General features: G+C 38.4%; 3 protein-coding genes across 5 annotated transcripts in view; all 3 read left to right on the top strand.

Moving 5' to 3' along the window:
• The window catches only part of LOC121382676 (THO complex subunit 3-like), a 43,029-nt gene extending 27,723 nt beyond the window's left edge, over positions 1–15,306 (top strand). Inside the window, exons 1-6 of one of the 2 annotated variants that reach the window (XM_041512210.1) lie at positions 9,005–9,219; positions 10,298–10,454; positions 11,428–11,632; positions 12,545–12,706; positions 14,171–14,271; positions 14,859–15,306. In XM_041512210.1, coding sequence (XP_041368144.1) covers positions 9,043–9,219; positions 10,298–10,454; positions 11,428–11,632; positions 12,545–12,706; positions 14,171–14,271; positions 14,859–15,010 — 954 coding nt within the window. In that variant the 5' untranslated portion in view covers positions 9,005–9,042 and the 3' untranslated portion in view covers positions 15,011–15,306. Of the gene's footprint in view, positions 1–9,004; positions 9,220–10,297; positions 10,455–11,427; positions 11,633–12,544; positions 12,707–14,170; positions 14,272–14,858 lie in introns of those variants that run through there. The other variant, XM_041512211.1, reaches the window with a different exon arrangement.
• An 11,785-nt stretch (positions 15,307–27,091) lies between these two features.
• LOC121384600 lies at positions 27,092–31,810 on the top strand. 2 transcript variants are annotated; one of them, XM_041515061.1, is made up of 3 exons: positions 27,092–27,382; positions 27,734–28,153; positions 29,276–31,810. In XM_041515061.1, exons 2-3 carry the CDS (start codon positions 27,818–27,820, stop codon positions 30,452–30,454), a joined length of 1,515 nt encoding a protein of 504 aa, XP_041370995.1. In that variant the 5' UTR covers positions 27,092–27,382; positions 27,734–27,817; the 3' UTR covers positions 30,455–31,810. The 2 variants fall into 2 exon arrangements, with proteins under 2 accessions (XP_041370995.1, XP_041370994.1); XM_041515060.1 differs by having other exon boundaries at positions 27,092–28,153.
• A 10,275-nt stretch (positions 31,811–42,085) lies between these two features.
• On the top strand, positions 42,086–55,244 carry LOC121384000 (WD repeat-containing protein 54-like). The gene is made up of 9 exons (XM_041514138.1): positions 42,086–42,362; positions 45,704–45,766; positions 46,829–46,880; positions 47,771–47,836; positions 49,302–49,379; positions 50,013–50,145; positions 50,436–50,598; positions 51,260–51,325; positions 52,911–55,244. Exons 1-9 carry the CDS (start codon positions 42,138–42,140, stop codon positions 53,040–53,042), a joined length of 978 nt encoding a protein of 325 aa, XP_041370072.1. The 5' UTR covers positions 42,086–42,137; the 3' UTR covers positions 53,043–55,244.
• The last annotated feature ends 16,845 nt before the right edge of the window (positions 55,245–72,089 follow it).

Here is a 72,089-nt window from a genome sequence, read left to right as displayed (position 1 = left end):
GTTCAGTGCGAAAGTATATTATAACCAAGTACATCATAGTCTGGTCAAATGCTAGATTCGTTCCTGCATCTCCACCATAGGTAAAGTCAGTTAAATTAGGGTCCTGGGCTCCGTTTTATGAAGCGATCTTAGCATAAAAATCACCTTAAAGGAATGCTAAAGCAAGGCTTTTGGACTGGTGTGCATATTCAACGATACATAATGCACATTATTGCTTAATATCAACAAGTATAATCGTATAGTTAATTAATAAAACGGTTAAATGTGACGGCTATTATATATAACGGGCGCAGCCATTTTGTACCATCCCAGTGACCCCTGCGTGTGCTGTAACCTCACCGTGGTGCAGGGGTGTAACATTCTCTTTGAAAATGGCCAATACAGCACAAAATTGAAGTTTTGAGTAAAATTCAGTATCCGTAAAATTCTGTGATATTTGTGTTTTTGCACAGTTCTTTACACTGTTTTTGTTTAAGTCTTGAATTTTTATATTGATGTTGATCATCACTTTATTTATTTGCATTACCATAGTTTGACACCCAATAGCCGATGTATTTCTCGTGCTGGGGTGTCGTTAAACATTCATTCATTCATTCATTCATTCCATCCCAGTGATTATGCTCTCTGGCGAGCTGGTGGTTACGTAATACCTAACGTGTCACGTCAGGAATTAGTCTTCGAACTGAAGAAACAAAACATACCTGATTTTTTGTGGATGCATCGCAATGTTCTGTAATAATATCTATCCCAGTAACACAGCAACGTGTATATGTGGTTTATTTTTCAATACAAAATAAACCACCATTGTCAAAGTGTTGAAATAACTGTATTATATTTTGTATATAAATTAACCCACGTACTGAAATAATAGTCGGGGTGTTTTCTTGCTTAATTGGTATTTTCTTTCCGTGGCCTGTACCTGTGGTTCTTGATTGGCAGATGTATATTTAGACGGTCCCTAGACACTGTGTCTAGACACACTAAAAAAACGTGCCTCTTTTATTAACATCACAGGGTATTGTGTGATAACCTCAAATCGTAATGGACTTTTCCAGCTTTATTACTGTAAGTAATTCTGTAAAACCCTTGATTAAGTAGACTTTCCCATCTAAAATCACAAAACTGACCAATTACGTAGTCCCAGAGAAAAGAAAATAATCACTTGGATATCGTGAGTGGTCGTTTTTGCTCGAACGTACCCTACCAATAGGCCTAATAATATGCATTTTTTCTTTGGATTTTTTAAAAGAAAAAATACTATAACTCCATTTCGTTATATTGATGCAAATTGAAATATATTTAGTTAAATAGTGTATTATACTATCAAGTCATTTATGTTGTTTTACAAGTCAGGTTGATGAAAGCGAAGCGCCTTGTCGTAAATTAGAGCATTTGTTTACACTGTGCATAATAGAGAAGTTGGACCTGAGCTGACGTTACTTCGCCCCAAGCTATACCACCGGACGTCACAAAAACGAAGCAAAATGACTGCCCCCAGTTAGCAGGAATTAATTCTAAAATTACGCGTTTTTCATTTGTTAAAGTGTCAGTATGTGTTGGTGGTTCGGGTATGCATCTTTCCAACACATAAGGCTCTTGTTGGAGTTTAGTCTACCTTTAAGTGCACAGCTACCTGTTACACTTAATTAAGGTGATCTTAGCGTTAACATCGCTTCGTAATACGAGGCCCTGGACATATTATATTCCTACCTTGTGGCGTGTTTTCTTCAATCGGCGCTGCGCCAATTAGGGAAAATTTCTTCTTAGAGAATCTGGGACGCTCGTTTGCTCTTTTTTCCAACCATTTCCATTTCCATAACTTCGCACATTGATCGACGTTCATTTTGGCCACTGGTCAAGTACACAACTAAGGAATAACGATTCAACCAAGCAGTTCCATGTGCTAAGACTCGAATTCGTTCTCCATTAATTATTACCTGCAAAGGAGCATAATACATACACACACACAGGTTGTTTTGTTTCCCAAGCGTGTCTGTCCGTAAATTAAACGAATCTAACGCGTTTGTAACAGCTAAGAAATTATATTTACGTGTACCCACTAGGCAATTGCGTCTAACACAAATTCGTATGTTCTTTGTTGTTGTACATTGATGTTTATTCATTCGGAACCCAATTCTCAGCCGGGTAACAATAGCCCATGATCTGGCGATTGGTGTTCGATGGACTGGATCATTAAACTAATCCGCACTTGTGTTCGTAGTGGCGATCAGTGCTTGCTTGGGACTCGTTATCTTATTAACCTGCCGTGGACAGAACTCTGGTGAAAGCATATGTTGGGTCCACGACATATGTACTTGAACACTCATATCTGATGAGTCGGTGTGTAAAAAATATTGTTCCAGTAACATGTAATTGTTTTAAAGTTTTAATATCAAGGCTACAGTTATTAATTAGCAATCAAATTGTGATGCACCTAAATTAGGAACATTCTGAATCGAAAATATTATTGGTAGTAAATATTAAGGCAGAGATGAATTTTACTTGTATAATACAGGAAATTGCATTTCAGGACATCTAGTTTTAATAATTTTACGTGGGGGTAGGGGGTGGGGCATACCCCGAACCTCCTTAGAAACTTTGCTTTGCGCTCCCAATGTCTACTTGTTTCTGCAGTGCCTGAGGAATTCTAGTACATTTATGCTAAATCTACTCTCCAAATAATATCATGCACTACTTTAAATATATATATATATGTTATTATTATTACAATTATTACTATTATTATTATTATTATATGTCCCCCCCAATCAAGCCTTTTTTAACTATTAGATTTTAGAACGCCATACATACATACATACATATGCACGCACGTGTGCACGCGCATGCACACACACATACATACAAGTAACATACATAATACATACATATAGCATACATACATACATGTGTGCGCGTGCACGCACACACACACATACAAGTAACATACATACATACATACATACAAGTAGCATACATACATACATACATACATACATATAGTTGAGTTAAAGAGCATCCTTTTTCATGGATGCCTCAATGGCTCAAAAGGTATCGTGGCAAGTCTACAAGATTCGTATGTATGTAACAGTCAACCTCGACATACATACAATATATAAATATTCATACATCAATACATACTAGCCAGTGCCAGGTCTGCCCACTGTTTCATGCACGTAAGCGGGATCAACCGCGTAGATTGTAGGCCCAATGCATGTGGTTGAGTCAAAGAGCATCTTTTTTATAGTCAGAGCGCATCGTGGTTAGTCTTGCAATTTGCGAGCGATTCGGTGCCACAGGTTCGAGTCCCAGCAATTTGCGAGGCCAGAAAGGATTTAATTATCCCCTGCGCCAGTGCGTTAATATCTATGTAACAGTTAACCTCGACATACATACAATATATAAATATTCATACACCAATACATACACCAATACATACATACATACATACATACATACATGTTTATACGGCGTTACCATTTTGCATAAATACATAATATACATTATACTCTACATTCTCTGGTTACCATATTATAACATCATGTACAAATATAAAACACAAGCTCAAATGCACTTTTAAAAAACTTGTGTGTGTTCGCTATGAAGGGAGATCGTCAAAAGTATACGTTCGATTTGTCGCCTGTACCGCCATTGCTCGGTAAAGCACACACGACAGCCTGTTGTCAGTTTCAGTTAACACGTGCGCTTATGGATTTGAAATTGTAGTTTTCATCTCAAAAAACGAAATGAGAAATCTTGCGCCGTACGAAGAACGTTCGGTTAAGGATACGGTACTAGAGTCTTTCGTTAAAACCGGTTTGATCTTGACAACGTATTATCGACAATCGTACCTTCCTATTTCAGAATTAATATTTTATAAAGTGTTAGTAGAACTTTCAAAGTTTAGTTTATATACTAGAAAGACATTGATCATGTTTATATTTTTAAAATAACGTAAACAATAAACGTTTTAATTTTTTAATTTTACGTGTGTTAAAATCGACAAATTCAAATAAATATTCTTTCGTTTGGTAAGGGTAAAGTAAAACGACATCAGTGTTAAAGCATACTGATTTAAGAGGAAACGGGTGCATGTGCAGGGGGGCGGGTATTGGGCGTTGAAACCCTTACCTGCCCAAGCTAAAAAAAAAAAAAAAAAAAAATATTCTGGGGGAGCATTGCCCCATATATAAACTTCACTTAACACAGTCTATAACCCCAACCCCGCTGAAATCCTTGCACATGCGCCTTTTGATTATTTTTCATATTTTAGCAAGGGATCGTTTATATGTACCATCCCACAGACTGAATATCACGTCACGTCATGTCATAGGGTTTTACGTGCACATTCAGAACAAGCTGTTGTAGCGCACGCCTGTCGTGGGCACAAGAGCCGGCCTTGGCCGGCTTCTCCGTCCATGACAGGGATGGGATGGGAACTAATTTTACGTGCCCCTATCCATCATGGTTCAGGCACGCCCACCACGGATTTAGCCTCTGACATCGCCAGTGACTAACTCCGGAGCAGGAGGGGGGGGGGGTAAGTTTGAAGTGGGCAGAATTTGGAAAAAAGCCATTTAGTACGGTCTACGCCAGCGCGGACCAAATAGCAGACACTTCATAAAGCTTGAAGTACACCGAGTGGGAGCCGTGCTCTGATTGGCTGAATTTCGATTCCTCGGTGAAGCCTGTTTTTTACCTAAGTCTATGAAGATTAACTGCATACCTAGACATGTCCGGACTCTAAAATTTAACCCAAAGTAGGTAGGACTGCTCAGCCAAAAGGTTTTAAGGTGATTTTGAGCAATTGAACGGGCGCCAAAGTAAAATGCGTTAGACTGCTTATAAAAAAATAAACATAAGAATTTTGAACTGCTTCCAAAACGTTTAAAGTCTAACTAGCCCCAGTCCATGACAGGAAATGAATATCACATACCACGGGCTTTTATATACCAGTTATGGCGCACTGGCTGGAACGAGCCCGCCGGTTGGAATTTATTCTAGACCGACCGCGCATTTAAAAAAAACACCCTTTTAGGTCTAAGTAATGAATAGAAATAGCATATAGTCTTGATAAATGTTACGTAGATCGAACACAACACCCTCTTCCTCTACCCCTAGAGTGTTACGTAATTATTAACACTCCCTTACATGTAACGCGTATGCCAACCGCTGGCCACTGTCAAAATCTCAAGGCAAATCCCCTACCGATCCCTGGAAAGGTGTTGTTCCATACCTCTTTGGATATAAATATGTTTTGGAGATATGAAATTTGTTCAAAATCACGTGAGAAGCTCAGCGCCTGCGCAAATCAAGTAAAGTCCCAGTTCTACTGGCGTCCCGCTAAAAGAAAAAAATCAAAGCTGGCATTGAGTTTGTAGTTGACCTAGATAATGTAGATAAGCGAGTATTGCGAAACTATAGCGATGTGGTGAACCTTTTATGTACCAAACAGAACTGGATCATCTATTGTAAATGCTTAAATAATAAAAATATTCCAGGGACTGTAGTTTTAAATCAATTTTGTGTTAAAGGGACATTCCTGAGTTTGCTGCAATTTGTAAGATGTTATCGACTAACAGAGACTTTTTAACGATTGTAATTAAATATCAGATATATTTTTCTGCATAAAATACTAGTGTCTGTATTTTAAACGTGTTTCTGATCGTTCTAATATTTGTACTAGGTTAAATTTCATTTTATTTCCTAAAATATATTTTTTGAAGACAAAATCCAGTTTGGGCTTCTTACAAATATTAAGACGACCAGAAACACGTTGAATATACAGACACTGATATTCTAAACAAGAAAATATATGTATTCGTAGAAATATTTTGCTAGTCGGAAACATCTTACAATGCAGCAAACTCAGGAATGTCCCTTTATAACCGATGATTGGTTGGTTAACTAACCAATCATCAAACGTGAAAATCCTACCAATTCCCACCACTAGCCGTGGTGCATTCAGTGTCGGATTTATAAGGGATCAAAGGGGCCAATTGCCCCCCCCCCCCCCCCCGCCAGAGGAGCCCCCAGACTTCCTTTATAAAAAAATTGTAATAATTATAAAATTAGTTCATTTTTTAAAAATTATTTGTCATGTAATTTACTTTCTATGTTGAGGGGCCCCCAAACCTGAAGTGACCCGGGCCTCTGCCCTGGGATCCCCAAGGTCTAAATCCGACCCTGGGTGCATTGACTGGAATGAGAAATAGCCCAATGGGCCCACCGATGGGGATCGATCCTGGACCCTAAGCACATCAAGCGAGCGCTTTAACACTGGGCTACGCCCCTTATCTACCAAAAGAGTATCACAGAAAATCAGTGATGTTATTGTTATTGTTTTGTTTTTTAATGTTTAAAAGTGGTGTTTGGAAGTGGCAGTCATCCTTGTGGCGGTACAAGAAGGATATATTATCCCCCTAAGTAATGGCTCTCCTCGGTTGTCGCTGTCCTATACACGAGGCACGAAATAGATATGCATGGAATCAACCACCATTTCGCCAAAGCCTCATTCCAGGTTTCGACAAATCCACTAGCCCTCGGTTGTTCCTGTTTAGTGAATTTTTGGTCTGGACTAGAGACAATTATCACTTGTAATTGTATACATTTTGCATAGGACACTAACCAGTGGCGTAGGAAGGTGCCAAAAAGTGTGTTGGGGGGGGGGGGGGGGACACACACACACACACACACACATATATATATATATACATAGGGCTCCCATTTTTGTAGGGGGGAGGGGAGCAGGCTGTCTTAAACGAAAATCCCCGAATCTGGATAACATTTATTCATATTAGCATTACTACCAAACAGCTATATATAGTGCTGCAAACGAATCACTACGCATTTTTACATGGATTACAACCAATTTTGACAATAAAATAATGGAAATACACGGTAAAAAGGTATCAGCACATTTCGACCCAATATCTATATAATTTTTGTCCGAATTTTAGGTTTTTCTTCAGCACCTTCTTCATACCTTATAATGTTTGCTTATTTTAATAATCACGGTTATTAATTTTAACGGCATTCATTCAACATGTATGACAGCAATGTCTGGAAGATCTGTAATTTGTTATTTTCACTTTGTAAAATCTTTGAACCAAAGTAATAAAAACAGACCGACAGTGCGTGTCAATTTGAATACACATGCCAGTTCAGGACCAAAAGACATGTAGGCCAACTCAACCACCGAGTTCAGCCAGACCGAGTGAAAACAAAACGTTCGTTAGACTGGTTTGTGCGCTTCACGTTAAACCAAATGGACACGACGAACACCAATCAAATAGTTCGCGAACGTTAGGAAGAACGTTCGTTGGCTGAACTGAGGACAGCTCTCGGCGCGAATATACGTCACGCTTCAGAGTCAGCTGATACAATACGCAAAAGTAAATCTTGATGTAAATTTGTAGAAAAACAATAGTTATTCGCATCAATGAATACCAACTGCAGTTTTTGTTTATTTCTTTGTCTTTGTTAAACCGGCCTCGGTGGCGTCGTGGCAGGCCATCGGTCTACAGGCTGGTAGGTACTGGGTTCGGATCCCAGTCGAGGCATGGGATTTTTAATCGAGATACCGACTCCAAACCCTGAGTGAGTGCTCCGCAAGGCTCAATGGGTAGGTGTAAACCACTTGCACCGACTAGTGATCCATAACTGGTTCAACAAAGGCCATGGTTTGTGCTATCCTGCCTGTGGGAAGCGCAAATAAAAGATCCCTTGCTGCCTGTCGTAAAAAGAGTAGCCTATGTGGCGACAGCGGGTTTCCTCTAAAAACAGTGTCAGAATGACCATATGTTTGACGTCCAATAGCCGATGATAAGATAAAAAATCAATGTGCTCTAGCGGCGTCGTTAAATAAAACAAACTTTTTGTCTTTGTTAATTTCGTACCCATGGTCGAGAGCACACATGCAGATCGCGATCGCCGGAAATGAACATACAGTATTTAAATTATACAAATTGTAGTTAAATGTACACTGAATAAAATTAGTTTACAATAATATTTGTTAGATAATTTTAGATATAAATTTGTAAGACTGTGAGGTGACATTTAATAAGTTAGCTGGATTTTAAAAAGACCGTAAATATTAATTTTATTAAAGGATTTGTTGTTGGGTTGTTTTTTGTTTTTTTTTAATAAATGGAGTATCCTGTGGTGAAGTCGGCATTCTTAGCCGAGGTATTTTATAAGCAGAAATCACAACAAGCATTTAACACGACGCTGAAATCAACAACAACAATATGGCACACACTATGAAATCGTTTGGGGTGGGGAATTGATGGGTCACTTAAAAAACAAACAAAAAAAACCTAACTTATTTAAACTAACATAAAGATTGCTATTTAAAGAAATAAAAGCTCTCAAATTTTTATTTGGGAAAAAAAGAAGAAAGAAAAAACAACACCATCCATAAACATCCACCCACCCCCATATCTCTGTATGTTTGTTAATTTAATGTCATAGGCCTTAGAAGTGGGGGTGGGTGTATGGGGTACTGGCTTCAAACTCTGAAGATATTGTTTAACCCCATCCCAACCCAACCCCCGCTGAAAAAAACTCGAAGTAATATATTAACTGCCCATAACCCCATTGAGGTTTTGTTATTCCTATTTATTCCAGTTTGTACACAATTAGCTGAAAAAGATACATTTTCATATTCATATATAAATACTTTATACAGTACTGCGTAAAACAAATTTGGCTAAAGCATTTTCAATATGGCTAATAAAAATTCCATTTGGCTAATATTTTGGCTACAAGTATTTTTGATCCAGGGTGAGCCCTGATACGGTCTTGATCGCGGATTTATAACGGTTTTGTCGTTCAAATGTATTGTCTGTTTGAAGAAGACCCTGTATAATAATACTATGTTACTTTTTCTTTACTGCCCCATGTTTTTTGAGACTACTTACGGTCCTGGGAATAAATGATGCAACACAAATAATTATATTTGTGAGAGGACTACTTCTTTGTCCTTTGTCACAATTGTGGGTGCCTTAAATAATCTTGGTAGAAATCGAAGTAAGAACAAGAAGAATGGCGTCCTACATGGAGCAAATGCGAAAGTATTTCCAAAGTAATAACAGAATACGCGACAATCAAGCCCACACCGCAAAAGTTCATTCTGTAGCATGGAGCTGTGATGGAAGAAAACTGGCTTCTGGATCCTTTGACAAATGTGTCTGCATATTCACACTGGAGCGGGATCGTTTGGTACGCCGCTTCTCTGCTTGGCACTTCGTCTTCGCTTGCCGTTGCTGTATCAACTCAGACACTAAGAATATGAATATTTCTATTTAGTTTGTGATTCTAGAATATGTCTAAGATAATGATTTGAAATTTGAAATTTATTTTTGCTTATATTTATTTTTATTGCCAACCACCGTCAATTAAAACTATTTCAACTAAGCCTAAGGGGAAGTAACTCATAACAGATATTGAAATCAGAAATGGGTTCGGGTAAATAAATACCAAAATACAAATAAAATTTATCATCATTTAACTTTATACACCTATTTTTGAAAGGGCTATTCCAAGAACAATTTAAAATTAATAATAATTTAAAAATTATAAATTAAGCCCTGTCTGGAAAGAAGGGGAGGATTGAAAGTTGGGCAAGAGCCACAGGAAGTTGTTATTAGATTTTATTGATTAACAGTATTTATGGAGGGGTACCGAGCATATCGGTAACTAGGGTGTGGCCGAAATGGGGGGGGGGGGGGGGGGGGTGCGGGGGGGGGGTGGGGGGGGGGGGGGGGGGGGGGGGGGGGGGGGGGGGGGGGGGGGGGGGGGGGGGGGGGGGGGGGGGGGGGGGGGGGGGGGGGGGGGGGGGGGGGGGGGGGGGAGCAAGCGTGAAAATAGGGGAGAGGGGGCAAGCCCCCAGACAAACCTAACTCACCCTACGGCAGAAATGGGGATGTTCATGAATACAGGGCTTTAGATTGCCAAGCCAATAAACATTGTGCCCAAAATAATCCAGCCCAAATTAAGTACAAACATGCTGACCTCAAATATTTCACCTCAAAACGACTCAAATGTTAAGTTTAATTAAATTAAAATAACGTGAAATGCATTTCTGAATATTGACAACTCTACAGCAACTGTTAATGACTACTGAACAAAAACTACCGTCCTGTGTTCAGAAAAGACAAAAGTCCTTGTTGTGCCCAAATTAGTGAGATCTAATGCCCAGGAATACAAGTTTATAACCACAAATGGTTGTGATTTAAGTGTCATACATTCTTGTGATATATTATGCAAAACACTGATGCTTTCTGTTCATTGTTTACAGAACAGAGATCACATGTTCCGTGGTCATGGTGACACTGTAGATCAGCTGTGTTGGCACCCAAAGAGTCCAGATCAGCTCGTAACAGCAAGTGGAGATAAAACTGTCCGAATCTGGGACACAAGATTAAATAAATCAGCAGCAATTATTAATACCAAAGGTTAACATTTATTTACTAACATTTCATGTATTTTGAGCTACCAGTGTCAACAAAAATAGTGGATATATTAAAAACACTCATTTTTGTTTGTTCAGCTTAGATTTGAAGAAAATTAAACTGGTAGGTAGATTAATTTTGGAGATTATGAATATTGATGGTAGTTAGATTTTGCATATATGTGAATTTGGTAAACAAAAACAGTTGCATTTCAGTTTATGGTTTGATTTTTGGGTCTTTGGGTTTTTAGAAGCCCTGATATCTGAAATGATGGGCAGCTTTTGGAATGTTTTTCAGAATATTTTATATCAATTAATGGATGGTTTCGAGCGAGTGATAGAGCTACATGTAGCCATTAGCCCTTCACATTTGAAAATATCAGACAAGTAATAAAGCACTCACCTTTTAAGCACCAGCAAAAACAAATCTTATGTAAAGCTTGCATATTCATGTATATTGAGAAAAAGAAGTTTTGGAATAGTACATATTGAACAATTGCTGAATCTGTATAATACCATTCAAACACTGGAGCCGGCTGGGGTTGAAGCAGCAAGTTATCAAACAGCCAGCGACAGATGCGCCATTATCAAATATTTTAGGTGGACGATTTAAACAAAACTCTTCTGTGATGCAATTAAGGTGTGCTTGGATGCAGAAGCTCAATTGCACATCTCTGATAAGAAAGGACTGCAAAAAGATATAAGTCGCGAAGTATGAAAGACAAAGCCACAAAATGTTGATGAAATACATTGAAAAAGTCCTGGAATTTTTTTTTTTATTATTCCATTCCATTATTTAAAAAACAATTTGCATCAAATAATTTTTAACAAAGTAGACAGAATTTAATCTGAAATTCTTAAAAAGACTTTTCATAAGTATGGTATAGAGTAAAATTTAGCTTTTTAAAGTCATTTGAGCTTTTATTTTCAAATGAATATCACATTTCTGTTTAATCTTAATCTCACATCTTCTACAGGTGAAAACATCAACATCTGCTGGTCCCCAGATGGGTCCACTATAGCTGTAGGGAACAAGGTAGACTTGGTCACGTTTATTGATGCTAGGACTCATCGCTCAAAAGTCGAAGAACAGTTCAAGTCTGAAGTGAATGAAATTTCCTGGAACAACGAAGGAGATTTGTTTTTTCTCACCAGTGGACAGGGCAGCATTCACATACTCAGGTATAGCTAGATTACCTGTCGTTATTCCACGTATCATAATCCTGGCTTCAGTCCAGCTTGAGTGATGTTTAAATTTGTAATATTTGCACAGTCTTCTGAACATAAAATTTGCATCGCTCGCGTAAGTGTAGTTTTGCGTAAACCATTTCTCGTCCGTGCTCTGAATTTATGACATTATTTACATGGCCATGGTGGGTTACCTAAAAACAAAATGGGTTACCTAAATTTATTTTTGCATAACCCATAAATGCATTACGCAGATTTAAAATTCTTAGAGGTCTGTTTACATAATTGTAGTGATTTTTCAGTGAAAGAATTAAGAAATAATTATGTTGAAATTAGTCATATTACATAAAAGTAAATGTAGTGATTTGATTACATTTTGTTTATATGCAGTATCTGGATGTCACTATCATGTAATACATGTATATCCTAAGTTATAAATAAATGTGATATATCCTTGTTTTGAGTTATCCCGAGTTATAAACTAATTATTATATCCTTGTTTTCAGCTATCCTGAGTAAAAAATAAGCAATATATCCTTGTTTTCAGCTATCCTGAGTTAAAAAAAACAACCCACATAATTATTAATTATCTCCTTGTTTTCAGCTATCTTGTATTAAAAATAAACAATATATCCAGGGCTAGCTCTGCCAAATTCGCCAGTTGCAAATTTGAGGAATAATTGGCAAATTTTATTTTAATTTGGCAAAACAATTTCAAGTAATAATTAATGTTTTGTTGGTAAATAACTGGATTTTGCATTTTTAAAAGAATTTGGCGAAATGTTTTGCTCGCCCAGAACTAGCCCTGATATCCTTGTTTTCAGCTATCCTGAGTTAAAAAACCCCAACATATCCTTGTTTTCAGCTATCCTGAGTTAAAAAACCCCAACATATCCTTGTTTTCAGCTATCCTGAGTTAAAAATGCAACATGTGTTGAATGCACACCCTGCAGCATGTATCTGCATCAAGTTTGATCCGACGGGCAAATATTTTGCAACAGGAAGTGCTGACGCCCTTGTTTCTCTGTGGGACTCGACTGAGCTCGTCTGTGTGAGAACCTTTGCCAGGTAGTGTGTCTGTATTAGAAAATATCTTATATGCAAAAATAACAAAATAGAAGTTTAATTTTATACTACTGAATCGCCAACAAAACTAAATTTATGACAGTGAAACCACTGATCTCCATATATATGCAAATTGGAAAAAAGTAGGGCTGTCTCCTAAGTAACTGTTACATGTCTGAAATTAAAAAAATAGAACTAGCTTGGCACAGATATTCTTTTCCTTTTTAGACTGTTTTTTAAAGATGTCACAATCATGTAACAGGGTCAAACGTTTCTTTTAAGATATCACAAACATAATGATTTAATGAGATTAATGGTGAAACGGCAGTACTATACATCAGGAAATTAATGCCAGCAAGATATTAATGTGAAAATATATCTGATTTATTATCTCATTAATTAGTTGACTCATTATATTTTTTAACGTATGTTATCAATTAGAAAAACCCCCCCAATAAACATGTATCTATTAAAATGAAAGTGTTATTTTATGTCATTAGAAAGTAGTCATGTAATGAACAAGATAAAACAACCGTAACAGAACTGTATTCTGGACAAGTGAAATGTACAGTCCAGTAATTGTTGTTGATACTCGGTAGATGTACTATGTTGGCTCCACACCATGTCATTTTTGTGTTGCTCTGCAGAAGAAGTATAGGAAATTACTACCAACTAACACAAATGGCTACCTTCCACGGGTTTGACTGTCAAAACAAATGTCACTTGCTATTGTTTAATTGATGTGAGCTAAAACTAACATAAATTTTGTGAAAGCAACTCAGCACTTTTTGTTTTGTAGTGTGATCTTTAAAAGTTGAAATTTGCCAGACACATTAATAATAATATGCAGTTTTGTATGTACCTGTTTTAATGCAATAATATGACAATGTATTATTTTCATGATTTACAGTATTTTGTTTTTGGTATAGGACTACCAGACAGGGCTACAGGGAACATTTTGTTTTTGGTATAGGACTACCAGACAGGGCTACATGGAACATTTTGTTTTTGGTATAAGACTACCAGACAGGGCTACATGGAACATTTTATTTTTGGTATAGGACTACCAGACAGGGCTACAGGGAACATTTTGTTCAGCATCACATCGCAATTTGCTACACAAATTTCAGAGATTGCTACACAATTTTTAAACATTAAACAGTAGTTGCTAATCAATTTTCAATTGACTAGAAATATCGCTAATCAAGATTTTGAAAATGTTCAAAATGTTCTCTGGACTTTATTCCATGCTTGCTGTCAGCTGAAATATCTGCATTATCCGAGCCTGGGACACATTGCTGTGCTTGCCTGGTAATCATTCTACACTAAAACTCCTAACAGCGGAACATTATTTTGCATTGAATATAAATTACATAATAACTGGCAACAGACATATTCTCTATTTATTACACAGGCAGTTTAACAGTGTGATATTGTTCACTGTTATGTATTTGTTTGTTTTGACAGGTTAGACTGGCCAGTACGAGCGCTAAGTTTTAGTTTTGATGGGAAAATGTTAGCATCAGCTTCTGAAGACACATTCATAGACATATCAGAGGTGGATACAGGTAATAAAGACAGGAGTTAGGTCTGTAATAAGACTATGAGTTGGAGAGGCAATTGTATTAAATCACTTGCATCTTGATTATATATGGACACTAAAAGCCAAAAATGAAAACATGAACTCAAACTCATGTATCAACAAAATACTCCATTGAAAGATTGACAAATTATCAAATAATGATTAAATCAGGGATGTGAATTTTCAGCTCTTTTTTTATTTTTATCATATTTCAACTTTTTGGTGTAGATTGGGTTTGATTTGAAAAACTGAAAAATTACCTTTATTTAGGTGCTGTGGAGATATTTCAGATCATCACAGATTTAAAAAAAAGAGAAGAGTATCACATGGTTATATTATTTCGGTTGTACAGTTTGGACCTATTCTATTTTCTGTGTGGAGTGGATACTAGTATGCAGAAATTTGAAGAAGAAAAAGTATGTTGATATGCCAAATGTTTAATGGGCTATTTGTGGATGATAAAATAGGCTGATGACTATCTGTCTAAGAAGCTTTATGATGATAATAACAGATATCATATAGACATTAAAATTTAAAAATTAATTTCAACTTTTTGTGTCATTGATTTTGCAGGTGAAAAGATCACAGAAATTCTCAACGAATCTTCCTTCACTTGCGCCTGGCACCCAAAGCGCCACCTGTTGGCATACGCCTGTGATGATAAACTAGATCGCGACAGGGACTCGGGGGTTGTCAAAGTGTATGGCTTTCCCTCCGACCCTTGAAACCCAGACCTGGATAGAGGGTGAAATTCTCTTGAGGCCGAGTGATGGCCGAAGACCAGTTTAAAGATGAGGAAGTTGATGACGTGGATTTATTGATAGCGATGAGTAATACTGTACAGTATACAGATGGGAAAAACATCTCACTGATGTAAAAGAATGAAGCCATTGTCTATAGTGAAGACTGTCAGGAGTTGGGAGGACAAGATAGCTTGTTCACATGGGTTACAAACTGAAAGGAGAAAAACACTATTGTTACATTTTCGTATTTGTGAAATTAATAAATATTCACATTTTTATGTCACCTTGGTTCGTTGTTGATGGTTTAATTGTATTTTTTATGTGACATAATTTTCACGTTTGGTGGCCTGATCTCATACAGTGGAATGACCTAGGTTTTGATTCCAAATTCAATGTTGATTATTTACATATACCGTATAACCGGAAATTTGAGGATTTTTATTTTCGTGGGTTTCGAGGACAAGTAGTCAGCATCCTAAATATAAATCCTTTGAAAATATTTGAAAACGTCAACAAATTCTATCTAAAATATTTATTGTTAAAGCCATTACACACTGACAATTTACCGGAACATTTTAACTACTATATAGATGGGCAATTGTAAAGCACTCGGTCTGGATCGATGATCACCGTATGTGGACCCATTGGGCTATTTCTCGTTCCAGCCAGTGCACCACGACTGGTATATACAAGTATATATGCTACTATTGGAAAAATGCAGCGGGTTATGTAAGAATAAAAATTACTAAATGTTTCACATTCAACAGCCGATGATTAATATATCAATGTGCTCTAGTGGTGTCGTTAAACAAAAACAAACTTCAATATTCTAGTAGCCTAGAAAAAAATAGTCCCCGTGACAAATGACCAATCGGTACATTATCGCTTGGAGCCAGGTAACTGACAAAATAAGCCTATATGCAATATTTGTGGCCCATTCTAAGAAGATAAAGTATAGATGTTATAACTTCATTTTTTTCACTCGTTCCATCAAATTAAACGTGTCCCATATCATTCTACTCATTTAGGAGGTGGGGTGGTGACGTTAGCTTCTGAAACAGACAGCCAAATCTGGTACCAATGCTGGCTATGTGAAAACATAATACAGACTTTAATAAGACATGCTGGCTACTAAATTCCATATTACGGTATACCCCATCGTGTTTTTTCTTATTGTATAATTACTACGATTTATGAAAACTATTAATAAAAACTGAAAATTAACTATATTGAAATAACAAAGCATGATACAGAGAGAAAAAAATCATTTAAAACAATAATTATTCATATTTATAAAAGGTTGGGTTTTTCACCCTTATAATATCCAAACAGATTTGAAAGAAGACTATCTTTAATTGCCCCCTTCCCTTTGTCTACGCTAGTGACATAATCGGGAAACAGTACTCGAACGTCGAGTCGGAAGATAACTTTAGTGTTATGGAAAGCCTCGATCTGAATCATCCGCCATTTTTAAAGAGATTCAGAAGCACTAGCCTGTAACTTGTTTCCAAAACTAAACGTTTCACGATTTATAGACATTTTTAAAAAAACAAAACGTAAAAGATAAAGAAATACACTGAACAAAAGAAGTTTGTTTTGTTTAACGACACGACTGGAGCACATTGATTAATTTATCATCGGCTATAGCATGTCAAACATTTGGTAATTCTGACTCGTAGTCATCAGAGGAAACCCTCTACATTGTCCTAATGCAGCAAGGGATCTTTTATATGCACTTTCCCAGACAGGAAAGCACATACCACTGCCTTTGTCCAGTTGTGGTGTACTGGTCGGAACGAGAAAAAAACCTATCAGCTGAATAGATCCACCAAGGTGGTTCGATCCTGCGACGCAAGCACACCAAGCGAGCACTCAACCGACTGAGCTAAATCCACACACACACACACTGAACAGACAGAAGGTTAATGAATTGACATTTTATTCAACAATTTCATGAATTTTATATTTCCAACATAACACTTGATCTGAATAAATTACACAAATCTAGTTCCATTCTTTGACAGTGAATACGTAATATTCATACAAAATATATGCAAACATTTAACATAGTTTTTCACTAGTTTATTCGCTCATCTTACACAATAAGAACAGGGGGCTAATAAAAAAAAAAAGCTCTTAAATCACAATCGTTACAAACATTCTACAAATATTTAGCATTGTAATATCTCCAGTGTAAAACAAAAACATATTTAGTTTATTTACACAATCACAATTTTTTTTATAAACAGCACAATCACGTGTAAAAATTCTATAAACATTCTGTGATAGACGAAGTGTGATAGAATTGTTTTTATATACTTACCTGTGATAGACGGAAAAAAGTAAAGTTTGTTTTATTTAACGACGCCGCTAGAGCACATTGATTTTTTTATCTTATCATCGGCTATTGGACGTCAAACATATGGTCATTCTGACACTGTTTTTAGAGGAAACCCGCTGTCGCCACATAGGCTACTCTTTTTACGACAGGCAGCAAGGGATCTTTTATTTGCGCTTCCCACAGGCAGGATAGCACAAACCATGGCCTTTGTTGAACCAGTTATGGATCACTGGTCGGTGCAAGTGGTTTACACCTACCCATTGAGCCTTGCGGAGCACTCACTCAGGGGTTGGAGTCGGTATCTCGATTAAAAATCCCATGCCTCGACTGGGATCCGAACCCAGTACCTACCAGCCTGTAGACCGATGGCCTACCACGACGCCACCGAGGCCGGTTGTGATAGACGAAGTGTGATAGAATTGTTTTTATATACTTACCTGTGATGCTTATATTTTTACACAGCCCTATACATTGTTTTAACTTTATAATTTTATTTGGTGCGGATGATTAATTCATTTATATATTTAGTATTGCTGGACACCAAATAGCCCATGTATTTTTGTGTTGGGGTCTATAAACATTCATCTATGCAGTCCAACAGCCGATTATTGGTTAATCAATATGCTGTAGTGGTGTCGTAAAACAAAACGGTCAGTAACTACTCTGTGGACTCCGTCTTTATATACAATTTGCTATATATCCTGACATATGGAAATGAGTTCCCAGAAAGAATAGTAAAATTACAGTATGGATTCTACGCTACATACAAATGTGGGGGACCGACTTCGGTAGCGTCGTGGTTAGGCCATCGGTCTACAGGGTGGTAGGTACTGGGTTCGGATCCCAGTCGAGGCACGGGATTTTTAATCCAGATACCGACTCCAAACCCTGAGTGAGTGCTCCGCAAGGCTCAATGGGTAGGTGTAAACCACTTGCACCGACCAGTGATCCATAACTGGTTCAACAAAGGCCATGGTTTGTGCTGTCCTGCTTGTGGGAAGCGCAAATAAAAAATCCCTTGCTGCTAATCGGAAATAGTAGCCCATGAAGTGGCGACAGCGGGTTTCCTCTCAAAAATCTGTGTGGTCCTTAACCATATGTCTGACGCCATATAACCGTAAATAAAATGTGTTGAGTGCGTCGTTAAATAAAACATTTTTTTTTTTTTTTTACAAATGTGGGGCGATCGATTGTGTCTCTATCGTAGGCCTGCTTCCTGTATTGACGTTGTATGATGTCATACATTGTTACATCACGTGTCTAACAATTAATTAATTTGTGATTTAAAATTAGTTCTATTAAATTAAATAAATAAATAAAAATGTTTTGATTTTTTAACCATTCCAAGTTTCATAATCCATTCCTTAACGTTGGTGAGTGGGCGTGTATGTCTCAGTGACCCAGAGAGCTATGCCAGCAGAAGCTTTGGCTTCTGTTAGGGATACCCAAGCTGGACGAGGCTAGGCTGATATGAACTAAGGGTGAGATAACCCTAACAGAAACCTCGAGTGCTGAAGTCAGAGGTATCTAATAGACCACAATACCATGCATCAACAGCTATTATGGCTACATTTCATTGGGGAAGTCGAAAATTATGGTCGGGAGACACTGAATAAATTAATGAATGTTTAACAAAACCCCAGCACGAAAAAAATACATCGGCTATTGGCTGTCAAATTATAATAAATTCTAAAATGAATCAGTATAAAAATTCAAGAGTTGAATTGAAACACAGTGTAAAAAATAAAGTGCAAAAAATACAAATATCATAGATACGGTAAAGTTAAAATTTCGAATACAATTCATTATCACGAAGAAAGTTCACAAGTTCAAGATGTAGTAATGGATCTTTTATATGCACTATCCCACAGACAGGATATCACATATCACAGCCTTTGATATACCAGTCATGGTGCACTGGCTGGAACGAGAAATGGGCGTACCGACGGGGATCGTTCCTAGACCGACAGCGCATCAGGCGAGCACTTTACCACTGGGTTTCGTCGCACCCCATTCGTGAGAAACAAACCATCAATCATAATGTAGGGAGTCTTTATATACAGCACATTGTAGAAATGATACATTGGTACCAAAACGTGTCATCTTGACTTACATAATGTAGGGAGTCTTTATATACAGCACATTGTAGAAATGATACATTGGTACCAAAACGTGTCATCTTGACTTACATAATGTACGGAGTCTTTATATACAGCACATTGTAGAAATGATACATTGGTACCAAAACGTGTCATCTTGACTTACAAAATATGTGTGTGCTAAATGTAGATGGAGACATTGATATAAGCATATGTCCAAAACCCTGTATTTGATTTGCGGCAATAAATATTATTTCAGTCAGTATGACACATTGTGTTCAGAAAAACCCTATTCTGAAGTCATGCAGAAGCAATCTGCTTACACTTATTTAGAAACGTCGATATAGTCCAAATACACGAGTGCCAGAAAGAACCAATGTTACGTAAGTAATCTGGAATTTCGTAGTTAAAGAGTATCACATTTCACACACACACACACACACACACACACACACACACACACACACACACACACACACACCACCACCACCACCACCACCCACCCACACAACACACACACACACAACACACACACCACCACCACCACCACCAACACACACACACCACATACGCCACCACATACACACGCCACACCACATACACACCACACCACACCACACACAAACCACGCACACACACATAAGCTACACACACAAATCACACACCACACAAACACACAACACACACACACACACACACACACACACACACACACACACACACACAAACACAAACACACACACACACATACATACACGAAAACAAAAACAGACGTCAAGACGTGCTTTTAATTAGTCTTGAACCCTCGGAATTGAAACACGTTAAAGCTGCAGTCCCTGGAATATTTTTATTATTTAAGCATTTAGAATGGATGGTCCAGTTCTGTTTGGTACATATAAGGTCCACCACATCACTATAGTTTGGCAGTGATCGCTTATCTATATTATCTAGGTCAACTACAAACGCAATGGTCAGCTTTGATTTTCTTAATTTAGCGGGACGCCAGTAGAACTGGGACTTTACGTAATTTGCGCAGGCGCTGAGCTTTTCAGGTGATTTTGAACAAATTTAACTGTCTTGATTAAGGGGTCGTCTCATATCTCCAAAAGATATTTATATCCATAGAGGTATGGTACAACATCTTTCCAGAGTCGGTGGGGGGTTTGCCTTGAAAATTTAACAGTGACCATCGGCTGGCATACGCGTTACATGTAAGGGGGTGTCAGTAATTATGTAACGCTCTAGGGGGAGAGGAAGAGGTCGGTGTATTCGATTTACGTATCATTTATCAAGACTGTGCTATTTCTTTTCATTACTTAGACCTAAAAAGGTGTGTGTCTCCGTGTGTGTGTGTGTGTGTGTGTTTGTGTGGGTGGGTGGGTGGGTGTTAATTGCGCGGTTGGTCTAGGATCGATCCCCATCGGCGGGCTCGTACCAGCCAGTGCGCCATGACTGGTATGTGATATCCTGTTTGTGGGATGATGCATATAAACGATCTCTTGCTAAAAAAATGTAGCGGGTTTCCAAGGCGCGTGTGTGTGGATTTTAGCGGGGTTGGGGGTTATAAACTGTGTTGAGCGATGTTTATATGGCGTCATGCTTCCCCACAAAATACATTAGCTTGGGCAGGTAAGTGTTTCGACCCCCAATACCCTCCACCTTCACATATACCCGTTTCCTCTCTAAGATTTTGTCAAAATTACCAAATGTTTGACATCCAATAGCCGATGATTAATAAATCAATATGCTGTAACACTGATGTCGTTAAACAAAACAAACTAATTTCATACGAAAGAATGTTTATTTGAATTTGTTGACTATAACGCTCGTAAAATTAAGAAGTGAAAATGTCCAATGTCTGCTTTAGTATATTTTATTAAAAACACATACATGCTCAATGTGTTATACAAATTAAACTTTGAAAGTTCTACGAACACTTTATAGAATATTAATTCTCAAATAGGAAGGTACAATTGTCGATAATACGTTGTCAAGATCAAACCGATTTTATCGAAGGACTAGTACCCTATCCTCAACCGAACGTTCTTCGTACAGCGCAAGATTTCTCATTTTATTTTTTGAGATGACCCCTACAATTTTAAATCCGCAAACACACATGTTAACTGAAACTGACAACAGGCTGCAGCTTGTGCTTTGCCGAGTAATGGTGGCACAGGCGTATACTTTTGACGATCTCCGTTCATAGCGAACACACACAAGTTTTTTAAAAGTGCATTTGAGCTTGTATTTCATATATTTGTACATGATGTTATAATATGGTAACCAGAGACTGTAACTTTAGTACCTATCAAACAAACGAACACTCGATTAGAAGTAAATGACACCCCGTTTAGAAAAGAACGGAATGTGTGTTCGCTATCATCCTAGCACATTGTTTAATCAACATGTTTATGTGTCTTAAGCTTGCTTGCCAAAACATCTGCAGATCATCACCCACCGCACACTTACTTGCTTACTTAATCCTCTTCGTGTCCGGTCACACATAGGACGATACCAAAGAACGCCAATGCTGTCCGTTGCAAGCTTCGTCACCTGGCCCCAACTCCACCCAAGAGCCTTCATCTCTCGCTCCACCGATCTTCTCCAGGTCTCATTGGGTCTCTTGCCACCAGGGGTCCAGCGCATGGCTACTCTTGGGATGGATGTCAGTGGTATTCTGCAGACGTGTCCAATACCCACCGCGCACACCAACGACAATCCCTATATCCCAAGACAGTCTGCGGCGCATCTGTCAAACAAATTTGGTAATTTTGACATATAGTCTTAGAGAGGAAACCCGCTACATTTTTCATTAAAAGCAAGGGATCTTTTATTATGCACCATCCCACAGATAGGATAGCATATGCGACGGCATTTGATATACCAGTCGTGGTGCATTGGCTGTGACGAGAAATAGCCCAATGGGCCCACCGACGGGAATTGATTCCAAACAGACGGCTCACTAAGAGAGCGCTTTACCACTGCGCTACATCCAGCTTAATAGGACAGTTATAATGCATGGTAACATCATATCTGCGTTTCTCTGCGACGATATGTGGCGTGTTACATATTTTATGGGAACCATAACACAGTACCTGCGGGTAGAACACGAGGATCGGTGTAAAAGGAACGCAGGTCTGTGGGAAGCGAGGTCCTTCATAGCTTAGGAATCATAGTCCTACCCGGACTTTCATACCTGATTTATTTTAAAATTGTTTTCTTCCTAAGACTTGTATTCGTACCGGACTTAAATTCCTTTTACAGCAGTGACAGAAATACTAGTCCGGCAAATGAATATAGATGTCCGTTTGTCATACTCTGCAAGCTGCTTGAGTTGCCAGCAAGACACGAGGAAAACAGTGATGTCTTGGCAGCCTTCCCTCGTAGTGTAATGGATTCTCTTACGATTACTGTGTTCAAATCTCTATGTCACATAAAGATTTTTAAGTTTGTGTATCAAGTTAATTAATTTTTTATGTAATAGACTCATGGATCAGTCACGTTAGTGATTTTTTTGTAATGGTCTTACATTTTTGTTAGCATTGAAGTAGGAATTGTATCTTGATTTTTTTTTTCAAAAGTATATAAATAAATGCAACTAGAGATATAAAATAGGGTATAATATGTTTATAAGTTCAACACGAAGAAACTATTTTTTTAAAAACCCATGGAGCCCAAAATTGTTAGAAGAAAAAACAGAAGAAAAAAACTTGTAACTCCCCCAAAACATATCATTTGGCGATAAGCAAAGGCCACTTTCTAAATACACTAACATAATTTTTAATATGTTTTATAAATTTATGTTTTGACTAAGTCACAATCCAAATAATTTGTGAATTTCTTTATCTTTGTCCGATCGTCTGTGGGAAATGTGTTTGTGGGCATCATGTGGAAGATGCCGAACATTTCTTGTGTCATTGCCCTCTGTTCAGGGTGCATCGAAATACTCATCTACAGAAATATCTACATGTTAACTATAACATTTTATTATTTGGCGATCTACACTTAACTAATCAGGAAAATATAGACATTTTTAAATCCGTTCATGACTTTATTGTAAGCACTAAACGTTTTGAAACTTATTAGCACTGTTAATTTCTCTACCTGTATTATATCTATGCATGTACCTTTCCTTTCTGTAGCTCACTTTTATGTTATTCATCTACTATTATGTTTTGTTATTGTTAGTTATTATTGTTAGTTATTAATTGTACTTTGTCTGTCATCTTGTCAGTTTGTTTGTAAAAACAAATGTAGGGAAAGGTCTTAGTATAGGCTTGTAGCCTGTCGACCAATCCCACCAGCAAATGGAATAAAATATTGTTTAAACTAAACTAATTTAAATCCGTTGGACTTTCATTCCTGGTACTCTTGGTCCACAGGACTTTCAGTCCTAGTATTTCTTGTCCGCTGTAATTGTATTCCCGATATTGTGCTTATTACATATGATTCATGAAAATCCCTGAAATGAAACCTTGAAAACTGTACTTTGTTCTAGTACTTAGTACCAGCAACTTGTACTATGATGGCCTGTTACTATAATATAAAAATAACAGGAATAATATACATGGAAAATAGCATCAAGCCACTTGAAATTGATTATCACTGACTGCCATATGGCGAGGCGAGTGAGGGAAAGGGTCTCTGTATTATTATTATACCTGGCAGTTTAGAACTTTAGAACACTATAAGCGTACGATACGAGATGGGATGGGGCCCAGGAGGGCAACTCCCCCTAGTGCTGGAGCGCGGAGGGGGGGGGGGGGGGGGACGATGGACACATTCGAGCAAAATGAGCCGTTCTGAAAACTTCACCATGTATTTCCATCATTCTGCTCACAATATTAGTTGTAATCCATGTAAAAATGCAGAGTGAAATCCTTTGTGTGGAATCCTATATAGCTTCTTGGTAGAATGCAAATATAAATATACGTTGTTATCCAGATTCGGACATTTTAGTTTCATTTGGGTACACATAAATCAGCCTGCCTCTCCCCCGCCCTAAAAAAGGGAGCCTTCATGCATATTATGATCAAAACTATCAGGTGTAACAGTGTCATGAGTAGTATAGTCTGTTTAAAATTACCTTTGTAAATTGTGTGCATATTATCAAATTGACAGTATGATAATTTTTCAGGGGTTACTGTTTTGTTTTAGTCGGTGTAGTGACCTATTGAGTTATTAAAACCACTCTTAGTCATTGATATTTCTATTAATTGATAAACTTTAATTAAAACAATTAAAAATAATTGTATTGATGATATGGTGGGTTCGGACTAACAAATCACAGAGCCCAGAGTCTGACATGTCATATTTTAGATAAAATTTCGTTTTTAAATGAACAAAAGTGTTCACGAAATTATGCGGGGGGGGGGGGGGGGGGGGGGGGGGGGGGGGGGGGGTCAGCCTGTCGACCAATTCCACCAGCAAATGGAATAAATATTGTTTAAACTAAAATAACAAGATCATTTATATAACGCAACTATCACATTTTTGTAGTTGAATTATTATTACTATTATTATCAAATACCAGTACATTATTATGTCAGACAGATAATGTTGTTCGTATATGATATGGGAAAGTTATAATTAGTTGTGAGTACGGAAAATGTTTTTGAGTTTTCAAACATTACTTTTAAATGTTTAAGCATTTATTAATTGGAACACCACGCAACGAATACAGACCTGGACTAAATAGAAACTATTTAAATAAAGAGAGGCACCAGTATCCTAAGTTAATTAAATAAACCAGAAAGAAAACTGCTTTTCGTTTTGTTTATACATGTATTATAATTTAATTTTTATGTGTACCACCGGACTTAAATTGTGTTTGTTCAGAAATGCAAGTCCGGCCCGAACTTGATATCCTGGCAGTGAGACCAGCATTCCTAAGGAACGTAAGTCCTAGGACATGCATTCCTAGGTATATTAGACCTATGACTTGCATCCCTAGGAGATAAAGTCCGGGCGGACAACTATACTTACGGACTTGCATTCCGTTTGGTAAGCCATCGGTCTTAAGGCTGGTGGGTGTTGAGTTCTCATCCCAGTATCGGCTCCCACTCAGAGCGAGTTTGACGACTCAGTGGGTAAGTGCAATACCTCTATATACCGACGTCTCTCTCACTAACGACTAACCCATTGTTCTGAAAAGACAGCCCAACTAGTTGAGCCAGGTGTATACCCAGAACAGTGTACTTGAACTTTAACTGGACAGAAGCTCAAAATAAGTACTAGTATATATGAAATGAGAAAAAGCTTGATGACCTACTCTGACCAGCAACAAAAGGAGTTTTCTGTGAACTCTTTACCGCAAATGGGATGCATTTACCGCGTCCTTTGGTTTACCGCTTGCAGAGCACCACATGAAAAGAGAAATAGCCCAAACGATCGCACCTCCATTTTTCTTTTATGTGCACTTCCCACAGGCATGACAGCAGATACCACTGCCTTTATCATACGAGTCGTGGGGTACTGGCTGGAACGGGGGATAACAGGGGGGGGGGGGGTGTGTCTGAGAATAAGTCCAAAGAGGTGGTTCGATCCTATAACCCAAACATGTTAGGCGAGCGCTCTACCGAATGAGCTAGACCCCGTCCCCTTAAATACGTTATGATACAGATACTTATCCCAGATGTGCTGGCGGCCATGACATTACCTAGCCGTGAATAATAGGGGGGGGGGGGGGGGGGGGGGGTGTTCAGAAGAAAAAAATATGTGTTTGAATTTTTATAATTTTTGTCTGTTAAAATTATCAATGCGTTGTGAATATTTTAGGTCCTGTGACGAATTGACAGTCTATTTACGGTAACACCAACATGATTTTTTTGGGTAATATATGCCTATGACGAATTGACAGTCTATTTACGATAACAGTACCATGAATTGTTGTTTTTTAATATAGGTCTATTTACGGTAAGTGTATCATGAATTGTTTTTTAATACAGGACTATATTAGGCCTAAAATATTTTGCGTTTCTTTGGTTATTCAGTACGTATTTACTTTTCCAGAGGTGGACATGTATAATATCTTGATCGCCTGGTTTGTTTCTATGGTAGATTATCATAATTTTATAATCCATACTTTATTTTTTAAAGGTGCACACTCTCTTGCAAAATCCCGTACTGCTGATAGAATCAATGTTATGCTTCTCGAACAACGGGCGACTTTATTACTGGACTTAGATTAATAAATACCACAAAGTTAGTCTGTCTTTCGGTGTGCTTGGCAATCAAATAACAATATCCATAATATGAAAAAAGGTCATTATTAATGCCTTGCTGGGTCTAAGATGTCGGTAAATACATGCATTGTATGGACGCTAACTAGCGAATAGAAAATTGCATACAGCTTCAGTGGTGGTATATTTATGTTAAAGATTACAGTAAGCTTATTAGACAAAAAGAAACAGCCCACTCGAGATAATATTAACTGGGCGATTTTACAAGTTCCAACCGGTATGCGAGCCATATATGTGTGCTCTACCGATGGAATATAGCCGTCACGCTTTTTAAGCCGCTCGTACTGACGTTGTATCGGGTAGATGATTCTGTTGTTATCTACCACTTATTTCCCACTGTGTACAATCGGTGACGTCACTCCTCCAGGCAACAATTGCAAAGTAACGTGATAAATGATATCCAGCGACCCCGTGTTTAAACAGTGGGTTCAATCTGAAGTAATATCGCAGCTCAACGGGGCACACATATCGTTGATTCGAGCGATACTGTTGGCCTCGGGGGTGGAAACTTGAAGATTCCAACAGATGAGCTCCCACGAAGGCCAGTTGTAGACGGCTGTGCGTAATCAGACAGCCTGATCGTGATAGCGTGATTTCATACAGATTTCGTCTATGTGAAAGACGACCCACAATATTAAGTTTATGGAGGAGAATTCATGGGAGTATTTGATCGGTACGGAAACACTTTACAGCAGTGTTTATTCAACACTCTACCACTTCTAAGTTGAGAGTCCATAATTCAACTCATTGATCGTGATATAAGTGATTTGTGGATAGTAAATGAAGACAGGCTATAAAATGAGTAGTGAAAAGAAAAACAAAAATAACTGAGTCCGAAATTAATGTTTGTACCATACTACTCAACGATCTGGTGTCGAAAGGTACACGGTTTTTTTTTAACGGTTTATCTTTTATTTGTTGTTATTTATGAGAGAAAACCGATACTCAAGAAACTGCGAAGTTGGATTTCTCTTACAAATATAAAATGTTAATGTGATAAAGTTTTCTGTTACTTTTGGAACAGCTCTTTGGTTTTCTGTGGATCGTTTAAAGATGGCTTTCTGTCAAAAACCAACGTTCTGAAGATCCAACTCAAAAGGATTCAATAATGATCGCTGAAACTCTAGGAGAACTGAAGTTTCCATCACCGGAAGTAGAATTCCAGCTTCGAGAAAAAATGAACTTGACGCGGGTCCGCGAAAGCACGCGCACTCCAGAGGAACAGGAACCGGATAACGAGGAGGACAAGATTTCCCGCGTGTTGCGTGACTGGCTGCCCGACTACACGATTGTGACGATAGTGCCACGTGAACACGTGCCCAGAGAGCCGGTGTTCAGCGGGAGGCTGGGGCGGAGTCCGCGGATCCAGCGAGCCGTCAGCACGGAGTCCATCGCCACGCAGTTGTCGCTGCTGTCGTGCTCCACGGGCGGCAAGAGACCCGAGGTTGTAGTTTTAGTCTTTATAGACTCTTGTTCTTCCTATAGCACTGTCTGGTATTACTGTCTAAAACTTAGTCGTTTGCTTGAAATAGTACAGTTTTCAAATATAGCCATGACACATTTATTTCTGACTGCACTATAAGCCATACCCTCCATAATCAAACATTTTAAAATCGTGTCTGTTGACGAGTATATGTTTGTAATCATTTGAAATCCTGTGAATTGTCGAGGACCCCTTACGAAAATTAACAGTCTATATATTTTCTGTAAGTGGCTTCTCAATATCTAGGCCGAGTATAATTGCTATATTATGGTATGCACTTGTTTTAGCAGACGACTGAAATAAAGCGCAACAAGCGATTGGTTAATGTAATCATGTACCGATGTTACATTTGGATATATATTAAATATATTGCTTTGGGGAGTAAAATTCAAGGTTAATAAAGGTGTTTGTGCCTTTGAATTGGCCTGTTAGGTACTTGTTTTAATACGAACCGCCTGGCTACAAACTACAATTTAATGTTACAGTTCATTTGAACCAAACGGGAACCGATAAACTGCAGGTAACTTCAAAATGCATAATTTAAAACTCACATAAGAAGATACTATTAACTTTTTCACCAACACCAACTCACGAAACAAAAAACAACAAAAAAACAACAACAACAGCAACAACAACAACAACAAAGATTTCCTAACAAATTACTATCACATTGTACTGATTTATAAATCTCATTTTTAAGACAGAGATGACGGCAGTTGCTGGAACAGCCATTGTAGATGATTTCGTCTATTCGGTACAGTAAGACAGAACTGCACGTGCAGAATTTGCTTTACCTTGCCTATTCCATCCTTGTATCAAAATGATATTTACCCTATGCAATTTGATGATAATTGTTTTTAAAATTGGTATGTGAGTTGGTATGGATTAAAAACTTAATAGCATGTCTTTATAAGGGCTTCATATTCATTTTGAAATTACATGTCAGTTCATTGGTTCCCTTTTGACACAAAGGAACTATAGTCGTTCATTAGTTACATTTATTCTAATGAAATGATGAAAGATAATTATACATGTATTAACTCAAATTAATGTTTTTCTTCTCTATCTTGTTTTTAATTATAGATTATTGACTACATAGGGAAACGAAGAAACAGAAGGAAAAAATCTCCAAAAGAGCAAGAAGTTCAGACCAGCAAATGGGTTGAGCTTGCTAACAGACGGACAGGTATATTTGACAAGATGTTCAAATCTCAGGCCGCCAGCCTGGAAGCTGCCATTGGTGGCGGGACGATTCTGACTGGAAACCCCATCTATGACATGTTAGCTGATGACGAGAAGACGATGGTGTTTGAGTGTGGGCTCAGAACAGGATTGAACTATGCCCCGGGCTTACAGAAAAGCGACAGCGTGTCCAACGTGGCCGTCGATTCCAAACCTGTTGAACGTCGATTTTCTGTAGGCGCCAGAATTTCTGGCAAACCCATAAACTTTCAGGAGCTTCAGCGAAAGGCGATCCACCAAAAGATAGCGATGTTGGCGAAACAGATGCCCAAGACGACGTCGAAGAAATCGCAGCCAGCCGGTGGGACCAGACTGATGGGGAGCTACTCCTCTGGTGTGGCAGTGTCCTCAAAACAAGACAGTCGGCGTTCTTCCACGCTGTCAGCGGGGAGCTGTGACGTCACACTGAGCACCCCGTCCCAGTCCTTGTCCGTCACCCCGACTCCGCCACCCAAAGAAGCTCGCGTTAATCTCTGGAAGGGCGACGAGCAGATTCTCGAGATGGACCTTCGAAGAGAATTGACCTCCAAAGTGAAGTCCAAGATCGCCACCACCACATCGGCCCTGAACAGGGTCACGGGCTACGGTGACAACAATGACCAGAAGAAGGCTCGCCGGGCAAAAAGCGACGAGTTTCCGGGATACACCGACGAGGATTTCGGTCGTCTGCCGAGGATGATGCAGAAGATTCGGATCTCCCCGCACCTGAGCCAGGTGATCCAGCAGGACATCAAGGTGAGGATGGGCAGGCCGCGTTACCACGAGATCAGCGTGCACGATATGGAGCTGTGGGACAGGGGACAGAAGCTGGACCGCTCGCACCGCAACCTGAAGGTCTTCAACTGGCTGCACAGTCTGAGGGAGGACATGTTTGACGAGGACATCGCCAGCTCGGACATTGAAGACGAGCCCACTGAGGACGACATGCACACTGGAAACATGATCCACATCGAGGCGGCAGACGAACCTAACGTGAAGCCTCTCTTTGAAAGAATGACAAATGGCAAAGTTCTACGGTGATGTTCTTGAAAACAATGATTAATGACAAGTGGCAAAGTTCTAAGGTGATGTTCTTGAAAACAATGATTATGACGTGATGGCGGTGATACTTAGTGTAACATCATCGTGGTGTGAGAAATGAGGGAGCAATTTCTATTGAGGATTTCAAAAGTGGATGTTTTGTTTGGAAAATGTATATATACTTCACTCCCCAAATTACAAGAATGTTTCATTTCAAGCACAGGTAGTAAAATACAAGACCTTCTACAGTACAGTTCAAATCCTAGATCCGCTGTTGAGTATGAGCGGATAAAGTAATTTGAAAAGAGGGTGGTGCGAAAGTATTAATTTGTCATATCCCGAATGCCGAGTGCAAGAAACGCACAATGCTGATGACACTGTATTTTGAAAAGGCGCTAAAAGGCTATGTACAATGTCTGTCAGAAACTGGGACTGCTCAACCCCGCACCCTCTGCCTTGTATTCGCCTGTAGTGAGATAACGTCTGTCAGAAACTGGGACTGCTCAACCCCGCACCCTCTGCCTTGTATTCGCCTGTAGTGAGATAATGTCTGTCAGAAACTGGGACTGCTCAACCCCGCACCCTCGGCCTTGTATTCGCCAAAAGTGAGATTACTAAATGTGAGAATAAAACATTCGGGATATATACATAACGATATTAATTAAGGGCCAATAGATATTTTCTAAATATTTGGTACAACATTTGTTTTAGTTTTACAAAGAATACAAAGCTTGCACGAGTTCTACGTTCATCACTGGTCACAATTTACTCAGTGTTCACAAATCATCCGTGATCAAAACTTGGTAAGATAATATTCACTAGAAACATTTTGTACCAAACTATTTACTAGATCGTCACACTCGGATAATATGCATGTAATGGGGTATACAGCCAGCCATGCACGTTTAGAACAGAACAATGAAGCGTGTCTGTGTCAGTGTGAATAAAATGAATACCACAGCATTAACGCAGGGTAATCTTATATGTGTTTCACACCCAATGGCCTATGTAATTTTCGTGCTGGAGTGTCGTTAGACATTCGTTCCACCCAATAGCCGATATATTTTTCATGCTGGGGTGTCGTTAAACATTCATTCATTCATTCATTCATCTTATATGTATGTTCTTGTGTTGCCACCAAATAGAGGAAACAGAAGAATGCGTTCGTATGTATACTGATGGAAAGAAATAAAGGAGCATACATAGTAACAGCAAATACAGACTACAACCAAAACCACCATCCGCAATATGAGGAAGTTAACCGTGTTACTGGCAGTGAATCCCACACTACTAACATCCAGTCCCATATTACAGACATAAATACTCCAGGTGGGAATTAAATTTGGTTTCAAATACCACGTGTTCCCTTATTTATTTCCATCAGTATATTACAAGTATAAGGTATATTCTTAAGATACTACAAACAGGCGACCGAAAACAGTGAATATACAGAAGCAAGAATATGTACGTGAAGGCAAATCTATCCTGTTACAATATTGCATGGGACCTCTTTTTTCATTAGCAGCACGGGATCCTTTATAGATGGATCGCGTATCAGGCGAACGCTGTACCACTGAGCTACGTCCCGTCCAAACCTAATGGGAACTGCAGTAAGATGTGAGACATTTTATGGACCGTGTGTATGTGTGGGGGGGGGGGGGGGGGGGGGGGGGAGGACGTAGCCCAGTGGTAAAGCGCTCGCTTGATGTGCGGTCAGTCTGGGAGCGATTCCCGTCAGTGGGCCCATTGGGGGCTGTTTGTCGTTTCAGCTAGTGCACCACGACTGGCATAACAAAGACCATGGTATGTACTATCCTGTCTGTGGAACGGTGCATATAAAAGATCCCTTGCTGCTAATCGAAAAGAGTAGCCCATGAAGTGGCGACAGCGGGTTTCCTATGTCAATATCTGTGTGGTCCTTAACCATATGTCCGACGCCATATAACCCTAAATATAATGTGTTGAGTGCGTCGTTAAATAAAACACTTCCTTCCATTAGGTTTAACGTAAAGCGCATAAACCAGTGTAGCGAAGGTTTTTTCTCTCCTGTGTCTGGCCAAAATCAGCCTTGTAGAAGAGTAAAAAATACTTACAAAAACTGAAAACATTCTGGCGCGCACCAACCTAAACGTTAAAGTTTGTTTTGTTTAACAACACCACTAGAGCACTGATTTACATCGGCTATTGGATGTCAAACATTTGATAATTTAGACATATAATCTTAAAGAGGAAACCTGCTACATTAATAGCAAGGGATATTTTATATGCATTATTCCACAGACAGGATAGTACGTACCACGATGATCTGGTACAGTTGGCGGAAACTGAGTCAGAAAGTTGTAACAAAACAAAAAATTGTGATTAATGTTGGCAAATCTAATATTATCCATTTCCGCAACTCGTCTATGAACAGAACCTTAACTGTTTTTAAATGTGTAGATTGTGTGATAGGTGTAGTTGGAAGATATAAATATCTTGGATTAATATACACCTAACGCGGCTGTAAACGGTGATGTGGGGTGGACACATTTAATGGTGTCTCAGTGGAAAGCTGTATTGGATCAGTGGAGAAGGTAGTAGGTAGGTAGGTTGGTAGGCAGTGGGTAGGTAGGTAGGTAGTAGGTAGGTAGGTAGGTACACATGTAGGTAGTAGGTAGTTGGTAGGTAGATACTGGATTTGCACCATGGTATCGGCTCTCACCCAATAGTATGGATTTTTAATCAGTATGTTAATCCGTAAACAAGAGGTATAATCTATGTTTAATGATACCCCAGCACATTGTTTAATCAGCGGTAATTTATTCAATCATTCATTCATGCATTTATACTTCGTGCTTAAATCCAATTAAGATTCAAGCACGCTGTCCTGAGAACCCAATTCAAATAACTGAGGCGTCAGTGAGTTTATGGTTAATTGTGAGAGACGTCGATATAGTGACTTTACATTCATCCTGTTTAAACTCGCTTTGATTAAGAGCCGGTACCAGGAAGCGAATCTATTATCTACCAGCCTTAATTCCGTTGGCTTACCACTAGACTGAGACCGGTATTAGAGCTTATACACAGCTATGGAAATACCAGTCACGATATTCGGCCCCAGTTAGAAATATCCAGTAAATGTATCTGCCGTGAGAAACCGGCCTCGGTGGCGTCGTGGCAGGCCATCGGTCTACAGGCTGGTAGGTACTGGGTTCGGGTCCCAGTCGAGGCATGGGATTTTTAATCCAGATACCGACTCCAAACCGTGAGTGAGTGCTCCGCAACGCTCAATGGGTAGGTGTAAACCACTTGCACCGACCAGTGATCCATAACTGGTTCAACAAAGGCCATGGTTTGTGCTATCCTGCCTGTGGGAAGCGCAAATAAAAGATCCCTTGCTGCTAATCGGAAGAGTAGCCCATGTAGTGGCGACAGCGGGTTTCCTCTCAAAATCTGTGTGGTCCTTAACCATATGTCTGACGCCATATAACCGTAAATAAAATGTGTTGAGTGCGTCGTTAAATAAAACACTTCTTTCTTTCTGCCGTGAGAAATGGAACCTATAATCCGTCACACCTCAGACGAGCAATGGCTCTTTTGTATGCACCATCCCACAGACAGGACAGTACATACCACATCCTTTGTGGTACACCAGTTGTGTACATCAAATACAAGCTTGATTAAAATGTAATGTGTTATGAAGATGCATTAGGCAAGTAGTACAGAGACTGGCTAAACAAATATGTACTCACGCCACGGCATATCAAACCGTTATCGTCGGAAATGTCGCTCAATAAAACGAATTTAAGAAAATTCTATTTTTTGGAATATATCGACTTTTTCGATTTTCAGATTGAGCAACGTAATATCTGCCTGTCAGAATGATGAATGACCTATATCGTGGTGCAGTTACTAGGAATGGTTTTTAGCAATACGTTCCCGTCCGAAGACCGTAAAATAGCACTTTTCAGGACCCACTGATTTCCTGTTTATACCTATCAATCTCCCATCCACGTCTCGCATAATTTTAAGCTTATCGTTTCCAACCGGCCTCAGTGACGTAGTGGGTACTGAGTTCGAATATCAGTAGCCGTTCCAACCAAGATTTAGTGAAGAGGGGTAAGACTACTATCGGCTTCTCTATCGAATTACACTAACAAAGAACCACTATCCATATATAAAACAAACAGCTCAGACAGCCGAAACGTCTGCCCAGGACAGCGTGCTTAATATTAATTGGATACCAGGACGAAAACAAAAACCCACACGGTGGAAATGAAATAATTATAATCCCGTCAAAAGAAGATGTGTTTTGGAGATGATAGGAGGTTCAGATACGATAATAAAGATCAATACACTCGTAATGCCTCTCATACCACAGTTTCCCTCTGAAATAAACAGTTAGACGTTATAAAAGTTTCTAATAAAACCTGCGGTATTTCAGAAGTTTTTAATGTTTAGCTTTATTTTCTATAATTATTGCAATAGGGGTTTCAGTTCATTATTAATTTAATTATAAATTCAAGAAGCCAGTTATGTATATTTGTGATGAGGTAGGTCCATATAGTTCATGATATTAAAAGTCAAAATTGCATGGATATCTGTACTCACCATGAACCTAATCTTATACTGACATTTACCTTAGATACCAATTTCAAACAAATCATGCCTCAAAACTGTTACGATTTTTTTTCTCAGTTTTTAAAGAAACATTTTGCTGCCGTCCCTGATTTCAATCTTATAAAATCAAGTCCTAAGTTCAGATACAAGCATAACTGCACTTTTAATTCACTCGCGAGTTGTCGCCATTAACGCATATCGTCAAATGCTTCAAAAGTGAACTTTATTTCACATGCAAATTTAATCCTGATACACTCGCTGGATATTAATAGGTATATATATATATATATATATATATATATATATATATATGACAGCAGCAATTGACACTCCTAGATTGTGAAAATTTATTAACCATATTTAGTTGTATGGTATTTTCCTAAATTAAAAAAATGCCACCCACTTACCACCTCTAAAATCACCCCTTTGAAATACATTCTTGGTCCGACCCTGAAATTAAACCCCTGTACAATACCAATAACTGTGTAATAGACATATATCTAAAATAGTACAATGTAAGCTTGTCAAAGAAATCTAAAGTGGCGCTCATTTGTTTGATACACAGCATAAATGTATTCACGATCATTTCAGAATGCATCACTTAGATGTTCTGCTTCATGAAAAACTTGATGAAGCTGAGTCTCTCCCTCCGCCTTCCCTACTCACCCGATGGTACCAATAAGTCAAATTTGGTGAGTCTGGCTCACGGTCTATTTGAATCACGAATAATCAAAACTAGTTTAATAGTTTAAATGGTTGACGACGTGTTACAAGTATGTAGGGGAGGGGAGGGGTAGTTGAGCCACAGGGTTAGTTGAGCCACCCCTTCCCATTTCTCTTTAAAAAGATATTACGACATGTTGCGACACCTACTGACAGCTTGTGACCTATTTTGTCTGTGACAAATGGGTGAATCATCTCGGTCATTTCTGTATAGTTTGCGAAGTAAAAGAAATATTTTCACATGCAGAAGTTGATTTCAACATATGATATATGGTGATTACTGTTACAATAACGGTAAAGAGTGTGCATGCTCTGTAAATGATGTTAAACACTATAATACTTGAGGTCTTTTCAAGGCAAATTTGAATCAAATGTGTGACAAAACTTTTCCTGTATTAAGCAAAATATCAAAATGGTGGGAATGGGGTAAATTGTGCCACTGTAACTGGGGTAAGTTGTGCCAGTTGGGGCTAGTTGAGACGTGATCAATGAAGGTGGCTTTGCGGTTGTTAAAGTACGCATTGTACATTTCATTGCTCATGTTGATTCTATTAATGTTAGTGAATTTGAAGGCATTTTTCTTCGGAGAATATCAGACAAGGTTCAGTCTGAACCTAGTACCTTTGTCATAAACACAGATGTCGCTTCTTTCTCACATGAGGACATTGTGTACAAATTGCCAGAGCCAAACCAAGCTGGGGATACTGTTCGTAGAGCAAATCAGTTAATGTCCATTTGCGACTTTAGCTTGTGACACGTGTAGGTTCGACACCCCTGTCTGAAGTTACCATGTTTGCGTTACTAAAGGCAACACACCACCATTTGTCATGTCGTTACTTGCTGTAGCAGCTTAATATAGTCCGGTTTAGAAAATAGTTCCTCACAAAACAAAACTACGAAATTCTGATATGCTTTTTGAAATCTTTCTTTGATGATTACACGTAGGACCTCTGTAGTATTTAAATAATCTTGTTATATGTAGTACTAACGGATAACAACTGTGCAAGTGGTATGGAGCCACTTGTATAACAGCAACACGGGACAGTGCTAAGGCATAGGGACTATTAATTGAAACATTTCTTGGTCAACCTATGTTGATTTTTTAAACGGTACTTGTCAGTTGAGAGCAGTCTCTAAAATGAGTAGTTTGCGTTTATTAAAGTGCACTCAATGAAAGATTTACTGGTATTAAGACCTTTATGTTTGACATATCAGGGTTAGTGATATGTTGTTGGTTGGTTAATATTTTTCACAAATACTTTTCATTATGTTTCACTGTGTTCACATTTCAATAAAACATTTAACAAAAATGGATCAACTTACCCTTTGATGTAGCACTCTTTACTCCAACAGGTGGGGAAGTTGGAGCCGTTTAAAAAAAAAACATTGATGGATCACCAGACTGCAGGTACGGGATCTATTACGCCAACTTCACTAGGGAGTATCAGTGACAAGGTGTTGTATACAATACCCTATTGACCACCCACCCCCAGTATGTCATACGTAATACACAGGACAGGAATGGGCAAACTATGGCTCAACTAACCCTCCCCTTCTCTATGCACGTTACATTATGTAAATACATTTACGAGCCAGTGGTTGTGAACACAGTAGCATGACCCAAGCTCGTATGCAAATTTTCATTTTTTTAAAATAGATTTTACGGGAGAGCTTACTACTATAATAATACACCCCCTCCCCCCGCCTATAAACTTCGCTCGCCAGAGTCTAACCCCCACCCAACCCTGTATTAATAATTCCTGTACATGTGCCTGGTTACTCCTATACCATGTATGGAAAAATATAAAGGTACGGTAACCAAGTTAAAAGTTATGGAGCTTGAAAACAAATACGAGAAAAACAATAACAGCGAATTATTATATTTGAAATTAGAACGAAAGAAAGGGGGAAAAAAACAACTTTTATTTCCCAGATTGATATTTCCCGAGATGTTCCTACATTTTGTGTTCTTTCTTTTTTGTTTGTTCTTTCTTTCTTTCTGAGGACTTCCAGCACTTGGTAAAGCGCACGCCTCATGTGCGGTCGATCTAGGATCGAACCCCGTTGGTAGGCCTTTTGGTCTATTTCTCGTTCCAACCAGTGCACCGAGATTGGTATATCAAAGGCCGTGGCATGTAGGTACGTGACAAATTTTTTTAACCTTCACAGATAGAGATAAACCATTTATCATTTTACAGAGCCTGTGAAAAGCTTTAAAATGCAGTTTAAATTTTCAATATGTGGCACCACGCCCATTTTCTGGCTTTGTTTTACTACTAAAATAAAAAAAAGTTGTAACCTTTTCGATTAATTATTGGTAACTTTGAACACAGAAAGTATCATAACGTTTTTAGTTTTAGATAGATTCCCATGAGACTTTCAGGGAAGGTAGTTCATTGAACACAATGTTGTCTAATTAAGGTACCTTTCTTGTTTTCTATCTGGTTATTTGTGAAGCTGGTACTGGAAATCTGGTTTCTTGTCTGTTTCTCCATCTGGGAACCTAAGTGACTCACCTTGTATGGCTATAATAAACTGGTTTATTGGCAATACATTGTGCAAGTGCAAACATAATTCGTGCAGAACATAATGTACAGGTGATGCTCCTTGTCCGTGATTGGCTGGATTGGACCAGTGAGGGCGCTATAAAAGAAGGCTGGTAATTTCATTTCATTTCAACTTATTTTCGTGCTTATATCCAATTAAGGTTCAAGCACGCTGTCCTGGGCACACACCTCAGCTATCTGGGCTGTCTGTCCAGGACAGTAGGTTAATTGTTAGTTGGTTAGTAGTTAGTGAGAGAGAAGAGGGTGTAGTGGCCTTACACCTACCCATTGAGCCCTTAAGAACTCACTCTGGGTTGGAGCCGGTACCGGGCTGCGAACCTGTACCTACCAGCCTGTAGTCCGATGGCTTAAGGCTGGTAATTGGTGATGTCCTATCGTGGTTGATTGCCCAACGGTGGTGACTGACTGGTTGACTGACCACTAAAACACTGGGGAGTGTTATCTACCAATTGCCAATCACGAGTTAGTGCATGGATTCATATTTACAAATAAACATTTTATGTATAATAATTATCATGGTTAGGAATTCTTGTTGGTACCCCACACCGTTGACCCTCCAGCTGAGAATGCATATTCAGGTCAAGTGCTTTAGGGTCGCTGTTCCATCCTGGGGGGGGGGGGGGGGGGGGGCACAGGTGTGGGGTATTGTTCCAACTAAGTATAAGACCCGTTTGATCATTTCACCGTTCTCTCCCCGGGTTGGAGTGTATAGTCTGGTCGAATGCGTAAGGTCGCTCTTCCACCAAGGGAACGAGTTAAAGCAGTGTCCTAATCTAACGGTTATCGTAAAATTATTCGCTACCATCCCACCGTTGATCCCCGGGTTGAAGTGCATATCTGGTCGAGTGCTTAAGGTCGCTCTTCCATCCAAGGGATGTACAGGCGGGTGGTTTTGAATGATTGCTAATTTTAATGATTAAAAACTATGTATATCAGGAGCCCAGTAAGTGTGTTACGGCTTCCCATCCCACCTGCGATCAATCGGGTTGGGGGTCCGCGTCAATTGAACGCTGGCAAGGCGGACAGCACGTGGCACTTATAGCTTTGGTTTGGTAGACTGGACGAATTGATATACAGCTTTGAAAGTTTTGTGTTTGTGGAGTTTATCTGGGTTGAGTAATACGTTAGGCGTAATTATTCTGTTATGGTTAGCTTCGGACAATATTTACATAAGCTGCATCTTTAGTTTTATAACACCGTCAAATCCTCACACAGCAGATCCACAGCAAGGGCGTACTTCGAAATGTCATAATCGACGGCATCATTCTGGTAAGTTTCTTCGTCAATCCAGTACCCCCCCCCCCCCCCCCCCCCCCCACAATGTATGTTCCACCTGCTTTCTTTAGGAGTTTTTCAATCTTCCCATTATACACAGTCTTGGCTTGCGAGTTGTCGTCATACCAAACATGACGTATTGTGTGTCCAATGACCCTGTCATCTAAGACGTCCCTAACCGGCTGCTGAAGACTCTCATCTAACTCGGGAAATTCAGTCTTTTTTCAAGTTTGTTTCTTTGGTAAGTTTTATTTTTTTGTAATTTTCTGCTAACCTGCTCGAAATCTCCCCTTTAATCTGATTACACCGTTCACGATTGTTTTGCCGTTGTTTCCTCCCCAATGAAATTGCCAGTTTTACTCAATTATCTTTTTTTCCATTTCTAGGTTGTCAAGGTAGTTGACGACTTTGTTTGTTTTTTGTGCCCGGATTCTGGAGGAGAGGTAGCACATGGTAGCATTTGGTGCGTGTTCCTTAGCAGCACCAAACATTCCCATGACTTCTTCTGCATCAATGTTATGGCAGCGTGCTGACTCTGTCTCCTTCCTGAGTTCATCAGTGATATCGATGTCAAAGTATCGTTGGTACTGCCTCTCCAGAACTTCCACCACTTTCAAAAGGCATGCTGTCATCATGGAGGCAAAAATGGGCTCATCTATGGACGTTTGTTGCAGGGCGAAGAGTGTTTCGTCATCGGCAGATAGTTCATTTCCAAAGAAGTCAATCTTTGTGGAAACGGTGTCCTCTGGCTTCTCACTGAATGTTTTTACAACACTCAACACTTTTCTAACGATGCTGATCCCATCGATGTAACTGACTTGAGTGGAGCCCGACTTGTAGAACATTGACATCCATGGGCCGGAGAGTAACTTCCCGATAAGTCCTAAAACATGGATCTCCACTCTTGCTACAGGTGACTGAAAGTCATGGAATATTGCTGCTTGCAGAGAACACAGGACACAGTTCCCTCATCAAAACACTTCAAGAATGCTGGAACAATCTACCGCAAATCAAGAACATGATATGAAGACGATTCCCCCTATAACGTGGAATAAGGCCACTGGGAAGGCCAGCATTGTCCAAGAAAGTAGTGAACCCTTTTGGATCACCTCGACCATCCTTGTATCGGAACTTGTTGATAGCAAGTACGAGCTGGCTTGCCATACACTCGGTTCCAAAAAGTTTTTTCGTCATCATCTGTGATTAGTTTGCCTTGAGAGCCGCTCTTGTGGAACTGGCGATAGTATCCAAGGGGTGAAGGTGGCAGTTTAACTCGTTTAATCTTGTCCCCCAGGTCTCTTCAAGAAGTTCAATTGTAGCATGGTTCACTGCAGCCCGATCAGTCATTGTGTTGCTGATGTTGTTGATATTGTCGAACGGCATGTGTCAAAGTCTGTATCATGAAATGTGCTATACACACTAGCCACAGATTCAATCGTGTCAGTGATGTGACGTGCATAATATTTGGCTGTACCACCAGCTAAATAATCTACAGCAAGGACTTGGCAATCATCTTGGCTGGTGATGTGGATGCTGTTCACATGAAGGCCGTCTTGGTTCGTGGCATCAAAGCCAAGTTATAATGTTATTTTTTTCCATCAGAAATTCTGCTGCCTGCAAGTATGAAACAATTCCCAGTTCCCTGATCATCATTTCGACAATACTCCTGTGTGGTACATTTTCAATGTTTAGTCCTGATCTTTTTGTATATTTTTCAATTAGTATTGGTACATTTTTTGTAGGTACATTTAATACAATCGCATCGTAGACTAACATCCTCATATCAGTCGAATATTGCTACCCTTCCTTCTGTAATGAAAATGATTCATCACGGGATTCTTTTAAGGTCCTGTACAGTTTCTTCCAAACAAACAATTTTACTCTCCAAATCCCTAATAATATCATCTTTTAATTTCAGTTCACCCTTCAATCTGCTGTACTCCAGATCCTTGTCTGATGTTGCAGGTGTAGAGTTGGGATCAGTTCGTCGACGTTTATTCATGGTTTTAAGGCGTCTGTGTTTTCTTAATAGTATTTTTATTTTATTTTTTCCATTTCGGAATATTCCTCACATTTGCAGTGGGTTGACTTCATTTGTTTTATTTTGGCATCCTTCTTTGCAATTGAGATATTTTTTTCTAATTATTTCCTGTTTTAGGTATTTGACTTTTGTCTGTTTCAGAGTGTTAATTTGCGATTTTAAATGCTTTACCCTTTTGAAATATGTATGTTCCCTAGTGGTGTCGTTAAACAAAACAAACGTTAACTTTCTTTCTTTTCCTGGGAGGCACAAAACAGAGGAATACAATAACAGAAAATTGAGGTATATTCTGCTTTACCCTTTTGAAATATGTATGTGCCCTAGTGGTGTCGTTAAACAAAACAAACGTTAACTTTCTTTCTTTTCCTGGGAGGCACAAAAAAAGAGGAATACAATAACAGAAAATTGAGGTATATTCTGCGCACGCGGAGCGTACTCAGCAACCACTTCCTGTTTAGAATTTTTCTAAACATTGACAATGTATCGAAGGGAAAAGCCGATAACTGTCAAGGGAAGCACCTCCTTTCTCTGCAATAATTTGTCTGTTTTGGCCACACTTGAGAAGAATAATGTTAGCTATGCAGTTGTGCACAAATCTGTCGTGAATTTGATCACGGCTTCGATGGACGGGAGAACTGTGACAGGAAAACAAGTAGTTTGCAAAGAACCGTCTGCTACGCATGGCAGTCCATTTATTTTACAGGTGAATTTACACTGGATTCATCAAAGTAGTCTGAGTGTCTTCTGGTCCTACTCAGATTTACGAGTAAATTTGATATTAGATGCCCATCCCTTAGCAGCAGCAATCTGTTGCAAACTTGATCTGCGATAATAAGGCATGGCCCTAGCCCGAGTTACCAGTACTTTGACTAAGAGAACTAGATGGACATTTGGACATAAAAATACTCTCATTACAGTCAGAGACCAAGTTATGTATTTTTTTGGCAAATGCTGACAACCAAAAAGTTGTCAAAGATTTCTGCTCTAATACCACAACAAACCTATGTTTGACGTCAAATATATTTACATCAACCATTTTCGAGTTACTTGATTAAAAACAATTCAGATATTAATCATTAATAGTAATAATACACACACTACAGAAAGAAAGCCGACAGCACCCACATTCAGCTAAGCTTCGGCAAACTCCGGACAGCAGAATTCTAAGTTTGCCGACCTATATCGTGACGTTGCGTCACATGATCACCCGCTCAGCCATTCCGTCTTCCAGGGGCTATCTCAAAACGACAAGTGCCCGACAATCACAAAAAAAGTTTGTTTTGTGTAACAACACCACTAGAGCACATTAATTCATTAATCATTGGCTATTGGATGTCAAATATTTGGTAATTTTATCATAGTGTTAGAGAGGAAACCAGCTACATTTTATCATTAGTAGCAAGTGATCTTTATAGGCCTATGCACTATCCCACAGACAGGATAGCACATACCACGACCTTTGATATGCCAGAATGGTACACATGCCAAGCAGGCATACGACTCGTAGATGAAATACTTTTTTGACCTTGAGAAAACGTGAATGTAATATTGTTTCTGTGTGTGTGTGTGTGTGTGTACCACTCTTTGTCGCTTTGGTGATTGTCCACAGCCCAGTGGTAAAGTGCTCAATGGATGCGTTGTCGGTCTGGGATCGATCCCCATCGGTGGGTCCATTGCGCTATTTCTCGCTTCACCCAGTGCTCCACGACTGGTATATCAAAGGCTGTGCTATGTGCTTTCTAGATCACTTGCTACTAATGATAAAATGTAGTGGATTTCCTCTTTTACACTATGATAAAATTACCAAATATTTGACATCCAATGCCGATGATTAATGAATCAATGTGCTCTAGTGGTGTCGTTACACAAAACAATTTTTTTGTGTGTGATTGTTGGGCACTTGTCGTTTTGAGACGGCCTCTGGAAGACGGAATGGCTGAGTGGGTGATCATGTGATGCAACGTCACGATATAGGTCGGCGAACTTAGAATTCTGCTGTCCGGAGTTTGCCGAAGCTTAGCTGAATGTGGGTGCTGTCGAATTTCTTTCTGTAGTGTGTGTATTAGTGATTAATAACTGAAATTTTTTTAATCAAGTAACTCGAAAATGGTTGATGTAAATGCATTTGACGTCAAACATAGGATTGTTGTGGTATTAGAGCGGAAATCTTTGACAACTTTTTGGTTGTCGGCAATTGCCAAAAAAATACATAGCTTGGTCTCTGACTGTAATGAGAGCATGTTTATGTCCAACTGTCCGTCTAGCTCTCTAGACAGAGACAGTATGCAGTATTCGACCAGGTGACCCAGTATTCTACCACTTTCTAATTAACTAATAAAAATAAACTTTGAAGTTTATTTTATAGTAAATGCAGCATATATCAAACAACTAAATCCAAATCACAAATCCCTGGATCTGCACCTGTTGCCTGATGTTACATTCAGGTTGTAACTGTTTCACCAAGGCTCGAATTTGGCAGGTGGCAATTGCCGCTCAAAACACACAAAATGCTTTCCAATAATCTGTTTCACAACTAACTTTTGCTTTCCATCTTATTTATAAAAATTGTTTCCAGTATATCCCAGAATTCTTGATTCGAGTTTGTCACGCATTTTCCGCATTATAATTAAAGAACTTAAAATATTTTAAAACATTACTTCATTTGTATTGACATTGTAGACTCGGCCATTTTACATTGGTGTACACGCCAATAATGGAAGAATCATCTACCAACAACATTCTCGAAACTCATTCGGATCACATCGGCCGATTACGATTTTCAGAGTGGTCATTTGGTTTAACATGTAGCGTAAAAACTAGTGTAGCAAACGTTAGCCAAAAAATGCTACTTCTCAATTTCAAACATTTGCATCCCAATTAAAATTTGAGAAGGAAAGATTGCTTCCCAATCAACAAAATTAATTTTGAGCCTTGATCAGTTATGAGGTACTTGACACTTGCCAGGTTAACCATTTGGAAATTTTAAAAACAACAATTTTTATTTTAATTGGTAAAATAATTTCATGATATTTTATTGGAAAATACCTGCTGTAACTGGGTTTCTGTAGGTTTTGTTTTGTAGATAATTTACTAAAACATTTTTTAGCTCACTTTGAACTAACCCAGTATAACCAAGTGTTAAGCAGGTTTTCTGCTAATGATCAGTTTTAAACAAAAACAAAAAAAATAAATATTCAAAGCCAATTATTGTTCCCATTACTATTCAGTGCAATCACTATTCAATAATTTCTGGAATAAAACTTGAAAAGTGATTCTGATTGAACATCTTATTTAAAGTGGTGATAAGCAAAATGTGCATTACATACAGAATAGGTGTAGCCATCATTTTAAATAAGATGACTAGTCAAACATTTCCAAAGAGAAAGTGAATATGACTGGTCATCCAATTTGAAAAACATGATGACCGTAATTATTTGTTCCATGTTGGGATTATTTACTATGGGTAATTTTGATAACACATATCTTTAATCTAACCATTTTCATGTTTACAGATAACACTGAAGTTACATTCGCGAGCCCTGTACATACATGAACATGTTTTGATGGCCTGTTTAAACATAACAAGCAGGCATGGATCCAAGGGAAATGTGTATGTGGGGGGGGGGGGGGGGGGGGGGGTGCGCATGCTCTTCAAACTTTGAAGTGCCCTGAAAAATACAGTGTGTAGTATTTTGAATACAAAGAATTTATGTGCATAATTGGCAGCATATAATACATTCAATATCTTGGTGAAGGTTACCATATATATAAATTCATTATTGTATAATGAATGATAATATACAGTACTTTTGAATATTGTAGGTGTCCTTCTTAAACATTGTTCACCTCTCTGAATACAGTTGGTGCCCTGCCTAGTTATTGCACTTTCTCTGTGGGAAAATCCTGCATTCCCCCTTGATGAGACTTGACAGATGGATTTCTTTGTTTTATGAACATTCTAATTCATACAGTTTGTTACATTATATTTGAAATTTGTTTCATGTAAATTGTGATACTAATAATGTAGATAATATTTCTTTGTAGGCAAAATGGGTTATGTTGCCAGTCCGAACTCTCTTTGTCCTAACCACGACACGAGGAATACAGGTTTGATATTAATTTAAATATGTTTTGTACAACTATTGTCTTTGTTAGATGAGTCTCATACATGGCAGATTTGAGGAATACAGCACAAATAAAATAATCAGTTTTATAAATCCTCAAATCAGTCCATCATAATTCATGAAATGTTTGCTTTTAGAATGCTGGTGGGAGTTGGGATAATGGACAATAGTAAAAGAAAGTTTGTTTTCTTTAATGGCACCACTACATTTTTTCATTAGTAGCAAGGGATCTTTTATATGCCCCATCCTATAGAAAAGATATCACATACCACGGCCTTTGATATACTAGTCATGGTGCACTGGTTGGAACGAGAAATAACCCAATGGGCCCAGTGACGGGGATTAATCCTATACCTATACCCTGTGGAAGATCTATTTCTGGTCCAGGGCAGATTTTCGGCCAATGATCATCTAGATAACTTTCTTGTATATTGCAGTTTTATATCATGAGGCTTTGAAATGAGTGGACATGGAAATTCCCACTAGCTACTGCTAACAGAAGTGCTTTATACATTTAATGATTATTTAAACACATTCTCTCTCTCTCTCTCTCTCTCTCTCTCTCTATTCTATATATGAATTTTGCTTAATATGACTGGATTTCTGTCATGTTGTTGTGAACTATTTGTTTAGGATTTGTTTCTGGGGTTATTGAAATGAAATTTTGTTTAAAGTTTTATCATGTATTGTTATACAAATCAAGTTAAAATTTTATGGCGATTTATCCATTTTTCACAGAGCTATGGCCCTTGAATTAAGAGATACAAACATTTGTTGGGCCCGGTAGGAAACATGTATTGCTTTAGCAGTACTATCGGAATGCTTGTTATAATTTTGTTTCAAATGTTCAAATGTTTGTTTTTATTGAGTAAAATATATATGTATGTATGTATGAGTTACATTTGATAGACACAATATTTAATTTTATGGAATTCTTGTTAAGATAGATATTGCATTTTGATCAACTAATCCTATTCAGATAATTTGAAATGGTAACCAATACTGGTAAATATTATTTGAGCTAATTTTTGTTTTGTTTCTTCAGATGTTTGAATCCGATGGCTCTGCTATGATCTACTGGCATGCCCTCAGTACAGGTGAGTCCTTAGTACAGGTGATCACCAAAATATGTGAAGATGTTATTAAGAAAACATTAAATATAGCTTATGTAGTTTTAATAGGTGGGCTCTTTCTCGCAGTTTGTGTTTTCTGATTTTGGGCTGGTTCCTACAAATTATTAAGTATGAAAATCCTTTTTGTAATTAATGTTATTGTATTAGAATAGAAATTATTACCAAATGTTTAAAATTCAATAGCCAGTTGTTAATAAATCAATGTGCTCTAGTGGTGTTGTTAAACATAACACACTTTAACTTTAGAAAAGATATATATATATTTTTTGCTCTAAATCTTATTTAGGATCAAATGATACATAATTAAATTTCCGTTACATTCATTACCATATAACGTCATCCCATTGGCCCAGACGTAGCAACGGGAGTTTGTTCAATTCTTGATGAATGTAAAATTTACGTCACCAGGCAAGTTATCTTATTAAGTGTTATTGTTTATGGACCAAAAATAATTCAAAATAAAGTATGAAGTTTTAGTGTTATTATTAGCAAATATGATTCAAATTTAATTATAAGTATTGTCTGTTATTTCTTTTACGTTCATCTGGGTATGAACAAACATCATCTGCAAACTTATTTGAGAACGTTTTCGCTGATTAACACAGTTTGCAGATGATTGTTTTGTGTTCATACCCCTATGAACGTAAAAGAAATCAGAAACAATTCTTAAATATTTGAATACAAAAATTGTAATAATGATTTTGAAAAAACTTTAATATAATAAGTTTTAAATGAAATTTTGTTGTTCGTTTCTGATATATATTCCTTTTGTTCTGTATGCATTTATCCTTTAGTTCACTGATACATAGATTTATCCTTTGCTTTACTTATGTAAATAGTTTTGTGTTGATCAGATAAAGAAGACCATAGTAACTTTGGACGAGGTATTGCTGGTGTGGATGAACATTTTGTTTGTGTTGGTAAGTTGTCTTCATCTCTGGTGAGATAAATATATATCTCGTAATGTCCATGACTTCATCAAACATTGTGCTTTCATCTCCGGTGAGATAAATATTTATCTCATAATGTCCATGACTTCATCAAACATTGGGTCTTCATCTCCGGTGAGATAAATATTTATCTTGTAATGTCCATGACTTCATCAAACATTGGGTCTTCATCTCCGGTGAGATAAATATTTATCTCGTAATGTCCATGACGTCTTCAAACATTGGGTCTTCATCTCCGGTGAGATAAATATTTGTCTTGTATGTATATGACTTCATCAAACATTGGGTCTTCATCTCCGGTGAGATAAATATTTATCTCGTAATGTCCATGACTTCTTCAAACATTGGGTCTTCATCTCCGGTGAGATAAATATTTATCTCATAATGTCCATGATTTCTTCAAACATTGGGCGTAATATCCATGACTTCATCAAACATTGGGTCTTCATCTCCAGTGAGATAAATATTTATCTCGTAATGTCCATGACTTCATCAAACATTGGGTCTTCATGTCAGGTGAGATAAATATTTATCTCGTAATGTCCATGACTTCTTCAAACATTGGGTCTTCATCTCCGGTGAGATAAATATTTATCTCGTAATGTCCATGACTTCTTCAAACATTGGGTCTTCATCTCCGGTGAGATAAATATTTATCTCGTAATGTCCATGACTTCATCAAACATTGGGTCTTCATCTCCGGTGAGATAAATATTTATCTCGTAATGTCCATGACTTCTTCAAACATTGGGTCTTCATCTCCGGTGAGATAAATATTTATCTCGTAATGTCCATGACTTCATCAAACATTGGGTCTTCATCTCCGGTGAGATAAATATATATCTCGTAATGTCCATGACTTCATCAAACATTGGGTCTTCATGTCCGGTGAGATAAATATTTATCTCGTAATGTCCATGACTTCTTCAAACATTGGGTCTTCATCTCCGGTGAGATAAATATTTATCTCGTAATGTCCATGACTTCTTCAAACATTGGGTCTTCATCTCCGGTGAGATAAATATTTATCTCGTAATGTCCATGACTTCATCAAACATTGGGTCTTCATCTCCGGTGAGATAAATATATATCTCGTAATGTCCATGACTTCTTCAAACATTGGGTCTTCATCTCCGGTGAGATAAATATTTATCTCGTAATGTCCATGACTTCATCAAACATTGGGTTTTGAGATATCTGTAGATGGGAATTAAAGTGATACAAAGTCTTGAAAATTACAATATGCTTAAATTAATTATTACTGGCTAGAATATGTCATCTTTAAAACCAAATACTGTATTCTACAGAATAGTTACCTATTTATGACAGAACTCTTAACTGTTTGAATTACTTTTGCTCCAGGTTTTTTCCCCTCATATGTTTGTGTATAGAACTGTATTGTGATTTCAGTTCATTCCTATTTCTTCTAATCCAGGCACGGAGTCGGGAGAGATCGTTGTACTTCGAGTTCCCACTAAAGGTGCAAACGTCACGTTCGAAGAGGCCCTCAAAGGTTTGAAAACTACTCTTTTTTTTCTAGATAAAAATGTGTTAAGTGTGTTGAAATAAAATATTTCTTCTGTCCATCCTTCATTCATTAATTCCTTAATTTTTGTATGTAGGTGTGAGTGGTTTCTGTAAGACGTGTTATACAGTCATGTGCTTCCACTGGGTGGGTGGATGAGATTGTGTTCATGACAATGGTTCTCACCCCAGGTGTGTTTGTATATCTGTGTCTCAGTCTGTGTATTCCCACAAGCATGGCTAACACAGTCAAATAACTTTTCAAACCAGATTGGTGGGTGCATGTCCTTTTGAGAAATGTGATAGAATGATGATCAGAAACAATATATGCGAGATCCCTGTCGCGAGTGATTTTTTTATTGATCACTGGATTCTAATTTGGAATTCCAAAATCATTACGTATTGTGGAACTTATTGGCCTTGCAATGGCCCAAGATAGTCTATGTCCCCAAGCGATGCTATTTCAAGTATTTGCACGTTAATGGTCACTTTTTAATCCATAATTTTTAAGTGGAGTGCAGCTTTCAATGTTTGCAAATGCTTTGTCTTAGTATAATTTTCATCTTTGAATCTTGTATCTCTGACGACACTGTTTAATTGTGAGGGTTGTTTTTTGTTGCAGGACACACATGCCCGATTAATGACTTAGCTTCTGAGGGAGACAATTTAGTGAGTTGTGATGATCAGGGAAACATCATTGTGTGGAAGTCTAAAGGAGCTCAGATTCAGAAGAAGAACAAGATTTCTGGTGCTGGGTAAATGTCTTGTCTTTCGTCTAAGACTACATGTCAGAATTACACAATGTTTGACATCCAGTAGCTGATGATTAATAAATCAGTGTCTGCCAGAGGTATCTTTAGATAGTTTACCTTCCTTTTCATTTTGAAAACCATTGTTTTCATGTAGTTGCACTAGAGCAAAACTAAAAACTATAAATATATGCCCCATTTGTCATGTGGTGAAATGAACTATTGCTAACTGACAGTTTCTTTACTTTGTGTGACTCCATCTAAGGGCATTACAAAATGTCTATTTTTCTCACCAGGAGTCCCTGTCATTCCATTTCCCTGTGGAATGGTATAATTGTTGGAGGGTATGCGTCAGGTCATTTGAGAGTCTTCAATTTATTGTCGGGGAAAATCGGGGCAGAGGTCTCGGCACATTCTCGCTGCATCAATGCTGTCGACATCTCGAAGAGTAACGGAATGGTGAGTCCAACTCTAGCAACTTTATATTGGTGCTGTTCACATACATGTATGTGGTTTTGTTATATCCTATATTGGGTGGTCCATTAAAAACATTCCGTAATTTGAAGCCCGATATCTCAAAATTGGGCTATTTCTCGTTCCAGCAGTGCACCACAACTGGTATATCAAAAGCTGTGGATGTGCTATCCTGTCAGTGGAATTGTTCATATAAAGGATCCCTTGCTGCTAATGAAAAAATATAGTGGATTTTCTCTTGTAAGACTATATGTCAAAATTACCATCCAATATCCGATGATTAGTAAATCAGTGTACTCTAGTGGTGTTGTTAAACAAAACAAACTTTAAGTTTTAACTTTTTCATAACAGATTATGCAAAAAGGAAATGGGTTATGTGAATTTATTTTTGTGTGACCAATAAATGAGATACACATGTTCAATTCTCAGAGGCCAGCTATAATGATCTCATTTTGCCAAGTAAGACATTTCACAGATTAACTATTGAGATTGGCTAAAAGTGTACCTAGCCGAGTACACATGAATGTAATTACCATATCTAGTTCTTTTTACAAGTTTTCCTAACTGAATATAATTACAAGTGAATGTAATATATATATATAATTCTGTTTCCAAGTTGTTTTCCTAACTAAATGTAATTTGCCAGGTTTTGTCGGTCAGTGATGATGCGTGGGTCCGAATCTGGATGCTCAAAGAAGGAAATTTACCTGAGGTTTGTGCTTCATGCTTCCACTCTCTTCAGTGTTACTCTTATTATCACCCACAAGGCAATTTGTGGGGAGTATTAAAATGAGGACCATCCATCTGTGTGTGTGTCAGGGTTGAAAATTAGCAGTCGCCGATCGCCCGTTGCGACCTTTACTGGCTACGGGTGACTAAGAATTTTACAAAGGTAATCCGTTGGGCAAACCATCGATTTTATTGTTGTTGTTGGTATTGCATGAAATAAGAACAGATCAGATCTAAAGTGACACCAAGACTTACATGATTTCATAACCGTCCAGATATTATTGTAATAAACAATAAGTACATTTTTATGCTTTGTAATATGATACATGTATCATATATTTTGGTAAAATGATGTTGTTTTTTGTCACAGCTTTATTTTTCTTTCGATATTTATTTTATTAGTAGCATTTAAAATATCCAAATAAATGCACACGTGTGCGTGCTTCGTCTATAGGAGGACTGCCACTCCCAAGGAAATATACTGGAAATGTTACCCCCTCTTTTATCACTAGTTTATTTCATCCCTCTTGCATCGCCACAAAGAGGACTGCCACCCTGACTAGTTTATATACTAAAGCACGTGCAGTTCTACCTTTATTCTCTTTGTACTGCATTGTTTTGTTATTACTTCAGTGACAATGCAATTCAAGCTACATACCTTGGCTGTTCTAGCATTTTGTCTTCACTCTTGTATTAAAAAAGTCATTTAATATATATAATTTAATGGTAATTTGTAAAGAATTTTTTTTATTTATACTGGATTTCTTTTCGCAAAAAGTGTTAATTGAGTTGTTATCTATTTAAAACTTAATAACATGGTTTTATATGAATGTTAACATTATTCGTTATGAAGTTACATGTGTACATGCCAATTCATCTGTTTCCTTTTGAAGCAAACAGACTATACACGATGAACACATGGTTATTATTCAAACAAGGACATTTTAGTGTTGAATTTGGCTGTGCAGTTAAATTTGAATATGATACTTGGAGGGCGTGTTGAATTTGAAATGGGCCAGTAAGATTTTTCTTCCAACTGGCCCTACTGGCGACCATCGTTTTCATGTTAATTTTCAACCGTGGTGTATGTGTGTGTGTCCAATAGTGTTTCCGGAGCACAAAACCAAAATGTTCAAGATAACTTAATGAAATGTTGTACACATCAGTCTAATGATCTAAAAATACCTTTTGCTATAAGGGACTTTTTATTTTCAATATTGTTTTCTGTTACTGTGGTTTTCATTTCATTACTGAGGTTGGTGATATTGATGACTACGTCTTCTTAATATAAATGAATGCTTTGTTTATTACATGTATACATACACATGTAGCTTTTGATTATTCCATCTAGAGCTGTGTGAGTGGGAAGAGGGTGGTGGGGTGGGAGTATGTATCCCAGTTTGCTTATCTGCGGTTCAGCTTGATCCTCTGTCAACTTCTAAAAAATACAAACTCTTTTAATTGTTGGAATGTATACAACAGAATGTATTTATTGTACTGGAGGTTTTAATTAAACATCTATATATACATACATTTTACATAAATTATGATTGTTGTTTTGTTTTCAGATTAAATATGTAACAGCTGAGAATGTACCCAATTTGCAGCTGGTTGGAGGACAGTTTGTTGATAAGCAGGGGAGAGCATTCTGTGTGACGGGCTACGACAACAATGAGATTATATTCTACATACAAAGCTAGACATTTCCTTGTAATCCGTCCATTACACAACACTGTTCTGCCTCACGTTCAGCTCTCACCGTCCACAAGATTGACTCTGGGCTGTTCCACAATTGTTCACATGGTAGGAGCAGGGAGCAATTGTTTTGATAGACCCACCAATGGCGTAGCCAGCATGAGGAAAACGAGGTGCTTCCATCATCTGGAATTTCCCCAGATTTATTTTATTTTTCCCCATGACATTGATATTTATTTTACAGGTCTGGGCTTGGCTCGGCATTTTTTCCCCTCTGGCTACGCCCCAGCGCACCGTGTACATATATGTGTGCATAGAGAAAATATTGCAACAAAGCCACCAGACATAATATAATAATTACTGCGTCTCCTGCCTCCCACATGTGATCAAGTTTGGAACAGAAAAATACAAAGCTGAAGCAAATGTAGATTGCTTCAGCTAAAATTCACTTTGCCTAAGCACTTTATTGAATGCCTGTATCTCTTCACATTGTTATCATTAACATTATTGAGCCATTATTCACTCTAAATAGTTTAACAATGTCATAGATTTTAGAAATGTTCATTGTTGCATTGACAAAACACAAATGACTGAAATTATTTGATTTTACGTCAGCTTTTACATTGACATTGCTGAATCCTGATGCGAAATGGGATAGCTTCATATTGTTGGTTGTCTGTGAAGATAATTTTTTTTATCATAGACTTGAGAAACCAAGCCATATGTTTGAGTTTGAAGCATAGGCATTCGGGATCCCATTTGTACAGCTGGGCAGACTCATTTCTGCCAGAATTAAATTAAAATGCCCAAATCTGGATAGCAATGTTTACTCAAGTTTACCTGGTACATTACAACCAACCAATTTTACATGGGTTACAACTATTATTATACTTAATATTTTAATTAGAATAATGGAAATACATGGTAAAAAGGTTTCAGACCAGCTCATTTTGGCTGAACGTCTCAATCATTTTGGCTGAACGTCTCAATCATTTTGGCCTGAATTCAGATAATTGCTTCAGCACTGAAGTAAGGGGTGGGTGGATGGGTGTGGAGGCAGTTGACCCTGACCCTTGTGTCTTGTTAGCTTATGGTTTGAAAAAATACATGAATATTTTAAATCTTGAGGATTATTCTCCAACATACATATAAAGAGATTTCTTAACTGCATCGATATAATAGTGAATTACACTATAAACTGGGGAAATAAATGCTTGCATATAAATTTAACGTTCATGCCCAGTTTCAAGACGCAAAATTTATATGCTCAAATTATTTTAATTGCACATACTCATTGCAGATGCCAATGGTTGAAGCAAAATGTACACAATGCAAACATGCACTAAGGTACATATTTACAGAGGGAAAACCCACGACACAATATTAGTCTGATTTACAGTACACAAGAAATGCAGCTGGCTTTGTTAAAAGACAGGTTGAAACAGGTTTCTCTCCTTTTTACCATACTATCAACCCTTCTATCATTTAGTAATGTTGTGCGTTATGTTTCACAGGTGTTACGTTTTGAAAAGTAATTCTGTTGAAAATCAAAAGTATATTTATCGTTCAGCATGCATTTATGAGACTCTTTTAAGTATTGTAGGTGTGACATATCAAATAATCACCATTATATACTTGCCATGTGAACAAAAGCTAAAGTACCTGTTCTTGTGCATCTTGTAAATGACATTTTGCACATTTTGAGCAACTTGTATATAAAGCCTTAAAATGTATTGCATAAAACATGTTTACAAATATATTTTTTAATGTGTTTATCTTATGCTTTCATACCATAGTTTCTTTTTTTCAAATATAACAAAATGTCATAGTATAATAATTGACACATGAAATCCAATCCTAAAAAATTATTACTATTTATTAGTAGCTGTAAAACTATAATGTTCACAAATATATCTATAGGTTGAGTGGGGTTTCCCACATTCTTGATTTGATTCCAAACTGTTTGAGGTTGACATTTAGATTCTAGATGTCCCAGAGGTGATTTTCAAGAGTATTATTTACAAGTTTCAGTTACCCCCTCAAAATGGCACGGTGAGTTGTTAATGGTCACACTTGGCAACCATAATCAATATTGAGCAACAGAAAACCATAGTTATTGTCACTTGGCAACTGGCATTTTACACTTGCCGTGTTTTGTGAAGTATTTTCTGTTAGCATCTTTTGTTGTAATAAAACTGTTGAACTGATTGAACTTTTGTTAATTTTCTGTATACGGCCCATAGGAACAATGTCTTGAGTTGGTGGTGGGGGGGTGAAGTCGCCAACAGTGGAAGGATAGTCTTTAGTGTGTGTTGGGGTGTGCACGTGTTATATTTTTTTATCTTTTAGATGGGTGGATCTAGCATTTTAAGATGGGGGTGGGTGGGAAGGTAGCATCTATGTGTGCTTGCAAATCCACATCTCACTGAGTGGTGTTTGTGTGTTCGAAGTGAAAATAAACAAAAAAACAATTGAGGTTTATTTTTTGTTTACTTCGTAGCTAAAAGGGATTTACACCCCCAAAACCCCACTGATTTTATTAAGAAAGTGTAATAAAGAAAGGTAATTGTTCATTTTAGTTCAACTTTATTTTCGTACTTGTATCCAATTAAGGTTCAAGCATACTGTCCTGGGCACACACCTCTGCTATCGGCTGTCTGTCATTTATAGTTGTTTATGGTTAGTGACAGAAAAGAGGATGTAGTGATTTTACACCTACCCAATGAGTCATTAAAACTCACTCTGAGCGGGAGCCAGTACCGAACTGCGAACCCAGTACCTACCAGTCTTAAGACCGATGGCTTAATCATACCACCACAGAGGCCGGTTAAAAATTATTACCGATGCGAAGGGAAGTAACTAGTATTGGAAACATTACTTTTATTTTTCAGAGTTGTCTCCAATTCTCCATTTGACCATGTTCCTCCTGATGCAATATATTGGGGACAATATCATGAGGGTTTTTTTTATATATTATTATTAACGACACCACTAGAGCAAATTGATTAATTAATCATGGGTTATTTGATGTGAAACATTTAGTAATTCTGACACATAGTCATCAAATAAAAAAACCAATACATTTTTTGGTTAGTCGCAAGGAATCTTTTATATGCACTTTTTGACAGACAGGTCAGCACAGGCCACGGCCATTGTTATACCAGTCGTTGGGCACTGGTTGGGGGCGGCAAAAACCCCCACTTGGGATCGATACTACTAACAGCCAAATCCCGCCTAGGCCATCTAATTAAAAAGCAGCCAGTTGGAGCTCATGTCCACCAATCAAAACCTTACTTGCAGAATCCTGCCAGTGATTTAAAACTAACAACACTGCGTAGTCCCCAATGTCCAGGTAACATTTCGTCCGTAAATAATAATTTAAATATTTACCAATCACACTTCGCCTTTTATAACGTTATTTGGGAGCATACAAATTCTAAAAATATCGGGCGAGTCTATTTTAGTGGCCGCAGTACAGCGAACCATACCAATACGTACGGGGTGGGTTATCAGTCTTCAATTTTACATTAAAAATTATTTATTTTATAAAATAAAACATGTTTTAAGGCATTCGTAATTCACACGAAACATGTCGTATACCCTCAGGATAATTCGGAATGTTTTCAAATTATTTTTAAATCACTGGCAGGATTCTGCAAATAAGGTTTTGATTGGTGGACATGAGCTCCAACTGGCTGGTGTTAGATCCACATGTAATAGTGGAGCTAATTTTAATTAGATTGCGCCTAGACCTACATTCTTAAGACGTTTCCATGGCAATGTCGAATGCTGTACAGACATTCTGAAAAGTGAATAATCAATTCTGAAAACAGACTATGTAACAGTTTGTTCCACTATGCATAGGCACTGATAAAAAAGAAATAAGGGATCACATTAATAGCAAATTGAAACTGCAATTAAACCCCTCATCCGTAGTATCAGTATTATAGATATTTATTCTCGCATTATATATTTATATGTGGTGTGGACATAACCCACGCTAGCAGTGAATTAAATTTCGTCTACATCAATATGGATATGCTTGCTTCGTTCCATCAGTTTGTGTATGTTTTTAAAATGTGCTAGATCTACTGTGTGCTGGGTTCTAGAGATCTGGTGCGCAGTCGATCTAGGATCGATCCCCGTCGATGGGCCTATTTTTTCGTCCAAAGGCCATGATATATACTGTCCCGTCTGTGGGATGGTGCATATGTGAGATCATTGGCTATTAATCGAAAATATTAGCCCATGAATAGTATCGGCGGGTTTCTCTCTTTATGTGTGTGGTTCTTAGCCATGTAACCGTACATAAAAATGTGTTGTGCGTCGAAACATTGCTCTCTTTAATTTTTATACTTTTGACACCCAGTGACAGTTGCTGTTCTGGCAAGTTCTAAGGTAAGGTAGGTTGTCACACCCTCTAGTGGGGGCAGGAGTACAACTCATATTTTTACATTTATTTATTTAGACAACAAAACCCCGTATATGTTTGTCCTCGAAAAGGTGTGGGTGGGGTGCATAGCCCCCCCCCCCCCCTCCCTGTTCCAACGGGCCTGATTCATTCATTTTGTTATGTTGGTGTATTGATTTAGAATATTTAAATATTAGTATTGCAGGCTTAAAGCCTCAAAAGCAAATAAAATGAACATGTGTGTGGATTTAGTCTGGGAAGAGGTTCCCCTTTTTTATATAACTTATCCATGTCTCAGAAGTATGTTTTTTTTCTTGTAAAAGTAATCATTTGAAAGACTGAAAGGCTGTTGATTGGTAGGAATGGCTTACCAATTAGTGACTGAAGCTGGTTTCTTCTCTTATTTGAACAAATGTCACAATTACAGCATCTGAGTGCGAGTGCGAATAATTTTTACATGCTCATATACCACTAGAGTTTCAAGCATGTCCGTCCCGGGGCCTGTCTCTGGATAGCCAGGTGCTTGTCCCGGGACAGAAAAAAATTAAGCGGACAATTTTGAAATTTACATCCAAAAATTAAATAATGGGCCTTTAAAATTTTGATGCGCATCTCTATTACACATGTATAATTAATAAAGAAAATTATACTCATTAAATTTGGTCGCTAGATTAGATCGGGTGGTCAAAAAGAAATTAGATAAGTTCGGTGGCCCGACTCGGAATGGAGGGGGGGGGGGGGGGGGGTAGAGTTGAAAATGGGTAGAATTTTGAAAATGGCAATTAGTAAAAAAGTTAATAGAATTTTTTTTTAAAAGAAGAAGTTACAAGCCAAAAATAAAAAAGAATTGACTGCTCGGTCGAATATTTATATAATTTGGAGCATTTTAGAAGGACAGTCCAAAAATAAATAAGAGAAAGAAGAGAGGATCGGACTATTTAATAATATTAAGAAAAGAAAGTAATTTCGACATAAATTTTTGAACGAAGGTCTAAAAGTTTAAAGTCCGATCTATATGTCCACGTGAGTGGCCTCGTTAGGGCCGTTAGGGTGCACAGCTTGTAGGGACGAGATGGGTTGCATCCCGTCAAGAAAACACCAAGAGTGACAGTCAATAGACGTTGAAGGTGTAGTGCTGTGCTGAAATACAGATCTTGAGAAGCCGGATCCGTCTGAACGAGAGAGAGAATCAGACTAGGGTATAGTCCAGTTGTCATAGGTTGGTATAGTGGTGCGGACGGGCCCGACTCCGGAGAATACGAGATGGTATCACAATACAACAAAATAAAGTCTAGAAAAGAGTAGTAGGGGCCGATCCCGCTTCCTATTTCTTCTTAGAGTGGGGCGGTCAATCTTCCAGTGCTGCTAGGACAGGCTCGGACATGCAGAGACTAAACGCGAACAACCGTGGCGTTCTGCAGAATGGCCGTCATACGAGTCACGAAAAAACCCAAGTCAACATAGTCAGACGGAGAAATGACGTGGAGGCAAGGAATCTCGCTAAAAAAGAATCCATCCTGGTAGTGCAGACTGTCGAAATGAGAAGCGTTCCAGCGTTCAATCAGTTCCAATGGCCGCATACATCCCAGTAGAAAACTTCACTTCGCTGACAAAAACAACCAAAGTGAAGGATCCCCAAGTCGAGCCGCGAAAGCACGTGCAGTGTGCACAAACGCGTCTTACCGGGACGAGCTACAGGCTGGGAATGTACAGCATCTGAGGCACTAAGTTAGTCTTGTTCACCAAGATAAACCTCGACGTTGTGTTAACTACCGAGGCACCTAATTGTCATGATTTAAAATATGCTGGGGGAATCGTTAAACAAACTTTACTTTCCTTTCTTTTCTTCGATCGTGTCCGAATATATTGACAACAAAGAGACGCACTTGCTGTTTGACGTTTAAAGACTTAAATAGACTCCATCTTGGGTCCATTAGTGTCTGTAAAACGTGTGTCAATTACCCCGGTGCGCGTCCCGTAATGAAATTAGCCATGGGTTGTAAAGCATTTAATGACTTCCATCAAACCAAGACCCTGACCCAGAATAGGAAATTTGCCACCAAGCGCCTTGTAATTAGAGGACAGTTCCTTTTCACAATCCGAGCTTTGACGGATCACTGATCGCCCGTCTCGACGTGTGCTCCAAAGGGGAGATAATCTCATTTGTGAGACCCGCCCACAGTTAATGTCTCCTGTTTCAGTTTCAACGGTCATTTCATTCATTCAGATAATCGTCCTCTGCGATCTGTGTACACAGATGCTTCGCCAGGACAGCAAATATGGATGAACTTTCAGCGTTCAGACATAACTAGTTACGCTAGCGTTCGCTTTACGTTTTGACTGGTTCACGATCATGTGCTGTTTAACGTGAAAATTAAAAACCATTCGAGCGAATTTTTTTTTAGGTTTATTCACAAGACCGAGTCTCTTGCTATACGTTTGCAAACTATTTTAACTAGTTTCCCCATGTTGTTGTCAGATGTTTAGCGTAAAAACAGTCTAGCAAGCGTCAGCGACAAACGGCTGAATGAACGTACCGAAGTGTTTTCTTTTTTGCACCTAACTTTACATTAATATAATTGGATATATGATAAAAAAAAAAGAAAAAAAAAGTTGTTCCACAGCCTGTCTCTCCCTCTGTACTTTGAAGTCTGTCTCTCTCTCTCTCTATTACTCTATCTCTCTCTATGTTTTCTCTCCTCTCTCTCTCTCTCTCTCTCTCTCTCTCTCTCTCTCTCTCTCTCTCTCTCTCTCTCTCTCTCTCTGTTGTCTGAACACGGATGGTGTCTGCGTTCAATACTTACATTCTGTCGCGAGAACCCGCTAACAACAATATTGCTTCCCGCCTTGTCATAATCATTGAATATTAAGCTAAAACACCAGTCTAGCGGGCGTTTCTTATCGTTACAGAGCCCACGCATAAATCGAACGCAGTCATGACTGAACAATCGCCATTGTTTAAACACTCCACGTGCTGAACGTGCATAACATATGGCGGCAGCAATTCCGTCACTAGGGGGCGTGTTGTACCGTCAATCTAGTTAAGCCGCCTCGGCCTATTCGTAACTCCTCTCCTTGATTAATCGACCAAGATATTGTTGATGATTTGTTCACAATCCTGGCAGCTTGTACAACGATAATGACACTGATCAGGGGAGATTACCGCGTTACTAAAGTACACTTTCTATTGGTTCAGCAGAATGCACATTGTTCTTATCGGCTTTGCAATACACAGTATATCATTTAATACAAGTTTATCTTTATAAAATGATAAAAGTAAAGAACATTATCAACGTATTTGACGTAGTTATTCATTTTAATAATAACGCTCAATTTTTCATGGATTATGACAATAGAAAATATTCTTATTTTAAAACGTCTGGGAGTTCTTCTACTAGATATCACAACGTCTACGATACCTTAAGGCATGCTATTTATATACAGATTCCAAACAACTGCATAGCATCCAGGAACAGACGTTGTTCCATCAAGGTTATGACGATCAGAGACTCATGAGGGCATTCAGAAAGTTTCATGGAAGACATTTGCAGGCTACATCTACTAAATACAATTCATCACTGACCAAAATGATGGCTGATGCTATTCCATATTTTGAACTTGTGCATTCTCTGTACATTTATTTGTTCATCGTTAAATAGATGAAGTGATGGACTTGACAGTTGTGGTAGCAGTAATCATGACGGGCGCCACCGGTAGGGCAGTTTATGCTCAACTTTCAAGAACACCTGCTATGATCACTGTTTTGACAGCGGTTCATGAGTGCATGCAATCACAGCTGCGTTTATTCCCTTGAACTTCGTCAGTTGCTAGTTTTTATTTGATGGACTGGTCTGGGAGTAGGGTGTGTTGACCGGTGTAGGATATATTTGGGAGTGACTGCCTATAGACGAATCACCAGATAGAGATTCACGGAATCAACAACTATTTTGCCAAATACTCATTCGACTGTGCATTGTGCAGAGATACGACCTTGCTCACGAATGACAGTTTTGTCATTCACAGTTTGAATACAGAGTTGTCAACAAGTATTAAATAAAGGTGACTCTTCATCGTTTGCATGAATATGAATTTACACATGTAATGAAAGGGAACACTTGTATGTCTGTCTATTGATGTACATGTAATGCCATACTGTTATCATAATTACTGTTGATTCTCCTTGTAAACTAAACCAAGCATGCTTCCATTTATTGGTAAATAAATTTCAAAATTTGTAATTACCAATTATATTTTATATATAAGACATAAGTCTGAAGATGAACGTATTAAAAAGAACAAATGTCTGACAACTGAAGTATTTCTTAATATGTTTCCTCTTTCCGTTCATAGGTGTCCACTTTTGCAGTTATATTTTTTAACTTTTACGAAGTATAATTAATAATTAGAACTGGTGAATTTTGTACTTATGATAGGCCTATTGGCAGTTTAGTATCTTTGACACGTTACGTGTTTTTGCTTCATCTCCAAAGAAAGCCTACTTAAGGTATTATTTTTGGAAAGTAGGGTCGAATCCAACGGATCAACTACCACAGGGTGAGCAAGGAGATGACAAAGACTTTTTCATGTTTCACCCAAATCCCCTTCCAGGCTTATAGTAACGACATCTGAAGTTAGATGGTGGTGGTTATACATATAACATTTGAATGAAGACTGGACGGACACAGAGGCACATACACCAGCTACTGGATCCACCCAGCAGGTTTACTTAACGACTCTATTACTGTCCATTAAACAAGGTGTTTTCAGATGTGGGGGAGGGTTCCGAGGTGTCCCCCCATGTATCGGTTTACACAATGCAAAGATGAAATCCCATGTAGATATCCCCTGTCGGTTGAAGTCACGTGATACCACTTCTGATAATCCGGTGATCCGCTAATGACACAGATAGCGCGGTACCAGTGTAATTACGAGATGATATTTACTGCCGACATCTTTCGAAACCTGCAGATGTTCTTTAATCAATTACACCAACTTTGTAATTTACATTGCTCTCAAAGATGAATGAAATCGTTGGGATCAGGAAAACAGTGATATCTTATTTTATCGACGTGAATTATTTTTTCCATGAAAGCTACCATTGTTAGGAAAAGTGGTGGAATTAACACGTGGGTCAGTAGTGAGATCTAAAACAGCGTCTTTTCATAAAGCAGCGGGTAATGACGTGCTGTTGTACGACTAATGGCGGCTCACTTATCTCCCCTGAATACTGGTTCCTAGCAGTACTTTACTCACATCAAGCATAATGATGATCCGCAGACGACAAAACAACAAAGAAAACAACCCGGGTATTTCCCTCACCGCTATTGTCCGCTAGGTGTGAAGGGGTGGAGTTCGGAAAGAGGGTCACAGCTGTATTATTGAAAATTAAAGTATACATGAAAATTAATAATCTGGTTTGTCCAAACAAGATATATCTTCAGGAGACTGCCTTGTTCAATTTGACAGAATCACTTAATTAGGTGAGCGGCAGGACGCATGCGAGGACCCGAGTTAAATAGCTCTCCCTCTCTCCCCCTATACCCACCCGTACAGAGCATAGATCAAATGCACGATTAAATGTGCATCATGGTTGCAAGAGCCATATTTCACTATTTTTACATTTGTTGGCATAAATATTTCGAAATTGTAATGAGCTGCCTCACGACGTAAACAGTGGCTTTCCCGAGAATCCTGTGTAAAAATAGAGCGCAGGCAGAAGTCTACGTCACGTATGAATTAACTGTAGCGTCAGACATTTAGCGTGTCGCCCTCCCGAACACACCTTAATGCCGTTGCTGACACCATGTTAACTTCTTCTACTATCAAAATAACGCTAGTGGAGATTTAATAGGGCTAAACAAAGTGCAAGGATTTTAAAATAACTATGCCCAGTGGAAGGTCACGAAATGGCGTTTGACTCAAGTCAGATCTATTAAGGCAGATGTGGGAAAAATAATAGTACTAGCTGCACCCAATCAGATTAAACATTTTTCAAAGATTCAAAGAAGTTATGGTTTGTTTAACGACTCCACTCTACGATATAGCACATTGATAACTGAATATCGGCTATTAGATGTTAGACAAGGGTAACTCTAACACGAAGTCTCCAGAGAACACTATCTACATGTTTCCATTAGTAGCAAGGAGTCTGGCATTCACGGGAAATATCCCAATGGCCCTACCACCCAAGAACCTGAGGCGAGCGACGAGTAAAATCCCGTAAAAGTAATCACAAAAGCAAAATCATTGTATAGTACATGTCGAATTGAATGAAATAAAATACATGTGTTTGGTCAACATCATCAACGATCATTTTAAACTACCATTGTTAGATATTCATCATATAAGTCACATATGTTCACAAAATAATACGTTCCTGTTAGTTTGAGAATATAGGGCCTACGGTTTCCTTTCTAGGTGAATTCAGACTGAAGTTACTGACCAAATACATTTTCGCAAAATATATAAATAAATGAATAAAATCCACACCCACTAACCAAACAATTTACATATTAACAACAACAAACATACAAACGAACAACTAACATGAAACAAAATGCAAAACAAAAACAAACAACGAATACACCACAAGCCCCTCCCCTTCCCAATACACCCCCACAACAAAAACAATAAAATAGCTATATATTTTTCTGAAGGGTATCGTATTTTAATATATTATTATATTTTAATGACAGTGTATGCAAGTAGGACTAACACAGTTAAATGAGTGAAACATTTTATTTCTAAGACTTTTTTTTCACTCCGCCAGGAGTTTCGTCAAGTACGAATCTGGGAGAAAGCACGCTTTGCTTTTCGGAGCTTGGAATGGTGGATTATTAAAACTGGAGTGATGGGTGTGCGGGTGAGAACATGGGGACCACATCCCCCAATCACGTATCTTTTTTCCACCACTTTTTATATGGTTCTGGTGTACCCACCCACACTAAAAAATCCTGACTACGCCGATGATTACTGTACGTTATGGAAACTAATTTCCCTTGACTAAACAGATGGACGCTCTGCCTAAATCATATGAGTAAACATTTGTTTAATGCTATCTGGAAATATTTATAACTTTAATGCCAGCATAATGAATGAAAATAAATTTAACTTGAAATTCGAGATATTCGCGCAAATCGTATCATTTTCCCTGGACATATGGGTGCTTCATGTTCTCCCCCATGTAGTAGTCTTGACACAACTACCCTCGTGTTTCCTGATACTGCTGACTTCTCGCATCACCGACTCGTTCACGGACGCGCGTCCACATTCAATAATGGCAATTTAAATGGACATTTTCTAAATGGGTAATGACGGTATAATTATTCAGCCGTTCGTGTTATCCCACACCGATAGGTGCAACATTTAAGTCTCTCTTAATTCGGCGGTTAATCGGTTCTGGTTACTGATCGGGTCGCTTCTAACAAGCAATTAACGTTCACGCTGCACCGTGATTGGTTCGCCGTTCCCGGTGCTCGGTTAATTTGCGCGCACCTTCCGTTGAAGCTAATACGAGCCGAAGTAACGAACACCGCCGATCACCGAAACGACGCAGATAAAGTAAACATAAAATTAAATTTATTTTACGGAAGCGGTTTCTCGGCGAAAGTCGGTAGTTAAGTATTTCAGCTTATCGCTGCAGGGGCGGACATCGGGTTTTGGTGAAAGGGGCGTCTTGACATCAAAGGGGAAAATGGAACCAGGGCATGTACTGTAGTTACATTTACGTGTATTTAAAATTTAATTTTAGCAGTTGAACAAAACGGGCATATACATCACGCTTGTTATTAAAACCAATAATTATAGAATATTAAACGAGCCTCCATTTCGTATCATGTTTATGTCTCGAGTGAAATAGTTTTCAGTTATTACGAGCTTTAGCGAGTGACAATGAAAATTATTTCACGAGGGACATAAACATGATACGAAATAGTAGCGATTTTAATATCCTATTTATTACCCAGTACGATCTTAATTTATAACACTCGTTTGGTTAACGTTCCCGTAATGTTGTAGTGCGCCAATCGATGACGTGTTACGTCCCACTTAGCGCTCTAGTGGGACGTACCACTTTGATATGTACCAAGATAGCTTTAACCATATGGGTAATAATATTTCTTTCGTTTCGTTCTTTCCTATCTTTATCTGGCCGAAAATTATCTTGATATATAAATATAACATACATATATCCCAACATATTATGCTATATCGGGCGATTCATAATACCCCCCCCCCCCCCCCCCCCCCCCAAACATTGGAGGTAAATAGTGGGGAACAAAGAACTTTGAATGTCTACACCAAAGCAATCTATTATCATGTCTGTTGATGGTATGACTTTGATATATAGACAGGGTGGGATTTAATACAGTCGATAGAGCTCTCGACTGAGGTGTCAAGGTCGTGGGATAGAACAGGCCCGTAGCCAGGATTTTGAGAGGGGGGTCGTTTAGGCTTATGGTGAGGCACAAAGTGCCTCACACGGGGGGTACGAAGCGCCTGAGTTGCTTAGGGGAGTCCGGGGCATATTGAAAAAAAAGTCACCGGTAGGATGGGGGTCGACCCACCCCCCACTCTCCATTAGCTACGGCCTGTAGACCCACCTTGGTATACCCCATTTTCTGATTGTTTTCTTAACTAGTGCCCCACGACTGGTATATTAAAGACGTGGCATGTTCTGTTCTGACTATGACAAAGTACATACAACTGTAGCGGGTATTCTGATTGTTTTCTTAACCAGTGCCCCACGACTGGTATATTAAAGACGTGGCATGTTCTGTTCTGACTATGACAAAGTACATACAACTGTAGCGGGTTTTCTGATTGTTTTCTTAACCAGTGCCCCACGACTGGTATATTAGAGACGTGGCATGTTCTGTTCTGACTATGACAAAGTACATACAACTGTAGCGGGTTTTCTGATTGTTTTCTTAACCAGTGCCCCACGACTGGTATATTAAAGACGTGGCATGTTCTGTTCTGACTATGACAAAGTACATACAACTGTAGCGGGTATTCTGATTGTTTTCTTAACCAGTGCCCCACGACTGGTATATTAAAGACGTGGCATGTTCTGTTCTGACTATGACAAAGTACATACAACTGTAGCGGGTATTCTGATTGTTTTCTTAACCAGTGCCCCACGACTGGTATATTAAAGACGTGGCATGTTCTGTTCTGACTATGACAAAGTACATACAACTGTAGCGGGTTTTCTGATTGTTTTCTTAACCAGTGCCCCACGACTGGTATATTAAAGACGTGGCATGTTCTGTTCTGACTATGACAAAGTACATACAACTGTAGCGGGTATTCTGATTGTTTTCTTAACCAGTGCCCCACGACTGGTATATTAAAGACGTGACATGTTCTGTTCTGACTATGACAAAGTACATACAACTGTAGCGGGTTTTCTGATTGTTTTCTTAACCAGTGCCCCACGACTGGTATATTAGAGACGTGGCATGTTCTGTTCTGACTATGACAAAGTACATACAACTGTAGCGGGTTTTCTGATTGTTTTCTTAACCAGTGCCCCACGACTGGTATATTAAAGACGTGGCATGTTCTGTTCTGACTATGACAAAGTACATACAACTGTAGCGAGTTTTCTCTAAGACTAGACAACGTTTTAAAAAATTATCAAATGTTTGACACCCAATAGCGATGAATAATTAATCAATGTGCTCTAGTGGTGTCGTTAAACAAAACAAGACTTTGATACATAACCTACCTTACGGTTAACATGGTGTATGATACAAAACGAAATGTAAAAAGTGAAATAGCATCGAGAAGCTCATCTGTAACATCTACTGTGCCTACTTATAGGTTGTACTGTACCAAATAAGAAAGTTCCATGTCAAAGTTCGACGTGCCCCGTAAAATATTTACAGAGTAAAAACAGCTGCGGCTTTGATTGGTAGTAATATGTGACATTGATTATTTGTGTAAATACTAGTATCCATTGCCAATACATAAATACACTTTTATTTGTTATACCAGAGGTTGAAACAAGTGCAAGGTACACGAAAAATGGAACTGCGATTTCCAGAAAAAAGAGAAGAATAAAATAATAATAATAATAATAATAATAATAATAATAATAATGATAATAAACAAAAATAGGGCTGCTGATAAAAAACATTAATTAAATCTCTCAAATTGAATATAAGCCCCCATTTATTTGCGGTGCCACACTTTTTTTTGGTGTACTGCCTGGGTGTGTTCATACGCCGACTATATCAGTTTTCTTCGAACACGTTAACATTATCGGCAATAGGAATTGATTTGCTTCATTGGAACCAAAAGCATGGTCGACTAGCCCACTACATTTTCAGGTGGAAGATCACAATTATTTGTGAATCTTCAGTTGAGATTGATGCATGCCAACCCCTGGCATCCTAAATGCCCACCTATGGTTTAGAAATAAAGAAAGATACAGGTATTTTTTATTCTCAGGGAAATTACAAATGGGGTCAAAATTATAAAGAGGACTCATTTTAAATTTTTTAGTTAAATGTTTGTGTTACTTACATCATAATGACCGGCCTCGGTGGCGTCGTGGCAGGCCATCGGTCTACAGGCTGGTAGATAATGGGTTCGGATCCCAGTCGAGGCATGGGATTTTTAATCCATATACCGACTCCAAACCCTGAGTGAGTGCTTCGCAAGGCTTAATGGGTAGGTGTAAACCACTTGCACCAACCAGTGATCCATAACTGGTTCAACAAAGGCCATGGTTTGTGCTATCCTGCCTGTGGGAAGCGCAAATAAAAGATCCCTTGCTGCCTATCGTAAAAGAGTAGCCTATGTGGCGACAGCGGGTTTCCTCTGAAAAACAGTGTCAGAATGACCATATGTTTGACGTCTAATAGCCGATGATAAGATAAAAAATCAATGTGCTCTAGCGGCGTCGTTAAATAAAACAAACTTTACTTTACTTTTACATCATAATGTGTCTAAACTCCATGATTTTGAGTGCATTTTTTTTTTTACAAAAACTTAATGTTCATACTCCTACAAACCACATCCAATCGGGAGTTGGCGGTTATCAAACATATATTTATGGAAACTTTGCTCATCAGACATTGCAAAACCTCTTGTTTGAATAAAGCATTAGCTATTATAATTTTCACAAAATCAGCTTGTTCGAAAATTACACCAAATGACCTCGCTCCACTTTTGCCACAAGGAAACCCGGTCTATCATTAAGAATTTACTGACTAATATTTAATATATAGTTATAGACCAGTTCATCAGTTTGTTTCGAGAACAGTTTTTTGTTTATTTTTTAATGACAGATTGCACATTGGACTCGAATCATTACGCTTGGCTCCATTCTTGGCCAGTACAGCACAAATTGAAAATTTGAGTAAAAGTCAGTATCTATCTGTGATATTTGTATTTTTGCACAGTTCTTTACACTGTTTTAATTTAACTCTTGAATTTTTATATTAATGTGGTTCATCATTTAATGTTTTGTATATACCATAGTTTAACACCCAACAGCCGATGTATTTTTCGTGCTGGGGTGTCGTTAAACATTCATTCATTCATTCATTCATTCATTCATTCATTCATTCATTCATTCATCTATCCATTCATTCATCCATGCATTCATTCATTCATTCATTCATTCATTCATTCATTCATTCCTATTCCAAATAATTAACATTCATTCATTCATTTCAACTTATTTTCGTGTTTATATCCAGTTAAGGTTCAAGCACGCCGTCCTGGACACAAACCTCAGCTATCTGGGTTGTCTGTCCAGGACAGTGGGTTAGTTGTTAGTTGGTTAGTGAGAGAGAGACAGAGAGAGAGAGAGAGAGAGAGAGAGAGAGAGAGAGAGAGAGAGAGAGAGAGAGAGAGAGAGAGAGAGAGAGAGAGAGAGAAGAGGGTGTAGTGACCCATTGAGCCCTTAAGAACTCGCTCTGGGTTTGAGCTGGTACCTACCAACCTGTAGCCCGATGGCTTAACCACTGCGCCACCGAGGCCGGTATCAGCCTTCAAACATGGATCTGTGCAAAACCAACAAGCGAACTCTTTGTCCGGGTACACAAGGGAGCTAACTTTGAATATACAGACACTGACATTCTAAACAAGAAAATGTATTTAATATGTAAGTTTAATCGTAGAAATATTTTATTAGTCAGAAACATCTTACAATGCAGCAAACTCAGGAATGTCCCTTTAACAGGGAAGTTAGAAATAAATAAAGAAAACGATTTAGAGGGAAAGAAGAAAGAAGAAAGGAAAGAAGGAAGGAGGGAAGGAATATTAAGATAAGATTTTGAAATATAAAATATAAAATTTTGTATTGTAATAAATACCTCTAGAACAATATAATGCTATGTCTTGTTTCCGGGAATATTTGCCAAGGTGCCACGCGGACTGATTTCCATGATTTAATGAAGAATATTACAGCGTTTCAAACTCACAGTAGGCCTATATATACCTAGACGTGTGTATTAAAATCATTTCAACGAATAGCTTTGCATTTTTAAACTCTTCGATCGTTTTTCTAAATTTATTATTATTATTTTATTGAATAATAACGAGTAAATAAGTAAATATTCAGCACAAAATTTAATGTCAACTGGTGTAAACTTTAACCCGCGGTTTAGACCAACCTCTGCACTTCATTACTTCTTCAAGAGAAAAAAGCAATGTGTTGTTTAACGACGCACTCAACACATTTTATTTACGGTTATATGGCGTCAGACATATAGTTAAGAACCACACATATATTGAGAGAGGAAACTCTTTTCGATTAGCAGCAAGGGATCTTTTATATGCACCATCCGAGAGACAGGGAAGTACATACCACGGTCTTTGATATACCAGTTGTGGTGCACTGGCTGGAACGAGAAATAGCCCAATGGGCCCACCGACGGGGATCGATCCCACACCGACCGCGCATCGAGCGATCGCCTTACCACTGGGCTACGGCCTGCCCCTCTGCAAGAGTTACTTTTCCCTAACATTTCAAGATTTTCTACAAACGAGCGAGTTCTACAAACCTATCGACTATTTAATATTAGATTATTTCGCTCCGAGAAAGCTGACAACGGTCGCGTGCACAAGTTCACGGTAGAAGAACATAAAAAGGAAATCCTGAAATAGTAGGGGGAAAGAGTGGGGTGGGTATAAATTTATAAAAAAACAAAGACGTGTATTTCATTCTAATAAAGGGGGAAAAAAGGCTTACGGGCTATTATAGAAGAAGAAGGAAATGTTTTATTAAACAACGCACTCAACACATTTTATTTTACGGTTATATGACGTCAGACATATGATTAAGGACCACACATATATTGAGAGAGGAAACCCGCTGTCGCCACTTCATGGGCTACTCTTTGATTAGCAGCAAGGGATCTTTTATATGCACCATCCCACAGACAGGGTAGTACATACCACGGACTTTGATATACCAGCCGTGTCGCACTGGCTGGAACGACAAATAGCCCAATGGGCCCACCGACGGGGGTCAACCCTAGACCGACCGCGCATCAGGCGAGCGCTTTAAGCACTCAGGCTACATTAAATCGGTCAGTAGCTTCTCAATGCTAATGGCATTTTTTGGACATAATTGCGTTTTGCATCACGCATCATTTTAAAAAGTAATAGACTGATACAATAACGCTCTGCGTCGCAAACCGTTTCCGCTATTCAACATCAAAAAGTGGGATGGTTTCTTTGGTGCTATTACCGTCTTAGGTGATGTCGTGGTTAAGCCATCGGACATAAGGTTGGTAGGCACAGGGTTCGCAGCCCGGTACCGGCTCCCACCCACAGCGAGTTTTAACGACTCAATGGGTAGGTGTAAGACCACTACACCCTCTTCTCTCTCACTAACTACTAACCCACTGTCCTGAAAAGAGAGCCCAGATAGCTGAGGTGTGTGCCCAGGACAGCGAGCTTGAACCTTAATTGGATATATGTGCGAAAATAAGTTGAAATGAAAAAAGGTGTTGTTTTGGGCTTGCTTTTTTTGTAGCTTTTTTGAGGGGTTGTTTTTGTGTGTTTGTTTGTTTTTTAATCGTCGGATATAATTTTTAAGCTCGTTTTTTAATAACACATTAAAATGTCTCGTCATTGAGTAATGGAGCGTCCTCTTCCCTATTCCCCAATATCATTAATTTGATTGGATAGTATATACATATAGAGAAAGTGCAAACATATAATAGAAACTATAATAAACAGAGGAAAGTGTATAGTATACGTAGTATAATGACTGTGGAGTACAGATCCGGAAAAGTACAAATTAATTACGACTACAGTTGAATTTGATATCGTTTTCCATTTTGTTTCTTCACACACACACACACACACACACACACACACACACACACACACACACACACACACACACACACACACACACACACACCATTCTTCCTTCGTTTTCTTTCTTTATTTGTTTCGTTGTTTGTTTCTTGTACTTTTCCTCTTTAAAAAAGAAAAAAAAAAGAAAAAAGGTCTATACGGGAGTGGGACATTCAGAGTAACCGAACTTGGCACTTGTCAGTGTCGCCAGTAGACGTCGTCACTTCGCGTTAGTCGACCAGAATTCCCCGTCCATAGAACCGGATTGTTTCTGGTCGTTCGGCTACGATTATTCGCTGATCAGTAACCGATCCAA

The sequence above is a fragment of the Gigantopelta aegis genome, chromosome 10 (genome assembly GCF_016097555.1).
Source record: "Gigantopelta aegis isolate Gae_Host chromosome 10, Gae_host_genome, whole genome shotgun sequence".
Taxonomy (NCBI): Eukaryota; Metazoa; Mollusca; class Gastropoda; order Neomphalida; family Peltospiridae; genus Gigantopelta; species Gigantopelta aegis.
This window is presented reverse-complemented; position numbering and strand designations above follow the sequence as displayed.

Excerpts from the sequence above, each read along its gene's own strand:
- LOC121384600 (XM_041515061.1), top strand. The coding sequence starts at position 27,818 with ATGATCGCTGAAACTCTAGGAGAACTGAAGTTTCCATCACCGGAAGTA. Across the intron at positions 28,154-29,275 it reads CGGGCGGCAAGAGACCCGAG|ATTATTGACTACATAGGGAA; the intron begins GTTGTAGTTTTA and ends TTTTAATTATAG.
- LOC121384000 (XM_041514138.1), top strand. The coding sequence starts at position 42,138 with ATGTATCGAAGGGAAAAGCCGATAACTGTCAAGGGAAGCACCTCCTTT. Across the intron at positions 49,380-50,012 it reads GTTCGAAGAGGCCCTCAAAG|GACACACATGCCCGATTAAT; the intron begins GTTTGAAAACTA and ends TTTTTGTTGCAG. Across the intron at positions 51,326-52,910 it reads AAGAAGGAAATTTACCTGAG|ATTAAATATGTAACAGCTGA; the intron begins GTTTGTGCTTCA and ends TTTTGTTTTCAG.